The sequence below is a fragment of the Megascapheus bottae genome, chromosome X (assembly GCF_031878675.1).
Source record: "Megascapheus bottae isolate mThoBot1 chromosome X, mThoBot2.hap1, whole genome shotgun sequence".
Taxonomy (NCBI): domain Eukaryota; kingdom Metazoa; phylum Chordata; class Mammalia; order Rodentia; family Geomyidae; genus Megascapheus; species Megascapheus bottae.
Window position 1 is genome coordinate 28,946,744 of NC_143547.1, and position 63,654 is coordinate 29,010,397.

Consider the following 63,654-nt stretch of genomic DNA (forward strand, 5'->3'; position numbering starts at 1 on the left):
TTCACACCCATAACTGCAATACTGCCCTAACTATGTCAGCGCCATGCTGTTGCCATAGTCCCAGTTACCCATTCCTGATCATATGCTATTTCTAGTGTCCAGGTGCAAGGTGCTTGGACTTGACTATGTGCCCCAATGTTTTTCCTGGCTGTGGGCTAGTTATAGAATGTATTGTCTCGGCTATGTGCCAGATATAGGATGTTGTCCTGGCAATAATCCAGCTATAGGATATTTGGCACTGGCCAGCTGTTATCTCCAGTGTCCAGCTGCAATTAAAATATTTCCTGCTCCCAGCCCCCTCTCTTGTCTTCAACCCCCTACACTCTATAACTGCTCCCCATGCCCGAGAGCAGTTTGCTCTTTATCCTGGAGAAGATCTGCCTATCTACTTTGGACATTAAATCTTGCTTTCTTCTACATGACATGTGTCTGTCTGGTTTTCTGGAATGGTGCTTTATTGAGTAGCTAAAATTATAGGCGTGAGCCACTGATGGCTAATTGTAAAAAAAGACATTTCATGAGCTGAAGAGCTCAGGGACAACGCTCAGGCCGAGTTCCAGACCCATGACCCACAAAAAAAAAGACATTTTCAAATTGCTTTTACCTGGATGTTCTGTGGACAAGGATATTATTTCTGACTGGGAACACTTTCTCTCTACCTAGTATTCCGAACCCCAACCTTGTAGAAGAACCCCTAAAGAAGGCTACATTTAGGAATGGCAAAGTGGATGGGATCAGGGAGAAAGTTTGGGGTATAATTGGTAGAGTTGAGCAACCTTTGAGAAGTGGTTGAGTCTCCTTACCTGAATGTGTTCTGGAAATGGACTGTGACTGTGGAATGGTTCCTTGCCCTTTAAATCCATCCTTCAAGCAGTCACTTTTACTTGTATCTGCTAAAAAAATGCTTATAATATGAGACCATCCTGGTCTTCACCATTTGGAACTGAAGATGGAGTGCTGGAGCAGACCAGCACCAATTAGGTGGAGTGTGTGGAGACAGGGGCTCCTGTCAAAAACCATGAGCGCCTCCCAGTGGTAATTACTTGGCTTAGAGAATTGATTGGCTTAGAGAATTTCCATTTAAGGGCGATTCCTATCTCACTGTTAATCAAAACTGCCCCTGGAATATAAAATTACTCATGATGCGAAGCTGATGGAGAAATGATCTGATTGGAGACCAGTGCCAAGAGAAGTTCTAGAATAAAATGGAAAGGGTTTGGATAAGAACATACTCCCAAGGAAGGCAGAAAAGTGTGTGTGTGTGTGTGTGTGTGTGTGTGTGTGTGTGTGTGTGTGTGTGTTTCCTAGGGCTTGAACTCAAGGTCTGAGCATGTTTTGTTCAAGGGTAGTGCTCTACATCTTGAGCTACAGCCCCACTTCTGGCTCTTTGGATGGCTTGTTGGAGGGAAGACTATGATAGACTTAACCTGCAGAGCTAGCTTTGAACTAAGATCCTTACTTCTGAGCCTCCTGAGTAGCTGGGCTTACAGGAGTGAACCATCAGTGCCCAGCCAGAGTTAGCTTTTTTTGCCAGTCTTGGGGCTTGAACTCAGGGCCTGGGCGCTGTCCCTGAGCTTCTTTTGCTAGAGGCTGGCACTATTGAAGAACAGTTGGGTGCCCATGGCTGTAATCCTAGCTATTCAGGAGGCTGAGATCTAAGGACAACAGTTGGAAGCTAGCCCAGGCAGAAAATTCCATGAGACTTTTTAAAAAATTTTTTATTGTAATTAGTAAAAGGTTTACATGATATTTGCCAGATAGAAGGTGCATTAATTCACATACATTGATACCCTTTCACATGTCTTGGTACCCATTACCCTACCCCCCGCCCCCCCACCCGTCTTGGTTTTCCCCCCTTCCCTATCAAATTTCAAATAACCAAGTACAACTAAATTCAATATATCAGATAACAAAGTGAGATACTGTAATAATATGAGATGACCAAGTGACAGCAAAGGAGATGAGAGACAACATAGTACATTAAGGACAACAATCGTTCGTTATATGGCTTTTGTTTCAATATCCTGGAGGTCCTTTCAATTAGCTTCATACTATATGGCCTTATGTATCAGGATTTTGCTCTATTGCAGATCTCTGGTAGTAGAGGCCAAGGTTTCTACTGATTATGACAAATGAGGGAAACCATTGAGCCTAAGTTCCTTTGAGTCTGGCTTACTTCGCTAAATATGATTTTTTCTAAGTCTTTCCATTTCTTAACAAATGGGGCAATGCCATTCTTTCTGACAGCAGCATAGAATTCCATTGTGTACAAATACCACAACTTGTTGATCCACTCTTCAATTGAGGGACATCTAGGTTGGTTCCATATCTTTGCTATGGCGAATAATGCTGCAATGAACATTGTTGTGCTAGTGGGTTTAGTATGTCCTTGTTTCTGGATGATTGGGTAAATGCCAAGTAGTGGAATTGCTGGGTCATAGGGGAGTTGTATGTTTAGCCTTTTAAGGCACTGCCACACTGCTTTCCATAGTGGTTGAACGAGTTTGCACTCCAACCAACAGTGTAGTAGTGATCCCTCCTGGCCACATCCCCTCCAGCATCTGTTATTATTCGTTTTCCTGATCCTGGCCATTCTAACTGGAGTGAGGTGGAATCTTAGAGTTGTTTTGAACTGAGGACCCAGATATTAAACCACAGACCTATGGCCACCTAATTTTGACAAGGGAGCCAAAAAATAGAATGGAAGGAAGACAGCCTCTTCAACAAGTTATGCTGGCAGAACTGGTTAAGCACCTGCAGAAAACTAAAGTTGGATCCTTCTTTGTCACCTTGCACTAGAATTAACTCCAAATGGATCAAAGACCTGGAGGTAAAAGCTAACACACTGAAAACTTTACAGGAAGGATTAGGAGATACACTAGGCCTCCTTGGCACAGGTCGAAACTTTCTTAATAAGGACCAAGAATCACAACAAATCAGAGAAAGGCTGGATAAGTGGGACTGCATTAAACTGCGGAGCTTTTGTATGGCAAAGGACATAGCTAGTAAATTAATTAGGAAGCCTACAGAGTGGGAGAAGATCTTCACCAACCAAACAACGGACAAAGGCCTCATATCTAAAATATATCAACAACTCAAAAAATTGAATCACTCCAAAACTAATCTCCAAAGTAACAACCATCCCATTAAAAAATGGGCCAAAGACTTAAAGAGAGTCTTCTCTGTAGAAGAAACAAAAATGGCCTATAGACACATGAAGAAATGCTCAACATCTCTGGTCATAAAAGAAATCCATGAGACTTTTATCTCTAATTAACCACCCAGAAGCTAGAAGTGGAGCTGTGGCTCAAATGGTAGAGCACCAAAATTGAGAATAAAAGCTCAGGGACAGCACTCAAGCTCTAGGGAGAAGGCCTTCAAAAGGGAAAAGGCCTGTGCCTCTTTATAGCTCTTAGATATGATTTTATGAGATTGGCACAAAAAATTTAGGTTGAGTGCCAGTGGCTCCTCCCTGTAGCTACTTGGAGGTAGAGATTGGGAGGATTGTAGTTGGAGGCTAGATCAGATATAAATGTGAAACTCCATGCTAATCAATAGCTAGGCCTGGTGGCTACATCCAGGCATATCAAGGTCTAAGCTGGCCTGGCATAATGACAGACCCTACTCAAAAACTAAGGAAGAAAGCCAGGTGCAGTGGCTCACATCTATAATCTTAGCTACTCAGGATGTTGAGATCTGAGGATTGCAGATCAAAGCCAGCCCAGGTACTAAAGTCTGCAAGTTTCTTATTTCCAATTAACTATCAGAAGAGGGAAAGTGAGGCTGTGGCTTAGGGGATAGGGTGTTAGCCTTGAGCTGAAGAGTTCAGGGACAACGCCCAGGCCCAGAGTTCAAGCTCCACAACTGAAAAAAATAAAAATAACGAAGAAGCTGGGCGCTGGTGGCTCGTGCCTGTAATCTTAGCTACTCAGGAGGCTAAGACCTGAGGATGATGTGGTACAGATCCAGCCCATACAGGAAATTCTGTGAGATTCTTAATTAACCACCCAAAAACTGGAAATGACGCTGTGGCTCAAAGTGGTAGTGTACTAGTCTTGAGTAATAAGAAAGAGCTCAGAGACAGGGCTCTGAGTTCAAACCCCACAATCAAAGACAAACAAAAACTCCAGGAAATGGAAAGAAGAGGTTTTTTTTTCTTTTCTTTTTGTCTTATTTGTGTGTCTGTCTTTGGGGGAAGATAAGGGGTTACAGAAATAGAGGGACAAAGGGTGAACAAATGCATTAGTGGTACTCAATAGGCACTATGTTGAAAATGAAGTATATAATTTTTTTTTGGCCAGTCCTGGGCTTGAGCTCAGGGCCTGAGCACTGTCCTTGGATTTTCTCAAGGCTAGAGCTCTACCACTTGAGCCTCAGCACCACTTCCAGCTTTTTTCTATGTATGTGGTACCGAGGAATCGAACCCGGGTCTTCATGCATGCTAGGCAAGCACTTTAACCACTAGGCCAAACTCCCGGCCCTGAAGTATATAATTTATGGGTGGGGATGGCAGGGAAAAACTGGGAGAGAGAAAGGGGTGGAACTGTCCAAAAAGAAATGTACTCTTGGGCCGGGAGTTTGGCCTAGTGGTTAAAGTGCTTGCCTAGCATGCATGAAGACCCGGGTTCGATTCCTCGGTACCACATACATAGAAAAAAGCCGGAAGTGGTGCTGAGGCTCAAGTGGTAGAGCTCTAGCCTTGAGAAAGTCCAAGGACAGTGCTCAGGCCCTGAGCTCAAGCCCAGGACTGGCAAAAAAAAAAAAAAAGAAATGTACTCTTTACCTGACTTAAGAAATGGCAAAGCCTAGCACGGTGGCTCACGCCTGTAATCCTAGCTACTCAGGAGGCTGAGATCTGAGGATCAAGGTTCAAAGCCAGCTCGGGCAATAGAAAGCCGAAAGAATCTTATCTCCAATTAATCACTGGAAAATGGGTAGTGGGGCTGTGGCTGCACCCAGGCCCAGAGGTAGGGCAGTAGCCTTGAGCTGAAGAACTCAAGGATAGTACCCAGGCCAGAGTTCAAGCACCATGACCAAAAAAAAAAAAAGAAAAAGAAATGGCAACCCTTTTGTACATCACCTTTATAATAACAACAAAATATTTAATAAAAAATAAGAAAGGCAAAAAGGTTTGGGGATGTGCCTCAAGTGGTAGAACATCTACTTGGTAAATGTGAAGCCCTGAGTTCAATACTTGGGACCAAACAGGATTATTTTCAAAGATATTAAGATCAAGACTAAGAAAGTTCATTAGCAAAGGAAAGGAAATATAGAGAGATAGTATATAACCCAGACATGAATGTGTCAGATACTCTCGTCAAGGGAGGTATCCACCCTCCTTGTTTTCATTGCAAGCACTTTCTTTTGCCAGTTCTGGGGCTTGAACTTAGGGCCTGAGCACTGTCCTTTGGCATTTTTCCTAAAGGCCAGTGATCTGCCACTTGAGCTACAGTACCACTTCCAGATTTTTTCTATGTATGTGATACCGAGGAATGGAACCTGGGTCTTCATGAATGCTAGGCAAGCACTCTACCAGTAAGCCAAACTCCTGGGCCAGGGCCTCACATTCTTGTCATTCAAAGTTGGCACTCACTTGAGCTACTACAGCTCCACTTCCATCTTTTGTTAGTTAATTGGAGATAAGAGTCTCACAGTTATGCCCAAATTGCCTTTGAACTTTAATCTTCACCCCAGCCTCTTGAGTAGATAGGATTACATGCACGAGCCACTAGTGCCTGGCCCTTTTGTAATCATTTTTCTAGTATCTGGATTTGAACTCAGGTCCTCACACTTAGTAGTTTGCTTGCTTGCTTAGCTGGTGTTGCACCACTTGAGTCATACCCCCACCCAAGCTTTTTGCCAGCTCTTTTTTGGAGCTGGTCTAACTTGATGAATAATCCATATGTACTTGAAGGACCTGTCTTTTCTTTGGGTTGCAGGTTTTTTTTTTTTTTGCCAGTCCTGGGCTTGAGCTCAGGGCCTGAGCACTGTCCTTGGACTTTCTCAAGGCTAGAGCTCTACCACTTGAGCCTCAGCACCACTTGAGGCTTTTTTTTTCTATGTATGTGGTACCGAGGAATCGAACCCGGGTCTTCATGCATGCTAGGCAAGCACTTTAACCACTAGGCCAAACTCCCGGCCCCAGGTTTTTTTTTTAATATATCCTTGCTAAGTTTGTGCCTGCTTATTATTCCTGAGAAAGTTGTTGGGCTCACCATTGTGGATTTGTCCATGTCTTCTGGTTCTTCACATATTGTTTTGTGCTGGTACTAGGGTTCAAATTCAGGGCCTGAGTGTTTGTCCCTGGACTTTTTCTTTCAAAGTTGGCACTCTTATCATTTGAGCCACAGCTGTACTTCTAGCTTTTTGGTGGTTAATTAGAGATGATCCTCATGGAATTTCCTGCCTGGGCTGGCTTCAAACTGTTATGCTCAGCAGCTATCAGCCTTCTGAATAGCTAAGGTTGCAGGAATGAGCACCCAGCTGTTCTTCAAATATTTTGAAGCATTGTTACTGGGTGCACCTCATTCCGAGGGGTCTCCTCCCCAGTTCAGTCACGGGAGCTCTCCAAGCCCTATATCAGCCACCAGGGGCCAGCTAGGCAGCTGGAGATTTAGTTTCTGTATTCTGGCACTCGCTCAAAGGTTTGCCTTCAGAGCAACCATTAGCAGGATGGAACAACTTTTTTCACTCAAGGTTGATATCAGCTCTACCGTTGGAGTCACACTTCCACTTCTAGCATTTTACTAATTGATTGGAAATGAGAGTCTCAAAGATTTTCTATCTGGGATAGTTTTGAACTTCAGTCCTCTTATCTCAGTCTCCTGAGTAGCTAGAATTAACGGCACTAGCCAATGGCTACTGGCTGGCTTCTTAATTTTGATTTCCCTTCAAAGTCCCATAGGTTCAGTCACCTTTTTTCTTTGGTAACAGTCCTAGGGATTCTACTCAGGGCCTCGTAATTGTCCCTGAACTTCTTTGCTCAAGCCTAGTGCTAGTGCTCTACCAATTGAGGCACAGCTCCACTTCTAACATTTTGGTCCTTAATTATAGATAATAGTCTAATGGACTTCCCTGCCCTAGCTAGCTTTGAACTTTGATCCTCAGCTCTCAGCTTCCTTAGTAACTAGGATTACAAATGTGAGCCACCAGTGCCCACCTAATCTTTTCTTCATGAATTAAAAAATTAAAACAATAGTAGGGCTTTTCAGGGCTCTTCCAGATAAAAGATATTAAAACACAAAATGCAGTGTGCTCTTTCTAGTCAGCTTTCAATTGAAAGGATAACCACATAGATTTTATTGAACTCAAGGCCTGTGCATTGCCATTGAGCTTTCTCAAGTCTAGCGCTCTACCACTTGAACCACCATAGTACTTTTGACATTTTCTATGTATGTAGTACTGAGGAATTGAATCCAGGGCTTCATGAATACTAGCTAAAAACTCTACTACTAGGCCACACTCTTGGCCTCAACACACACACACACACACACACACACACACACACACACACACACACACACACACAGTTTTTTTTGCCAGTCCTGGGGCTTGAGCTCGGGGCCTGAGCACTGTTCTTGGGCTTTCAAAAGGCTAGAGCTCTAACACTTGAGCCTCAGCAGCACTTCTGGCTCTTTTCTATGTATGTGGTACTGAAGAATCAAACCTGGATCTGTGTGCATGCTGGTCAAGCACTCTACCACCAGGCCAAACTCCTGGCCCCCACACAGAGGTGTTTTTTTTGTGCATGCTAGTACTGTAGCTTGAATATAGGACTTGGGGCTCTCATTTGACATTTTCCCATCAAGCCTGATGTTCTACCAATTGGGTCACCTATCCACTTCTGTTTTTTGTTTGTTTTTAACTGGTTATTTGGAGACATGAACCTCATGGACTTTTTCACCAGTCTGACTTCAAATCACAATTCTCAGCTCTCAGCTTCTGGTGTACTTAAGATTGCAGATGTTAGTGACTGGCTGACATCAGGATTTTCACACGTTCTTTCCACCATGCATCCCATTTCTGATCATGGCAGGTTATTTTGTTACAGGGATCTGTGTCCTTCGAGGATGTGGCTGTGAAATTCACCCTAATGGAGTGGCGTACACTAAACATTGCTCAGAGGACCATGTACAAGGAAGTGATGCTGGAGACCTACAACAACCTGGTATCCATAGGTGAGGACCACTGTCTGTGTGACTCCTTGGAAGCATGGCACTACTGGAATGTGTGCAGCTGCTGCAGAATATAGTGATGACTGCAGTTCAGCTTCAGTTGCTAGTTGGGGCCACTAGGAAAAATGTGTATGTTTTACCTCCCCAGGGAAAGATTTCAATGGGCCCTTGCCTCCTCCACCTGAGGCTCTAAAGTGCAGACATTTTGATTCACATCCTGTACCATTTCCATTGACAGGCCTCTGCATGGCCAAACCAGAGATGATCCTCAACTTGGAGCAAGGACAGATGTGGGCATTAATGGAGCCCTCCTCAGATCATGGTTCCTCAGGTAAGTGGCCAAGAATTCAACACAGGTAACATACAGGAGGGAAGCAAGGTCCTAGGAACAGATCAAATGGAATACTTTAGCCATATTGTGTGTGTGTGTATGCGTATGCATGTGTGTGTGTGTGTATGCGTATGCATGTGTGTGTGCATGCATGCATGTGCACACATGTGCATAGGCGCACGCACGCGCGCACACACACACACACACAAGGGGTAGGGTGGTAGCCTTGAGCTGAAGAGCTCAGGGACAACGTCCAGGCCCAGACTTCAGGTCCCACGACAGTCAAAAAACCTGGAGATAGTATCTCCCTATGTAGCCCTCAACTCTCCATTCTGCTTTCTTAATTCCTGTGATTGCAGGTGTGCACCACCATGCCCAGTGTATTGCAGAGATTAAAGGATATAGTTAAGAGGTTTATTTTATAATATAGTATGTATGCCTTTTAGAATGGTCTATGAAGGAGTGACATGCTCTGGTTTGTTTTTTAAGGCTCACAGTCACTGCAGTATAGCAACGATTCTGCTGGGGATAATGCCACCAACATGAATAATCACCTTCTTGAGCATGAGAGAAATCAAGCTCTCAATGTGGAGCTCAATGGAGAGGGACAAAGCTCTCATGAAGAAACAGGTGCAATTAGAAGCCCTGTACGAGAAAGAAACTTTGAATGCCATGAGTGTAGTAAGGCATACCGTAGGAAATCCACCCTGTTGGCTCATATGAGAAAACACACAGGGGAAAGGCGCTATGAGTGTGGAGTGTGTGAGAAAAGCTTCCTGACAAAGTCCTATGTCAAGACACATCAGAAAATTCATACCGGGGAGAAACCCTTCCAATGTCAGGAATGTGGCAAAGGTTTTACCAGGAAGTCACAGGTCAAACTACATGAAAGAATCCACACGGGAGAGAGACCCTATACATGTACAGAGTGTGGAAAAAGCTTCACTGGGAACGGGACTCTCACCATTCACCAGAGAATACACACAGGGGAGAAACCTTACGAATGCAGTGAATGTGGGAGAAAATTCCGGATCAAGTTATCTCTCATTCAGCATGAAAGAACACACACAGGGGAGAAGCCCTATGAATGTCACTGTGGGAAAAGGTTTAATGCAAAGAAATCCTTCATGTATCATCAAAGGATCCACACTGGTGAGAAACCTTATGAGTGTGGAACCTGTGGGAAATTCTTCCGAGTGAGGAGAACCCTCCTTAATCATCAGAGAACCCACACTGGTGAAAAACCCTATCAATGTAACCACTGTGGGAAATGTTTCAGAGTCCACTCCTCTCTGGGCATCCATAAGAGAATTCACACGGGAGAGAAGCGTTATGAATGTAGTATCTGTGGAAAAGCTTTCTATGTGAGAAGTTGCCTCACTGAGCACCAGCAAATTCATTCAGGAGAAAAACCCTACGAATGCCAGCATTGTGGGAAAGTCTTTACCATGAAGCGATCCCTTCGCCAACATTGTAAAATTCACACAGGAGAGAAGCCCTTTCATTGCATGGAGTGTGGTACTGCCTTCTACGTGAGAATGCGCCTCGTGGAGCATCAGCGGATTCACACGGGAGAGAGGCCCTTTGGGTGTCAGGAGTGTGGGAAGGCTTTCTACCGCAAAGCACGACTCACAGAACACCAGAAGATACACCGAGGCCAATCTTAGTCTGGCCTGATGAGGAAAAAAAAATCGTTCCTAAAGATACCTCTCCCATTAGAGAAGTGCCTCTTTTGAGTTACCCCACCACTAGAGCATGTGGATCTTTTTTTTGCCAGTCCTGGGCTTGAGCTCAGGGCCTGAGCACTGTCCTTGGACTTTCTCAAGACTAGAGCTCTACCACTTGAGCCTCAGCACCACTTGTGGCTTTTTCTATGTATGTGGTACCGAGGAATCAAACCCAGATCTTTGTGCATGCTAGGCAAGCACTCTACCACTAGGCCAAATTCCCAGCCCTTTTCTTTTTTTATGGATTGTGGGACTTGAACTCTGGGCCTGGGCGCTATCCCTGAGCTCTTCAGCCCAAGGCTACCACCCTATCCTTGAGCCACAGTGCCATTTCCAGTTTTCTAGTGGTTAATTGAAGTCTCACAGACTTTAGTGCCAGGGCAGGCTTTGAACCTTGATCCTCAGATCTCAGCCTCCTAAGTAGCTAGGATTACAGGAGTGAGTCTTGGTGGCCTGCTGGCAACCAACTTTAACTCTTCTAATCTCTCTCTCAATCTCTTAATCTTTCTCTCTCCTCTCTTTATTCATTCATTTATTTGAGAAAGCTCAGACTAGCCCCGAAATCTCTTGATACTTCTGCCTCCACTGTCACCACCACCACCATCTGACTCTTGGGATTGAAGCTATGCACCACCATGCCAAGCTAATTTTTTTAATTTAATTTTTTCTTTCTTTGCCAGTCCTGGCGCTTGAACTCGGGGTCTGAGCACTGTCCTTGGGCTTTCTCGAGGCTAGAGCTCTACCACTTGAACAACAGCACTTCTCGATTTTTCTGTGTATGTGGTACCAAGGATTTGAACCTGGGGCTTCATGCATGCTAGGCAAGCACTCTACCACTAGGCCGAACTCCTGGCCCCCAGCTAATTTTTATAATAATTTTTTTGTAGGTCATGGGGTTTGAACTCGGCCTGGGCGCTATCCCTGAGCTCTACAGCTCAAGGTTACCATACTACCCTTGGGCCTGATCGTTGTCCCTAAGCTCTTCTGCGCAAGGCTACCCCCATACCCTTGAGCCAGGACCCAGTTCCCAGTTTTTATTTACTTTTTTGTTAAAGAATTTATTAACTTAGATTTTTACATCATATTTCAAATGACATGTTTAACAAACAAGTATTCAAGAACATTTCCCATTCTTTAGAATTTAAATGGAGATAAGAGTGTCAGGTCCTTTTGTGCCCGGGCTGGCTTTGAAACTTGATCCTCAGATCTCAGCCTCCTGAGTAGCTAGGATTACAGCCATGAACGACCACCCCCGGGTTATTTTTTCCCCCTCAGTCCTGGGGTTGAGCTCAGGGCCTGAGCACTGTCCTTGGACTTTCTCAAGGCTAGAGCTCTACCACTTGAGCCACAGCACCACTTTTGGCTTTTTTCTGTGTATGTGGTACCGAGGAATTGAACCCGGGTCTTCATGCATGCTAGGCAAGCACTCTACCACTAGGCCAAACTCCCGGCCCCAACCTGGCTTAATTTTCATAACTCTGATTTTACTCTGAATCTGGCTGCTTTCTGCAGTTACACCTTCCTGATAAATGTTCTGTTATTGTCTTTTCAGTTATATTGTTAACAATGTTATAATTATGTAAGAATTATTAAAATAAGTTGTTTGTTAAAGTAACTGGTGTTGTTTTTGTGTCCTATCTCTAAATTCTACTATCCTCCCAATTACAAATCTTTGCTCTGGGGCAGTTGGAGAAACGTTCCATCACCAACTTTCTAACATCATCAGCTCTTATTATCAGTCCTCTAAGTCTTTAATAGCAACTGTGTTTATATATTCATATGCATACAAATATAACCGTTAGCTAATATGCAGACTTTGCCAAGAACCACGGATGTCCAGGTACAGGGAACAAAGGAAGAAGTTTAATGTGGGGGAGGGACTCACATATTCACACGTCAGAAGCAGCACTGGCTATTGTCTGGGGGTGACATATAACCTGCAGGTTTTAGGGGGTGGAGACCCTAGGGTGGATGGAGGACTAGGGGCTTCATCATGGCAGACTGGGATTTATGGATACTGTCCAAATGGTAGATAAGGGGCTCTGCAGCTTCTCAGACCTGAATGTCAGCTGGGGGGATCTGGTAGCCTTATATGGTTATTCAAGGTAAATGGGTGGGAGATAGCTGCCCTTAATCCAGGGGCCTGGTGTTGCTTGTGCTGGGCACTATGAGAGAGGGGCCTTGGGCCAGCACTGATTAATTTACTGCTTTGACCAGATGAGCCCATGAAGGGGTATGCTGATTTACAAGCTAAGCTATTCGAGAGGCCCGTGGGCCTACATGTCACGATCAATAACCTACAATGATGTGTTGTTATACGTATTATGTGTATGCACATATATGCCACACCTCACAAAACGTTTTTGTCTTAAGTGAGCAATAATTCTTTGTTGCTATTGTTTTGGTACTTGTCCTGGGGCTTGATCTCAGGACCTCATTGCTGTTCTTGACCTCTTGACCTCTTTTTTTTTCTCCTCTCTCAAGGCTAGCTGTCTGCTACTTGAGCCACAGCTCTACTTCTGGATTTTCTTTGGTGCTTAGAGATAAGAGTCTCCGGGACTTACTTTCCTACCAGGGCTAGCTTTGAAAGAGGATCTTTATTTTCTTTTTCTTTTTGGTGGGTCATGGAGCTTGAACTCTGCCTGGGCGCTGTCCCTGAGCTCTTTAGCTCAAGGCTACCACCCTACCCTTGAGCCAAGCCCCATTTCCCACTTTCTAGAGGTTAATTGAAGAGGTCCTTTTCCTTTTGTGCCCAGGCTGGCTTTGAACCTTGATCCTCAGATCTCTGCCTCCTGAGTAGCTAGGAATATAGGCGTGAGCCACTGTGTTGGGCTTCTCATGGACTTTATTTTTCTTTTCAATTTGTGTGTGTGTGGGGGTCATGGGGCTTAAACTCTGGGCCTGGGTGTTGTCCCTGATCTCTTCAGCTCAAGGCTGCCACCATACCTCTTGAGCCACAACGCCAGTTCCATTTTTCTGGCTTTGAACCTTGATCCTCAGATCTCTGCTTCCTGAGTAGCTAGGATTATAGGCAAAAGCCACTGTGCCAGGCTTCTCATGGACTTCCTGTGAGAGAGGATTTTGAATTGTTAGCCTCAGATCTCAGCCCCTTGCTTCGCTATTACAGACATGTGCTCTCCGTGCCCAATTCCAGATTTCATTTTGTTATTTTTATTTTGCCAGTCCTGGGGTTGAACTCAGGGCCACTGCCTTTAAGCTTCTTTTTTCTCCAGGCTTTAACAGGAGATCCACAGGACCACTTCTGGCTTTCTTTATGTGGTACTAAGGAATTGAACCCAGGGCTTCATGAATACTAGGCAAGCAATCTACTACTAAGTTACATTCCCAGCTCTCATTTTTATACCTCACTTCTTTGGGGTTGTTGGTGATTTGTATTGCTGAGTGTTAGACAGTGACAGTCAGAAGTTGTAGGTATCCAGCTCTAGCTGGTTCGGTTTTCACCGGAAGAGCACACGTGCGAATGTGGGCACACACACTGGCGGTTTACAAGTCTTTTGGAACTTGCTTCTGCTTCAGCAGGTGTCATTCATCCAGAGGTGAGTAATTGGTCTTCTCCACAACCTGTACCCATGCATAGCCTTCCATACCCCTAGAGATGTGGGTGAGTCCAGAAATGCCCAATATTGTGGTTTTATTTCAAAGATTAATTTTTTGTTCATTGTGGGGCTTGAACTCTAGGTCTGCGTGCTGTCTCTGAGCTCTTTAGCTCAAGGCTAGTGCTCTACCACTCGAGTCACAGCACCACGTCCACTTTCCTAGGTATTAATTAGAGATGAAAATCTCATGGACTTTTGTGCTTGGGCTAGCTTGGAACCTTGATCATCAGATCTCAGCCTCCTGAGTAGCTAGGATTATAGGCATGAGTAACCTGTGCCCAGCTTCCCTGATATTTTTTTTTTGCCAATCATTGGCCTTGAACTCAGGGCCTGGGCACTGTCCTTGGGCTTTCTCAAGGCTAGAGTTCTACCACTTGAGCCACAGCACCATTTGACTTTTTTCTATGTATGTGGTACTTAAGAATCAAACCCAGGTCATCGTGCATGCTAGGCAAGCACTCCACCACTAGGCTAAACTCCAGGCCCCTTTCCTGATTAAGTTTTGTCTGGGCTGGCCTACTACCTACCAACAACATAGGAACCCACAGGAAGCTGTGATGGTTGACCTTCCTTAAATACTTACAACCAACATTGCTAACAACCCTAGACACGGGGCTATCCCATAGAACTCCAAGTCAACTCAGCTCCCTCCAGTTTCAGAGAGGTTTCAATTGCTCAGGGCTGCTGTTATAGTTTGGATGTTAAATGTCCCCCAAAGGCCTGGGATGGAGGCTTACTTTGATAATCTGTGGTGAAACTTGTTGGGCAGCAGGCCCTGGTAGAGGAAATGAAATCATCTCTTCAAAGGGAAGGATATTAGGACCCCATTCATTTCTCTCTTCACTTCTTGGCCACCATGGAGTGGACTGTCTCCTCCCCTCCATCTTCCTGATATCAAACAACAGGTCAAATGAGCATTGTCTGAAGCTTGGGAAACCAGGAGCCAAATCAAGCCTTTCTTCCTTTGTTTATCTGAGGTATAGTTAGTCACAGATACCATGACTGCAGATAGGATGGATGCAATTTCCAAATATAAATGACATATCCTCCACTCTTCATACCAATGGCAGACAGTTTTCCATCCATAAGAACTCTCCAATAAGATACCTAGGATTTTTTTGTCCTCTAAAATACTTTTTTTTGGCAATTGTGGTGCATGAACTCTGGGCCTTGGTGCTGTCACTGGTCTCCTTTTTGCTCAAGGGTAGTATTATACCACTTGAACCATTACACCACTTCTAGCTTTTTCTGTGATTTATTGGAGAAAAGTCTCCTAGACATTCCCACTGGGACTGACTTTGAACTGCAATACTCGGATCTCAGCCTCCTGAGTAGCTAGGGTTATAGGTGTGAGCCACTGGCATCCAGCTCAGTGAGACCACAAAACCAGAAATGGAACTGTGGCTCAAGTGATAGAACACTAACCTTGAGCACAAAACCTCAGGGATAGTGCCCAGGCCCTGAATTCAAGCCCCTGGACCAGCAAAAAAGAAAAAGAATGAGATGAAATGTCATCTCCTCAGGTTTTAAGTTTCATCATTTTGAGAAGTTTGAGAGCCCCTGTATCAATCATGGAACCAATCATAGCTACTATTCAGATGGATATATGTAAAGGGGATCCTTAAGGCCTTCGCATGTTTGACTCAGTGGTCGAAGGCTTATCTAGCAGACACATGTGTTTGATTCCCAGCACTAGCAAAATAAATAAAAACAAAAAGCCTCCCTATGTTCCCTGTGTCAACTGGGGCTAAGTTGGAATGGGTATTTCTAGTCAACAGAAGGCTAGTTTTGACACTGTGTGCCTCTGTTCACTCACGCCACCATCTCTACTTCCCCTGACTGCAACATGAAATGTTCTTCCCCACTAAGCCCAGCTGATAAAGGACATTTTTGGCACTCATGCCTCTGTTCACTCAAGTTACCATCTGTGCCTCCTCTGTGTCATGACTGCAGCATGAAATGTTCCTCCCTTCTAGGCCAAGCCAATGCAGGCACATTGTGATTTTTAAGGCAAAGGCTCTCTCATTCAGTGGCCTTACAGTTTTTCTCCACAGTGGGTTTTCTGGTGTTTAATGAAGTTTGATCTGTCAGCGAAGGCCTTCTGACACTCAGTACATGAGTAGGGTTTCTTTCCTGTATGACTTAGCTGGTGCATATTTAGTGTTGCTTTCTTCATGAAGACTTTCCCACACTTGCTGCACCCATAATACCTCTCTCCAGTGTGCGATCTTTGATGTACACTGAGGCGTGACTTCCAGGTGAAAGATTTCCCACAGTCACTGCACTTATAGGGCTTCTCCCTCGTATGGATTTTCTGATGTGCTCTGAGATTGGACTGGTCAGTGAAGGCCTTTCCACACTCAGCACATACATAGGGTTTCTCCCCTGTGTGGATTTTCTGATGCACCTGAAGCTGTGACCTTTTAGTGAAGCATTTCCCACAGTCACTGCACTTGTAAGGCTTTTCTCCCGTGTGAATTCTATGGTGCACAATGAAATGGGACTTTTGTATGAAGCCCTTCCCACACTCAGGACAAATGTAGGGCTTCTCTCCTGTATGGATTCTCTGATGCACATTTAGTGTTGATTTCTGGATAAAGGCTTTCCCACATTCTTTGCATGTATAGTGTCTCTCTCCCATATGAGATTTCTGATGGATTTTAAGACGTGACTTCCATACAAATGCTTTTCCACAGCCATTACATTGATAGGGTTTCTCTCTACTATGGGTCTTCTGGTGTTTGATGAGATTAGAATGATCTGAAAAGGCCTTCCCACATTCAGCACATATGTAGGGTTTCTCTCCAGTGTGAGTTTTCTGATGTGTGGTGAGATTTGTTCTGTGAGTGAAGACCTTTCCACACTCAATACAAACATAGGGCTTCTCTCCTGTGTGGACTCTCTGATGCACATGGAGCTGGGACTTCTTAGTGAAGGATTTCCCACAGTCATTGCACTCATAAGGCTTCTCTCCAGTGTGAATCCTCCAGTGCATGTTGAAATGTGATTTCTGAATGAAAGCCTGGCCGCATTCCATGCACACATAAGGCTTCTCTCCAGTGTGAATTCTCTGGTGCATCTTAAGGGTTGATTTCCTTGTGAAAGCTTTGCCACACTCTCCGCATTCATAGTGCTTCTCCCCTGTATGGGTCCTGAGATGGACGCTGAGGTCAGAATTCTGGGAGAAGCCTCTTCCACATTCATTACATTCAAAAGGTTTTTCTCCTGTGTGAATTCTCAGATGTCTAAAGAGATCTGATTTCTGGAAAAAGGCTTTTCCACATTCACTGCACTCGTAAGGTTTTTCTCCTGTATGAATTTTCTGATGTCTAAAGAGATCAGATTTTTGCAAAAAAGCTTTTCCGCAGTCATTGCATTTAAAGGGTTTATGCCCAGTGTGGATTTTCTGATGTGTAGTGAGGTTTGACTTGAGGGAAAAGGATTTTCCACACTGAGTACATAGATGGGGTTTCTTTCCTCTAGAAACAACCTGATGTATGTTAGTGTGGGGTTCTGGAGTGAATACTTCCTCATCTTTATTTCCTTCATGGGATTTTTCTATAGCATGAATGTCCTGATGCTCAATGGGCTTCTGAGGGAAGACTTTTTCATATTCATTATATACATGAAGCTTCTCCCCGGGATATATTTCCTGATATGGTTTGCGAGCTTGTTTTTGGCTGAGGTAACTTTCACATTGATTATCTTCATAGGAAGTCACTCCTATGTTAGCCTGGTCATTCTCAGTTGAACAAGGGCTATGCAGACTTCCAAAAAATTTGTTAGGGTTCTTTGCTGGAGTGACTCCATTCTGACTATGTAAGTTTAAAGTATGTTTCAAACTTGTTCCAGATATGTTGCAGGGATGGAGTCCTTTGATTGAAGGAACAAATTTGGTACATCGGTAAATGACTTTTTCCATGTTTTGATAGTCATAAGACTCGTCCTTAATCAATACTTTGACATGGCTTAAAGGGGTTCTTGGGTTTTCCTGATATTGCTCTAGCTGGTCATTTTTTTCCCGCAGTTCTAAAATGGAACATAAGGAATTTTCCTCTGTGGGTAGGGCAAATGTCTCACGGTGAAATGAAACTTCTCCAGAAATTTCCTGCTGTTCAGTTTTCCAAATATTCTCACCTAAAAACAAAAGCAAAAATGAAAATGGCACAAAGCAAAATTATGACAGTAAAGTAAGAGCAGAAATGACATGTGACATTCTCAACAGACTCTAACACCATGACCAAATCACCATTTTTCCCTCTTTTCCCCTCCCACTGAACTCCACAGTGACCCAGGAATTGTAGAACAGTGACTTGAAACATTGTTCCTGAAAGTCTCACTAGCGTTAGGGTTAACTTGTTCACCACAGGGTTAATCTCTTTACCACAGATTTTTTTTTTCTTGTTTTATTTTTTCTTTCTTTTTTTGCTTTGTGGCAGTCCTGGGGCTTGAACTCAGGACTTGGTCACTGTTCTTGAGCTTTTTTTGCTCAAGACAAGCACTGATTTAGTCATTCCTCTACTTCTGGTTTTTTGGTGGCTAATAAGAATCTCACAGATTTTTCCTTCTCAGGTTGCCTTTGAACTACAATTCTCAGATCTCAGCCTCCTGAGTAGCTAGGATTACAGGAATGAGCTACTGGCACCTGGCTTCTTTTTGTTCTCTTTGGCATCAACTAGTTTATGTAGAAGGTTTCATTTTGACTAGTTTATATATGAATATAATGTACCTTGCTCAGACCTACCCCTTCTGTTACCCTCCCCCTCTCCCTTTTCTTCCTGAACCAGTCTCAAAAAGTTTCATTGTTCTAGCCTCACAAATAAAAGTATTTTGACCAGATTCACCTTCCTTCAACTCTTTATTTGCCTGCCCCCTTCCTATTAGTACCTACATACTAGACAGGAACCATTTCACCTTCCTAACATCCAGTTTTGCTGAAGTGGATGGTAATTGTTTAAAAAGGCTTGACACATGTGTTTGTGCATGCTTATTTTTTTAGGTCTAACACTCACCTATGAGAGAAAACACATATGACTTTTGTCGTTTACTTCACAAAAATATGGAACCTTTCATGAATCTGCATGTTATCCTTGCACAGTGACCGTGCTAATTAATCTCTGTATTGTCCTAATACTAAAGCCAGCACTTAGAATTCTTATGTAAGAGAAGATTCGCATCTATATTTATCTTCTTGTTTTGTTCCTCTGTACATATTCTTAGTCAATTATCCCCAACATTAGTTCCAGTTCCAGTATACTTTCATGGAGGTTATGAATTCATAGTGCAGACATCATATAACTCACACTCAGAAGGAAATAAAAAATTACTTTTGGTGGTAGTGCAGTTTGAACTCACAGCCTTGTACTTCCTAGGCAGGAGATCTATCACAGAGCCCCATTACTGGCCCATATTCATACTTGATTTGGCACCATTTAATGTTATAACAAGAAGAACTAAAACTCAAAGACCTAGAGTGCTAAGATTTCATGTAGTTACCTTTCCTTTCCAAATATAACACACGATCCTTTGAATTCTACTGAAAAGATGCTTGAAAATCCTTCTGAAAGGGAATAAAATATCCGCCTTTATCTTCCCAAATTCAATCCATTTAACATATATGTACACGTGTGTGTGTGTGTGTGTGTGTGTGTGTGTGTGTGTGTGTGTGGTATTTTTTTTGCCAGTCCTGGAGAATGAACTCAGGATCTGGGTACTGTCCCTGAGCCTCTCTGTGCTCAAGGCTAGTGTTCTGCCACTTGAGTCAGAGCTCCACTTCCAGCCTTTTCTGTTTACATGGTACTGAGGAATTGAACCCAGGGCTTCATGCATGCTAGGCAAGCACTCTACCACTAAGCTACACTCCCAGCTCTTTAAGTAATTTTTTTTATTGCTAGCATGCCCTATATTAAGCTTTGTCAATGGAAGGTGCTGGAAAGACACTGTAGAAGATTGCTTTGCTTCCTGTTTCTGGAGTGTGGAGTGGAGGGCTCACTCAGCAATCTCCTCTAGCCAGGACAGCTGGTCTCACACTAGGCTCCTTTAGCACAAGTGGCTTTTACCATCTGGTTCCTGATGCACACAGAGCATAACTGGCAGCCAGGTTTGTGGCGTGGGTGGTTTCTCTGAGATAAGCTCCTGCAGTGTACATGAATGACTTCTTCAGCATCCAGACCCTACAGCTCTTATGGCTTCCTAACCATCCAACATGGACAGTGTTGGTAGCTTCTCCAGCTTCAAGCCCCTGCAGTGCATTGTAGACAACAGTGCCCAGAACTAAACCTTTCTGTGATAGCTCTTTTAGATGATGTGTAGTAGAATGTCTCCAGTGACAACCTTCCACATGAAAAGCTTTTTCTGGAAGTTGAGAGGGCGGATTTCCAACAAGCTCTGGGAGTGTGGCACCAGAGTAACTTGTGCTATACCATAAACCATAGCTGTTCCCGCCTTACAAAGTCTGGATCTCATCCTTGGGAACCAGGCAATTGAGTATTTCATATTCAATTGTAGCCTACTATATGTTCGATATCATTTAAGTATACCTTCCTAAAGGATTCGTGTTTGAAAGTATGGAGCTCAGTATTTTGTCATGATAATCAAAAATGAACTAATACAAATTCCTAGAAGAACTGTCTGTATCTGCTATTCCTTTATTGTTTAGGCTTCTCTTTACTCATTAATTCTTTGCCACTCACAATCCTACTATAGTATCTATCATATATATATATATATATATATCTTAAAAAATAATTTTGCCAGTCCTGGAGCTTGAACTCAGGGCCTGAGCACTGTCCCTGAGCTTCTTTTGCTCAAAGCTAGCACTCTACCACTCAAGCCACATTCCCAGCCCAAATTAACTATGTTTAAAAAATAGGTTTTTAATTCTGGGGACTTTCTAAAAAATATATTAGTAAAAGCCCAAGTTACCTTACATTTAATCTTGTGCAATGGAGGATGAGAAGAAGCCACATATGCTGGAGTAATTAAAGCCACTGCACTGCATGAGGGTGGAATTTAGGGGGTAGAGAGTGTGATTGGCATGCATGATACCATAAATTCAATCCCCATTACCATACATATCAGTGCATGCCTTTTAAAAGAATGGGCCAGGAGTATGGCCTAGTGGTAGAATGCTTACCTAGCATGCATAAAATCTTGGATTTGATTCCTTGGTACCACATACACAGAAAAAGCCAGAAGTGGTACTCTGGCTGAAGTGGTAGAGTGCTAGCCTTGAGAAAGCTCAAGGACAGTGCACAGATCCTGAGTTCAAACCCCAGAACTGACAAAAAGTAGTATAATAAAAGCTCATGGATTATATATATTTGGTTACCATGGTAGGAAGCATAAGGAATAATGAATGGATATGGAGGATTAGAATAAAAAAGAAGGACATTTAAAACACCTGGATATACAAGGCAAGCATCTAAGGATGGGTTAGGAGTGGAGTAGGAAGAATAAAAGGCCCAACAAAGGGTATGTCATCTAAGGAATAAAGATCAGAGACAGCCAAACAAAAAAGAAGACAGTGCTCATAGTCATCCATGGAGAGATGGCATTTAAGTATCTGAGGGGCTAATGCTGACCTTCTCCAAACAACTCCAGAAGTCCAGCAACTTCAAGGTGTGCTCTTCTCACTGAGTGTTTAAAAGGTATGGATATAATCCTAGCTACTTTAGAGGCTAAGATCTGAGGATCACAGCCTGGGCAGGAAAGTTTGTGAGACTCATCACCAATTTGCGACCAAAAAGCCGGAAGTAGAGCTGTAGCATGCCCTGAGTCAAACTTCAGGACACACACACACACACACACACACACACACACACGCACGCACACACGCACGCACGCGCACACACACACACACACACACACACGCACGCACGCACACACACAAAGATGTGGGCATTTTCTAGAAGTGAATTTCCTTCCCTGGGTCAGTTTCCCTCATGGATCACTCACTCACCGGAACAGCTCTTCTGTGGGGCTTTCTCCTCTGGCATCCATGGCCCCTCTTCTTGTTCCACCTTGAAGATAATCTCTGGTTTGGCAATGTGGTACCCTATTAATAGGACACGATACAAGATTGAGTTACTCTTTAGGAAAGTGCCTTTGTTTCACAGGGAAAATAGTAACAATCACAGGGTGGAAAGAAAATCCAGACCAACACCATCATGCTCTTCCAATGTTCCAGAGCACACAGCAGTTGAGATGAAAATGTCCCCCTGAGGCCTCTATAGACTGTAGGCACCTGTGCTTACCCACTGAGAGAAGGTGGCAGTAGTTCTCCAACGTCACATCCCAGTACAGGCGTTTCTGATCAGGGTCCAAGTTCTGCCACTCCTCCTTGCTGAAATCCACTGTCACATCCTCAAGTGACACCGAGAACTGTAACAACACAATCCTGTTCAAGGTGATGTGGTCAACATGGGGCATAAGGATGGGAGAAGATAGGAAGCTGTTTTCAATGTTCTTTACTATGATGTAACATGTAGTTTTTCACCAAATAACTAGTTTATTTGTTGTGAATTGTTGAACAACTGTAATCCTAGCTACTTAAGAGGCTGAGATGTGAGGATTGTGGTTTAAAGCCAGCCTGGGAAGGAAAGTCTGTGTGAATCTTATCTCCAGTTAACCTCTGAAAAGCCAAAGTGGAACTGTGGCTCAAGGGGTAGAGTGCTACCCGTGAGCACAAAAACACATGGGAAGTACCCAGGCCAAGTTCAAATCCCAGGACTAGCACATAAAAAAATCCAGTACAATGTACAATGAAATATTCAGACATAAAAATGAGGTACTTGTGGGCCTGGAGTTTGGCCTAGTGGTAGAGTGGTTGTCTAGCATGCACCAAGACCTGGGTTCAATTCTTCAGTTACCACATACATAAAAAAAGATGGAAGTGGTTCTGTGGCTCAAGTGGTAGAGCTCTAGTCTTGAGAAAGCCCAAGGAAAGTGCTCAGGCCCTGAGTTCAAGCCAGGACTGGCAAAATAAAAACAAAAATGAGGTACTAAAACATGCTGCAATATAAATGACCATTGAAAACATCCTATTAAGTAAAAGAAGCCATACATTTTTATTCCATTCATATGAAATGACTGGAATAAAGAAGGCTACAGAGACAGAAAATAGATTAGTGGTTACTTAGGGCATGGCAGAGAAAGGAAGAAGTGGGAATGGAAGATGATGTTAAAGGGTGTGTACATGCATGGGGATGTTAAAGGGTGTATACTTGCATGGGAGTTGTTTTCTTTGTGTGCCAGTACTGGAGAGTTAAATTCAGGACCTGGGTGCTGTCCCTAGGCTTTTTTGCACAAGGCTGGTGCTCTAACACTTGTACCATAGCTCCACTTCCAGCTTTTTGCTGGTTAACTGGAGATAAGAGTCTCATAGACTTTTCTGCCCAAGCTGACATTGAAACAAGATCCTCAGATCTCAGCTTCCTGAGTAGCTAGGTTTACAGGCCTGAGCCACCTCAATCAGCGTGGGGGATTCTTTTTAAAGTGAGAAAAAATTCTGCAAAATAGATCCTGCCAAACTGGTACAGTGGTACATACCTATAGTTTCTGCTACTTAGAAATCTCATTGAGCCCAAGAGTTCAAAGTTATGGGGGGAAGGAAAGTGGTAGAAAAATGTGGGAGGGGTAGGGCAGTAGCCTTGAGCTGAAGAGCTCAGACAGCACCCAGGCCTTTTAAAGTCCAAGCACCATGACAGAGAGAGAGAGAGGAGAGAGAGGAGAGAGAGGAGAGAGAGAGGAGAGAGAGAGAGAGAGAGAGAGAGAGAGAGAGAGAGAGAGAGAGAGAGAGAGAGAGACAGAGAGAGAGACAGAGAGAGAGACAGAGAGAGACAGAGAGAGAGAGAGAGAGAGAGAGAGAGAGAGAGAGAGAGAGAGAGAGAGAGACTACCTTACATATGTAACTGTAACCCCTCTCTACATCACCCTGACAATAAAAGTAAATTTTAAAAAAAGAGGTCAAAGTTAGTCTGGGCAACATAGTAAGAGCCTATCTCTTTAAAAAAAAAATGGAGTGAGGGCTAGGGCCATGAATCAAGAAATGGTAGAGCACTTGACAAGCAAGTGCAAGGTCCTGAGTTCAAACTGCAGCACTGTAAAACAAAACAGGGCTGGGAGTGTGGCCTAGTGCTAGAGTGCTTGCCTCGCATACATCAAACCCTAAGTTCGATTCCTTGGTACCACATATACAGAAAAAGTCAGAAGTGGTGCTGTGTCTTAAATGGTAGAGCTCTAGCCTTGAGAAAGCCCAAGGACAGTGCTCAGGCCTGCATGCTGTAACTGAGCTTTTGTGCTCAAAGCCAGCAACTCCATCACTTGAGAAACAGCCCCACTTCTGGCTTCTTTTTTGTGATTAATTGGAGGTAAAGTTTCATGGACTTTCCTGTTTGGGCTGGCTTTGAAATGCGATCCTCAGATCTCAGCCTCCTGAGTAGCTAGGATTAGAGATGTAAGCCACAGGGGTTTGGCTACATATTTTACTTGTGTGCCCATGCATGTACATGTGCTCATACTAAGGCTTAAACTTGGGGCCTTATATTCTCACTTGGCTTTTTTCCCTCAAGGTTGGTACTCTACCACTTGAGCCATAGCTCTACTTCCATCTTTTTCTCTGGTTAATTGGAGATAAAGAGCCTCACAGACTTTTCTACCAGACTGGCTTGAACCACAATCCTCAGATCCTAGCATGAGTAGCTAGGATTATAGGCATAAACCAACTGCATCAAGCTATATTAATGTAGTTTAATGTCTGGTTAAACTTTTACCTTTTTAATTTTGATTAGCATTAATTGTACTGCTAAATATTTTAACAATTGCTGCTTTCTTCATGTTGATTGAGTAGCTTGAGCTGGTGGAAAAAAAAGACTCTCACCTCTCCCTCCTCTCTTTTTTTTTGCCAGTCCTGGGCTTGAGCTCAGGGCCTGAGCACTGTCCTTGGACTTTCTCAAGGCTAGAGCTCTACCACTTGAGCCTCAGCACCACTTCTGGCTTTTTTCTATGTATGTGGTACCGAGGAATCGAACCCGGGTCTTCATGCATGCTAGGCAAGCACTTTAACCACTAGGCCAAACTCCTGGCCCCTCCCTCCTTTCTTTAAGTCCCAACTACAGAGAATTTGTCCACAGACCAGGTCACAAAATATGAGCATTGACAGACATAAGAGAAATATTGGCAAGGTATATTGCTAGGTACACTTTTTAAAAAATCTTTTCACTTACCAAGATAGAAGGTTTGGCACTCATCATAGCTAGGAAGGCAGATGTGGCATAGTAGAAGAGGGCTTTAGGTAGGAAGTTGATAGCACAGATACTCAGATTGCAGCCTCACCTGCTACATATAAAAAGGTTTCATTGGGCCGGGAGTTTGGCCTAGTGGTTAAAGTGCTTGCCTAGCATGCATGAAGACCCGGGTTCGATTCCTCAGTACCACATATAGAAAAAAGCCGGAAGTGGTGCTGAGGCTCAAGTGGTAGAGCTCTAGCCTTGAGAAAGTCCAAGGACAGTGCTCAGGCCCTGAGCTCAAGCCCAGGACTGGCAAAAAAAATAAATAAATAAAAATAAAAAGGTTTCATTTGTCTAGGCATTTTCCACCACAGACAATAGCATTGGATCCCTACTTCCACATAATCCCCCAAACTCCAGCTTTTCACTGCTCTCCAGCCAAGTACACAGCAATGTCTTCTTTCTGAGCCTTCAAAATCCCAGCACACTCTGCATCTTACCCTGGAGGTGTGCTGGCTTGTGAGGACTTTGACCATCTACGGCCCATTCTGTCCCTGATTCCTGGGCAAGCTGTTCTGGCTCCCTCTACAGCTGGCTGGAAATTTCAGGTCTCCTGCCTCCGGACCCCCCTACTCACTTCTGCTCCCCAGCACACTATCTATTGTTCGTGTGTGTGTGTGTGTGTGTGTGTGTGTAGGTGAGTGTGTGAACCCTCCCCCACAACCAGTCCTGGGCCTTAACTCAGGGTGTGTGTCCTGTCCCTGAGCCTTTCTGTTCAAGGCAAGTGCTCTATCACTTGAGCCACAGCTCCACTTCTGGCTTCTTTTTTTTGGGGGGGGGGGTGCTTTATTGGAGATGAGTGTTCTGGACTTTCATGCTGGCTTTGAACTGTAATGATCAGATCTCAGCCTTCTGAGTATCTAGGATTACAGGCATGAGCCATCAGTGCCTGGCATCCACATTGTTTTTGAAGAACGTGCAGGTGTGATCCTGTCTTCCACCTGCCCTAGGCCTAGCAGAGAGGCTCCACAAGAAGCCTAGCAAGAAAATGAAATGAGAGGCAGTCTCAAGTTGCCTTCAGTTGGAGGCAGCTATCTAGATACTTGCAGATTCCCCTTTGGTTGCTAGATGCACTTGTATTTTGCATGCCAGGTCTTTGGGTAGACTTGCACTGACCCAGCTTTCTTTTCCAGTCTCACTTATACTTCTCAAGAACAATATAGAACATCCTGAAATAGGGACAAACTGGTTGAAGCAGTCTGGGCATATGCAGACTAGATTCCATTCACCCAGGCAGGTTTCTGGAGCCTTGAGTCTTGAAGGACCAGTTTTGCATCAGGCCCCAGGTTTCTGTTGAAAACAAAACCAAAAAGAACAACAAAAAAAACCATTCTGTATGTGTGCTGGTACACTCTGCTTCATTTAGCTCTGCCAAGCTGGTAGACTATCAGCCTGTTTCTCTTTTTTCTGCTACCTCTGGCTGTTCCCTCCCTCCCCCACTAGTCCTCTCTGGTTTTCTTCACTTCCATGGGCTGATCTCTACCCAGGTGTGTGTGTGCTGCTCTTGAAGCGTAAACTCAGGGCTTAAGCACTGTCTCTGTGCTTTTGTGTTCTACTACTTGAATCACAGCTCCACTAGCAGGTTTTAGTAGTTAACTAGAGATAAGTCTTACAGATTTTCCTGCCTGAGCTGGCTTTGAATCACAGTTCCCAGATCTCAGCTTCCTATGAAGCTAGGATTGCAGGTGTCAGGCACCAGTGCCCAGCCTTTTCTTTTTTGAACTCATGGCCTGAGTGCTGTCCCTGAGTTCTTCAGCCTAAGGCTAGAACTCTACCACTTTGAGCCACATTGCCACTTCTGGTTTTCTGGTTAATTCGAGATAAGAGTCTCATGGATTTTAGTGTCCTGGGTTGGCTTTGAACCTCAATCCTCAGATCTCAGCCTCCTGAGTAGCTAGGATTACAGACATGAGCCACCAGCACCTGGCTCAGTCTTACAATTTTTTTTTAAATTGTTGTGGAGATGGAAATGTGTCTTAGCCGTAGAGGTTTGCCTAGCAGCCACCAAGCCCTGGGTTTGATTCCTCAGCACCACATAAACAGCAAAAGCAGAAGTGGCATTGTAGCTCGTGTGGTAAGAGTACTAGCCTTGAACAAAAAGAAGCTCAGGGACAGGCTCAGTCCCTGAGTTCAAGCCCCAGGAGTGGCAAAGAGAAAAAAAGAATCTGAGGGCTTTAGAATGGGTCACTTGATTTCAAAATTGCTGAGAGTCAATTTTAAACGTTCAAACTATAAAAAGGTTAAGTAGGTGAAGTGATGGCTATATTAACTTGGTTTACTCATTATATAATGTAATTCTCAAAATATTATAGAGCTGGGGCATGGTGGCTCATGCCTGTAATCCTGGCTACTCAGGAGGTTGAGATCTGAGGATCGAGGTTCAAAGCAAGCCTGGGCACTAAAGTCGGTAAGGCTCTTCCATCAGAAAACTGGAAGTGGTGCTATGGATCAAGGGGTAGAGCAGTAGCTGTGAGCTGAAGCTACAGTGTCCAAGCCCAGAGTTCAAGCCCCACAACACACACACACACACAATTAAAAATAAAATTTCAGGTCAGGAGCGTGGCCTAGTATACTCTCCTAGCATGCATGAAGTCCTGGGTTCAATTCCCGGGAACCACGTGCACAGAAAAAGTTGGAAGTGGTACTGTGGCTCAAGTGGCAGAGCACTAGCCTTGAGCAAAAAGTGTCCAAGGACAGTGCCCAGGCCCTCAGTTAAAGCCCCAGGACTGGCAAAAAAAAGATAAATATAGGAAGAAAATATTGACTATCTAGAACAGAATGCTGAACTGTGGAGTTGAAAATGAGATAACAAAGCCAGATGAAGGTGGCTCATATCTGAAATCCTTCTAATCAGGATGCTGAGATCTGAGGATTGAGGTTCAAAGCCAGCCAGAGCCAGAAAATTTGTAGACTCTTATCTCCAATTAACCACTAAAAACCCCAAAATAGAGCTGTGGCTCAATTGGTAGAGTACTAACCTTGAGCTTCTGCTCTTTTTGAGCTCAGTAACAGTGCCCAAGCCCCGAGTTAAAGCCCCAGAACTGGCACAGAAGGAGATAACTTGAGCTTTTTTTTGCCAGTTGTGGCACTTGAACTCAGGGCCTGAGCACCATCCTTGGAGTTTTCTCAAGGCTAGAGCTCTACACGTCAGCCACAACACCACTTACAGCTTTTTTAATGTATGTGGTACCGAGGAATAGAACCAGGACCTTTGTGCATGCTAGGCAAGCATTCTACCACTAGGCCAAACTCCCAGTCCAACTTGAGCTTTTTGAAAACATGGCTCAAGTGGTGGGTGGAGCTTTTGGCCTTGAATTCAACCCAGTAACACCAATATATTGAGGGAACAGATCAGTGGTACAGTGTTTGATTAATATGTGTAAGGCCCTAATTAACTGACAGCACCACACAAAGGCAACCAAATAATATGATTCCATTTTTAAACCTTAGTTTTATGTGTATATGGCATATGTGCATATTCACATTGACTATACTCAATGTTAATGATTATCTTTGGGTAATACTGGAATTACAAGTAATTTTCTATTTTCTATTTGTTAATCTGTGTTTCCTAAGACTTTATGAAATTATTTAATGACAAGGTCAAAATAATTTTTTTTAAAATTTAACATCTACCCAATGACCACAGAACTCTGTGCTCTTATGGCAGCACAGCCTTCTCCCAGATGACAGCATCCAGGGGAAGGTCTGAAAGGAAGAGGCCATGTGCAGGGTCTGCCTTTCTTGTGGCAGGAAAACTTGGCACTCTGCTGCTTTGTTGTACGTTGGCAGTATACAGTCAATGTGTCTTTAGGGTGATCACATACCCATACATTTTGTTCATTTGAATGAGTGTGTAGCCCTCCTGACCTCTGGTCACCCTTCCACTTCGCCAGTCTAAGTTTTAAGCAAAAGCATTTCTCTCTGGGCCAGTAGTTTGGCCTAGTGCTAGAGTGGTCACCTAGTATGCACAAAGCACTAGGTTTGAGTCATCTGTACCTCATACACACAAAAAAGTGGTGCTGTGGCCCAAGTGGCAGAGCACTAGCCTTGAACAAAAAGTGTCCAAGGACAGTGCTCAGGCTCAAGCCCCAGGACTGGCAGAAAAAAATCTCCACCTTAAGTAAGATAAGGGAGAAATCAGCAACTCACCAGAGACTAGGAAGAAAGGGGGCTTAGCCATCAGATAAACATCTGTGAAGAGCCCATGGAGAGGAAAGGGCTGTGCTGCAGTCAGGGGTTATGTCTCCATAGCTGTAGTTATGCTCAGCTTTTATAGACCACAAGACTGGCTCCTCTTCATATCTCCCTCCCCTCACCTTGCCTTTCCACCGAGACCTACAGGGTTCTGGGTGTCGGGAGTTCAGCCATGTGGTGTTAACTCACAATGAGAGGACTGTTAACTATCTCTAGAGAAACAGGCCCAAATCTACTGCTTTCTATCACTCATCTACCTTGAGGACCTGCGGGCAGGTCAGAAGTATCTCCACAAAATCGATGGCTGTCCCTGGAGTTCTTTTCTTCCTCACATGAACTCCCAATGTCCCTCTGCAGGGATGGACAAGGGTGACTGGGGAGAGCTCCCATTTTATGGCAGGTATACACTGGATCTCAGTCCCAGCTCTTGTGCTTTTCTGTTGATATGTCAGTCCCTTGTAGAAGCTTAAAAGTGGGCTGGCATCTGAGGATTCCAGAGCTGCTGGTGCAGGTGAGCTGTATATACTCACCTGTGTGTGCTCCATCTCCACCTGCCTTCAACTCTTATCAAGGCGCCCAGAAAGCTGGAATGTTAGTGCGCACATGGTTTGCCACTCACGGGTCACCCACAAACACTTCCTGGGAACACCAAAATAAAGCTTACTGCGCTGGATGCTATGGAAAAGGCCAGGAAAACTAGCACCAAGTAATAGCATGGATGTAGTGAAAGAGTCACAGATTTGATGTAAAATGAATAGGAGCTGATTTCTGGCTCTAGCTGAAATCTGAGCAAATCATTCTAGGCTGTGTTTCTTCACCTCATAACAAGTTCAAAAGACCTCTCTGAGTTATATGAAATGGGCCAGGAGTTTGGCCTAGTGGTAGAGTGCTTACCTAACATGCACGAAGACTCAGATTCGATTCCTCGGTACCACATACATAGAAAAAAGCCAGAAGTGTATTGATGCTCAAGAGTTAGAGCTCTAGCCTTGAGAAAGTCTAAGGACAGTGTTCAGACCCTGAGCTCAAGCTCAGGACTGGCAAAAAAAGGTATATGAAATGATGCAAGTATAGCGCTTACATCTGCATATATAGCACTTAGACCTATCTAGCCTCTGGAATATGATTAGTAGCAAATGCTGTTATATTACAAAATCAAAGGCGTATTTAACCAGATACCTAAATTCATTTTCAGTCATCCCATCCACCATCAAACAGAACTATTCATAAAGTCCACTCAAAGATTTCTCAGATTGAGGGAAGAAGGGACTCAAATCCAGGCTGCCTGTGCCTTTTCTCAATTACATGGTACTGTATACCTGTTAGTTAAAATAACCATTTCTGTTCCTGCTGCCTTCAAAGTGCTTTAGCTGAGGCGTGACCATGTCAATGTACATAAACTGAGTTGCATAATTTCATATACATTCTAAGCAACTCATATAGCTCACTCTTCTATTGTTTTAGCTGAGGCGTGACCATGTCAATGTACATAAACTGAGTTGCATAATTTCATATACATTCTAAGCAACTCATATAGCTCACTCTTCTATCCTTTTGCTATTTCTATTTGTGCCCTAAAAGTGAGCAAGCAGGTCTACACAGGCTTCTCTACCATTAAACTGTTTGACAAAACTGTCAAAAAAGTTGCTTATCATTTCATTTCTACAGGTTCTTCAAATAATCACCAATGTAAGCAGTGTACTCTCAATAGGACATTATCATTGGCCTGCTTTAGGAGTCAAAATATTGAATTATTGAGGCTCTGCAAGTCACAGCCCATATATATAACCCACCACCACCAGTCACAAACCTCCCACTCCAACACATATCAAATGTCTTGCAGCAACTAGTGTTTACTGCCCCAATCCATGGCTTCAGTCACCCAAAGCTTCCAAAGACATAATCCTCAGTGATCCCAGATTTCTTAGCATCCCTATCAATAAACTTACATGGAATGACTAAAAGACCTTAGATATACCTCCAGTACTAGGTCTTGAACTCAGGGCCTGGGCACTGTCCTTGGGCTTTCTCGAGTCTAGTGCTTTATCACTTGAGCCACAACACCACTTCCAGCCTTTTCTGTGTAAGTGGAACTGAGGAATCAAACTTAGGGCTTCCTGCATGCTAGACAGTCACTCTAAGACTAGGCCACACTCCTGGCCCCCTCCAACTCTTTTTGTATTAGCATATGTTAGTTGTACAAAAGAGAGTTTTTGACATTTCTTTTTTGCCGGTCCTGGGGCTTGAACTCAGGGTCTGGACACTATCCTTGGGCTTTCTCAGGGCTAGCACTCTACCACTTGAGCCACAGCACAGCAACACTTGCAGATTTTTTCTGTGCATGTGTTATGGAGGAATCAACCCCAGGGCTTCATGCATGCTAGGTAGGTAGTCTACCACTAGGCCACACTCCTGGCCAGTTGTTGACATTTCTATATGTATAAATAATGTATCCCGATTAACCTCATCCGTCATTCTTCCTCATCCTATCCTCCCTTAAAACAACTCCAACATGTTTCATTGCTCCATTTTCATAAATGCAAATAAACTATGGGGAACATATTCAGTCTCATTCCCCCTTTAGCCTTCCCTTTCTTGCTATCTGTCTGTTTTATCTCCTATCATTCATATTTTGTGAATATTAATTGTACCAAGGGTCTTCACTATGTCATTTCAAATGTGGTACTTCAAATGTATTATGTGTTGCACAAAATAACATTTTCTTGCTTTCCCTTCCTCTGAGCCTCTAATTCCCTGTTGATCAACAGCATTTATTGTTAATTTCCAACTTTTATAAAACCAAGAATTTCTAGAGATTTTAGTCACTTCCCTAAATGTCTCCAAATATTGAAGAACTCACCAAAACTTTAGTTCACCATCAATTGTCATAAGAATGCCCTAGATTGACAGCTGGGCACAGTGGCTCATGCCTGTAATCCTCGCTACTCGGAAGACTGAGCTCTGAGGATCAAGGTTCTAAGCCAGCATGGGCACTAAAGACCCTGAACTCATCTCCAATTAACTACTAGAAAACTGGAAATGGTGCTGTCGCTCAAGGAGTAGGGAGGTAGCCTTGAGCTGAAGAGCTCAGGACAGTGCCCAGGCCCAGAGTTCAAGCCCTATGACCGAGCAAAAAAAGAAAAAAGAATGCCCTAGAATATCCTTTTAGACCCTAACTCACTGATCTTCCCCTAATCCTTGACTCTCAGGAACCCAAACAATTTCTTCTTCTGCCAGTTCTGGAGCTTGAACTCAGGGCCTGGGTACTGTCCTTGAGTTTTCTCAAAGCTAGCCCTCTATCATTTGAGCCATTTACACCACTTCCAGCCTTTTCTATGTATGTGGCATGGAAGAATCAAACCCAGGGCTTTGTGCATACTAGGCAAGCACTCTATCATTTGGCCACACTCCTGCCTCCCCAAATAATCTTAACTTTGGCTTGGCACTTAATTTAAAGGACAACCCGATAACTTAATACATTATATTGGAACCAGACTTTTGTTTGCAATAACAGGAGCTGTATTAGAAGAACACATCTACAAATTCAGATAAAAGAACTGGAACTAATTTTTTTTTGGTCAGCCATGGGACTTGGACTCTGGGCCTGGGTGTTGTCCCTGAGCTCTTCAGCTCAAGATTACCGCTCTACCCGCTTTGAGCCACAGTGACACTTCCACTGGAACTAATTTTAAATGCTCATTGGCTTGATATGATTCTGTCAGAACAATTTAAAATGCATTTATAATCTAACATTCTGATGTCAGTATCTCAGAATATAAAGTAAACAGTAATAGAAATCTCAAAATAGAAGAAAAGCAGTTTCACCACCAGCTTTTGCAACAACTTTATTGTATATTACAATATCAGTCTGCAACTGATGGGGTGAAAAATAGGTCCCTAAGCAATTTGAGAAGGACTTACAAAAATCTGAGGATCATGGTCTGAGTCCAGCCCAGGCAGAAAAGTCTGTGAGATTCTATTTCCACTTAATCAGCAAAAAAAAAAAAAAGAAAAGAAAAAAAAGGGAGGAAAAAGAAAAACCAAACCAAAACACCACCACCAACAAAACCAAGTGAAGGTGTAGCTCAAAGCATAGAGCACTAGCCTAAGCAAAATAGCTCTGGGACAGCACCCAGGGCCTTAGTTTAAGCTCCAGGCCAGGCATGCATGTATGCACACACATGCACCCATGCAGGCACGTACACATGTATGTGTACATACATACATACATACATACATACATACATACACACACACACATACACACATACCCCATCACAAGATGCTACTAAAAAATACAAATAAGAAAAACAAGAGACATGTTTGTCAAGATAGAACAAATTTTATATAAAGGAATAAAATTGATATATTTAAAAAAAACCATGAGAACTTCTAATAGCCAACTAACATGTAAAAAATGTCCAACCTGCCCATCAAAGAAATATTAAAACCACAAAAAGTACAGAAGAGACCACAAGTTTCAAACAAGTCAAGGTGTTGTTGAGAATGGGATGGATCCCTCATGAACAGTACCCACTGAAGAAAAAAAACACACCCTGTGCAGCCTATTCCTACTCTAGAACCCCACAGAAATGTTCCTAAATGGGATCAGGGTGAAGCTCACTGGTAGACTACCTGCTTGCCAAGTGAAAGAGCTTCCTGGGTTCCATTCTGAACAAGGCAAAAGAAAAAAAAACACAAAAAAAACTTTAAATAATAGTTTGTGCAACCAGAGAGCATAGGGACATTTCTAGCATTGGAAATAGCAAAACAGGGGAACACAGTGTATTCCTGAGGGAGAAAGTATCCACTGGGATCTGGCCTTAAAGGAACTGCAGGCAGATGTGCCAAAAATTTAGAAAGGTTTTGGGCCCAATTCACCCACGCCCACAACGCCCATCTCCGCTTTGAGACTCAGATGTTGATACAGAGACAGAAAGTCTCTGGAAGGCTTCCGTGGTTGAGCGGAGCTCAGTGGAACCCAGGGATGATGCTGTGCCTGATGAGACAATGGGTTGATAAGAAAATGGTTTGAATGAAAAATTTGAGAAGCCCTTTTGGTTGCTATCCTTCTGGTCACAGAGGGAGAAGCCGGACTCCCCTATGGGCAAGGCCCAGCAGGGGTTGGGTTGAGAGTGATTGCCTATACCCAAGTCATCACTATATGAGTTGTTGGACACTTTCACTACAACACTGACTTGAGAGAACCATCCCAACTTTCTCCTCCGCTTTTGTGGCCCATACTCTGCCTTAGCATTTGTGGCCCGGCGCATTCGGAACCACACTCGCACATCGTGCTCCTTCAGATTGAGCCTGGCAGCCAGGGTTACCCGAGCCTTATAGTCAGGGTACCCATCCATCTTGAAATAATTTTCCAGCTCTCGATGCTGATCCCTTTTGTAGATCTTGGCATAGGGGTTCAGGGACATTGGGAAGTTCACAAAGTCATTAGGCTCTTGCATCCTGCCTCCTGCTCTGCTCTGGTCCTTGATACTCTCAGGAAAGCAGTCTGAAAAGTGACTCTTGCAATTGTCTATAACTGTATTGGAGTAAAGAAAGATAATTGGGCATTTAGGGTAAACAACGTTATTACTAAGTTAAATTTAAATACTCTAGGATATTTAATTTAACACAATGTTCTGAAGGAACATAATGTTCAGGAGGCTCACTTAATGCTATTGCAATCGACAGTTTCTTCTTTCAGGCTGAATAATATTCCATTCTACTAACATGTATAAATACATGCATACATATATCCCATTATTTATCATTGGTCTATTGAAATACCTGTTCAGCTCTTCAAGACATTGATTCATTTCCTTTGCAAATATACCCAGAGGAGGAATTGGTGGATCATATAGTAGTTCTATTTTTAATATGTTGAGGTATCACCACACTACTTACATAATGGCTGTAAAGCAAAGTATACTCCTATCCACATATACAAGGATTTCTTTTTCTCCATAACCATAAAGGTTCTTTTGTCTTTTTATAATAGTCATCCTTATAATATGATCTATCACTGAAGTTCTGATACACTTTTCTTGGATAAATACTGATGTTGAGCAACTTCACATATACCTACTGACACATTTTTATGTCTTCAAAGCCAGCCAAGGCAGAAAAGTCTGTAAGACTCTCATCTCCAATTAACCACCAAGAAGGTGAAAGTGGAACTGTGGATCTAGTGATAGAGTGGTAACTTTGAGCACAAAAAAGCTCAGGTATAGGGCCCAGGCCCTGAATTCAAGCCCAGGTCTGGCACTGAAAAAAGACATTCATGGATATATAAATATGTGGATAGCCATATATGTAATTTGTATGTCTAAATAAAGACTATGAATCAAACTAATGGAGTACTTAAAAGGCAAAAAGTAAAAAAAAAAATGTGGAAAGGGGCCGGGAGTTTGCCCTAACGGTAAGAGTGCTTGCCTAGCATGCACGAAGACCCAGGTTCAATTCCTCAGTATCACATACATAGAAAAAAGCCAGAAGTAGTACTGTGGCTCAAGTGGTAGAGCACTAGCCTTGAGAAAAAAACCCAAGGACAGTGCTCAGGCCCTGAGTCTAAGCCCAGGACTAGCAAAATAATGTAGAAAATTTTAATACATTGCAAGTTTATACAAAAATAGCAAAACTCAATGAAAGCTATTTATCAATAGGGAATTGAGGGGTCAAGAAAAAAGGCTGTGGTGTGGGGATACTATTGAGACGTGGCTGGAATAACTAGGATATAGTAGGGTGAATACTGTCAAAACAGATTATTTGTAACTATGAAAATAAATAACTACTGCTGAAGCCTGGCATTAGTGGCTCACACTTGTAATCCTATCTAATCAGGAGACTGAGATCTGAGGATCGAGGTTCAAAGCCAGCCTAGGCTGCAAAGTCCCTGAGACTCTTATCTCCAATTAGCCACCAGAAAACCAGAAGTGGCAAACGCTGTGGCTCAAAGTGGTAAAGCACTAGCCTTCAGCAAAAGAGCTCAGAGAGAGTGATCAGACCTTGAGTTTAAGCCCAGGACCAACCCCCCCCAAAAAAAAATTAAAAGAAAAAAAAACATCCTGTTGAAATTGTTTTGGGAAAAGTAGACAAGAAGATTAACAAGAGGGGAAGATTGATTGGGAATTCATTGAAAATGTTAAAAAAAAAAAACAAAAACAACAATGAAGCTTGGCACAGTGGCTCAAGCCTGTAATCCTGGCTACTCAGGAGGCTGAGATCTGAGGATCAAGGTTCAAAGCCAGGCTGGGCACAAAAGGACCTGAGACTCTTATCTCCAATTAATCTCTAGAAAAAGTGAAGTGGGGCTTGGCTCAAGGGTAGGGTGGTAGCCTTGAACTGAAGCTCAGGGACAGCATCTACGCTAAGTTCAAGTCCAATAACCCATTTTAAAAAAAAAGCCATCCCGGGCACTAAGGTCCTGAGACTCTTATCTCCAATTAACCACTAGAAAACTGGAAGTGGTGCTGTAGCTCAAGGGGTAGGGAAGTAGCCTTGAGCTGAAGAGCTCAGGGACAGCGTCCGGGTCCAGAGTTCCAAGTCCCACAAACGACCAAAAATTTTTTCTCTAACTAATGTAAGCTAATAAAATTTTATTACATTAAAAACATGTAGAGGGGGACTGAGAGCTTGTCTAGCATACATGAAGTCCTTGGTTCTATTCCATGGTACCACATACACAGAAAAAGCTGGTAGTGGCATGTGGCTCAAGTGGTAGAACACTAGTCTTGAGAAAGCCCCAGGACAGTGCCCAGGCCCCAAGTTCAAGCCTTAAGAATGGCAAAAAAAAACCATTTAGAGTGAAATGAGAAGGCAATTTTTGCCTCTCCACATGTAGCTATTACAATATGGATCTGGTAATTTACAAAATATAGACAATATTTATGAGGAAGTAAGGCAATTAGCAGCAGAAATTAGTATAACCAAAGTAGGAAAAGTAAAATATCAACTAAGTAAAAGAGCAAGTATAATCTAATAGAAAAATAAAGTATATTAGAATGCCAGATAGATTAAATAAAATTAAGAATATAAGGCTAGATTTTAAAATTTCTAAACTACAAGAAAATATACTAGATCATTGTTATAGGCAATGCCTTTCTGGCTAGGATTACCAAGGCAAAAACTGGCAGATAGGTGTGTCCAGCTCACAGCTGTAATCCTAGCTACTCAGGAGGCTAAGATCTGAGGATCCCTGTTTAAAGCCAACCTGGGCAGAAAGTCCATGAGACTCTTATCTCTAATAAACTACTCAGAAAAGTGTCTCAAGTGCAAGAGCACTAGTTTTGAGCACAAAAAACCAGGGACAGTACCCAGGCCCTGAGTTCAAGACCCAGGACTGGCACAAAAACAAAATAAATCTCACCAGAAATGAGATAGGGACCGATGATCAAGGAGTCAAAATAAACTTAAGGAAAAACAAAAAATATGAAAAAACAGGAATTTTGGCAGTGGCCTGTGGCTCAAAGTGATGGAGTGTCAACCTTGAGCTAAAGAGCTCAGGGACAGCACCCAGGCCGAGTTCAAGCCCCACAACCGAAACAAAAACAAAAACAAAAAAAGACAAAACCAGGAAATTTATCACTTATAAATCTATAAGTCACACATAATCTACCAGGCACTAATGGCTCACACTTGTAAGCCTAGCCTAGAGGTTGAGATCTGAGGAATACAGTAAATCATCCCAGGTAGGAAAGTTTGTGACATCCTTATCTCCAGTGGATTAGTGTGGGACAAATGATAGAACTCTAGTCTTGAGCAAACAAAACTCAACGACAACATCCAGACCCTGAGATACTGATTTTTCAACCCCCAGGACCATCACAAATAAAAGAAAAATTAGAAGTGGCACTGTGGCTCAAGAGGCAGAGAACTAGCCTAGAGCTAAAGAGCTTAGACACAGTGCCCAAGTCCAGAGTTCAAGCCCCACGACCAACCAAAAGAAAAGAAAAATCACACAGTATGTAGATATGGGCTCAATAATTATCAAACTGAAGTTAGTCAAAAGAAAAACTGCCTCCACTGTAGAAAATCATTCACATCTGACCCTCTCACCTATAGCTTTATTAGAGATGAAATATTCAAATAGGTTATTAAAAATAACCGTTGTATGAGAAAGGGTATCAATGTATGGGAATTAATGCACCATCTATCTGGCAAATATCATGTAACCCTTCTATTAATTACAATAAAAAATATATGGAAAAAAATAACCTTTGTCAGCTGGGCACTGTGGCTGACATCTGTAATCCTAGCTACTCAGGAGGCTGAGATCTGAGGATCACAGCTCAAATCCAACCCAGGCACTAAAGTACATGAGACTCTTATCTCCAATTAACCACCAGAAAACTAGAAGTGGCACTGTAGCTCAAGGGCTAGGGCTGTAGGTAGCCTTGATCGGAAGGGCTCAAGGGATAGCATCCAGTCCCAGAGTCCAAGCCCCACAGAAACGGATTGAAGACAACAACAACAACAAATAATAATAACTTGTCCAAGAAATGGAAGCAAGAGATTTTTTGTTGTTGCTGTTTGTTTTGTTTGTGGGTTTATATGTCTTTGGGAGACTAGAGGAGGACACAGAACTGGAGGGAAAAAGGGTAAACAAATGCAACAGTGATACTCACTATGTTGAAAATGAACTATACAACTTGTGGGTGAGGGCGGGAGGGAGAAACTGGGAGAGTAAAGGAAGGGATGATATTATCCAAAAAGACATATACTCTTTACCTGACTTATGCAACTGTAACTCGTCTATCTGTACATCACCTTTCTTATAATAAAAAAAGGAAAAAGCCTGACATTTCCCCAAACAAGTGTCCTTGCTTAGCTCAACACTGGTGGCCGGTGTTTTACCACATGAACCACATCCTCACTTTAGCATTTTGGTGGTGTTTTTTTTTAATAGATGAAGACTCACAGACTTCACCATCCAGTCTAGCTTTGAAATGAGATACCCTATGTGGATTTCCTGAAGTTAGGATTTTTAGGCATGAGCCACCAATGCTTGAATAGCATTTTTCTAAAAAAAAAAATAAGTTAGCTTTTTTTACTGCCTACTGCCTACAGGGTCTCTTAATGACCATGTATGTTAGGAATCACTCCTAAACTCTTCATTTTCACTGTTCTATTTGTTTACTCTTGTATTCCTTTTAAAAATTATCCTTAAGTAGCAGTACTACATTCTTAACTAACATGCTTCATATAAAAACTTGGTACTTGATAGAGTGAAACACTATTCCGAAGACTGAACTACACTACATTAAAATTAAGAACTTTAGGAATCACAGCAATGGTAGAATGATTGCCTAGCAAACAACAGGGTACAACCAATTGAGAGTACAAACCCTTATATCATCAAAACAAAATGCTTCTATTCATTAGCAGATAAAATTAAGAAGGCAAATCCAAATAGTGGTAAAAGTAACTGCAGTATAGGCATTTAAAAATGATTACTCTAATAAAACAAGAATTTCTAGAAATCAGTGAGAGCAACAAAATATGTATAGAAATATAATGCAATTCCAAACTGTACAACTTATATGTACTAACAAAAAATGAAGTGAAAAGAACAGAGTGAGAGGCCTGGGAATGTGGCTTAGTGGTAGAGTGCTTGCTTAGCACGCATGTAGCCCTGGGTTCAATTCCTCAGAACCACATAAACAGAAAAGCCCAGAAGTGGTGCTGTGGCTCAAGTGGTAGAATGCTAATCTTGAACAAAAGAAACTCAGATACAGTGCCCAAGCACCTGAGTTCAAGCCCCAAGACTGACAAAAAAACAGAGTGAGAAAACAAGGATACACTTCATAAAGAAGACACTGAAAGTAAGTGAACGTATGAAGATGCTCTACTTTCTTAACAATAAAATCCAAATTAAAGTAGCTAATCATCCATGCATGTCAGAAATGGCTAAATAACAACAACAAAAAACCACAGGAAATAAACAAAAGCTAGAAAGTATGTAGAGCATACTAGTAGCTCCTCAGAAGTATGAAATGACAAACTTTGGAAAACTGGTGTTATTTATTAATGGAGAATACATTCAATAGTCCATTGAATAACCTATCCAACTTTTCCACTCCTTAATATACACCCAAAACAAACACAAGTATATGTAACTAACTTTGGGAAACTGGTCTTATTTATTAATGCAGAATACATTCAATAGCCTATTGAATAACCTATCCAGCTTTTCCACTCCTCAAAATACACCCAAAAGAAGCACAAGCATATGTTTACTAAAAGACAGATGCAGGGATGGGCATGGTGATCTCAGCTACGTGGAAGGCAGAAATTAGAAGAATACAAGTTAAGGCTAGCCAGGGCAAAGAGGAAGTGAGATCCATCTGAACCAATAATCTGGGAATTTGTATTTATCTGTAATCCCAACTACTGGAAGGCAAAGATAGGAGAAAAGCCATCAAACTATTGACATTGAAAAGGTCTCTCTGTGCCAATTTAAGAATTGTTTACAACAACAAAACACACATGAACTATTTACCTGTCTTATGAAAAGGTAGCCCCTCTATACAACACATTAGTAGAAACAATAAAATTATTTTAAAAATCACTAAACTGGGTGCCAGTGGTTCACACTTATAATCCTAGCTAATCAGGAGACTGAGATCTGAATCACTGTTCTAAGCTAGCCCAGGCAGGAAAGGCTGTGAGACTCATTTCCAATAAAACTACTCAGGGTCGGGAGTTTGGCCTAGTGGTAAGAGTGCTTGCCTAGCATGTATGAAGACCCTGGTTTGATTCCTTGGTACCATAAAAATAAAAAATCTGAGGGGTTGGAGATTTAGCTTAGTAGAAGAGCCCTTGCCTGGCAAGTGCAAGGCCCTGAGTTTGGTACTCAACTCTGGGGGTGGGGTGGGGAAACTAAACTAAAATAAAAAGCCGGAAGTGGTGCTGAGGCTCAGTGGTAGATCTCTAACTTTGAGAAAGCCCAAGGACAGTGCTCAAGTCCTGGTACTGGCAAAAAAACAAAACAAAACAAAACAAAAACCTAGCCGGGTGAGGTGTCTCATGTCTGTAATCCTACTGATCTGAGGATCAGGTTCAAAGCCTGCCCAGGCACAAAAGGACCTGAGACTTTATCGCCAATTAACCCCTAGAAAAGGGAAGCAGGGCTTGGCTCAAGGGTAGAGTAGTAGCCTTGAGCTGAAGAGCTCAGGGATAGTAACCAGGCTGAGTTCAAGCCCCATGACCCAACAAAAAAAAAATTCTACGCAGGGGATTGGGAATGTGACTTAGTGGTAGAGCGCTTGCCTAGTGTGTGCAATGCCCTGGGTTTGATTTCTCAGTACCACATAAACAGAATAAGCCAGAAATGCACTCACTATGGTTCAAGTGGTCTAGTGCTAGCCTTGGGCAAAAGAAGATGAGAGACTGGAAATGGCACTGTGGCTAGCCTTGAGCTGAAGAGCTCAGGGACAGTGCTCAGGCCCAGAGCTCAAGTCCCAAGATCCACCAAAAAAAAAAAGACAACCAGGGACAGTGCCCAGGCCCTGAGTAGAAGTTTGAGGACAAGCAAAAAAAAAATCACAAACTAAAATAGGAACATACTGAAATATAAAGACATCATCAAAAGAGTGAAAAATACGCAGAATGGGAAAAACTGTATTCAGGGCAAAGTGTGGTGGCTCACGCCTGTAATCCTAGCTACTTAGGAGGCTGAGATTTGAGGAGCCTGGTTCAAAGCCAGTGGGGCACTAAAGTCCATGAGGCACTTATCTTCAATTAACCAACAGAAAATCAGAAGTGGCGCAGTGGCTCAAGGGGTAGGGTGGTATCCTTGAGCTGATGACAGCACCCAGGCCTAGAGTTCAAGCCCCCGTCTACCACGGAAGGGAAAAAATTATGCAAATCATGTATCTAATAAGGGATTTACATCTAGCCTATGTGACAGTCTAAGGCTACAAAATGAGACCATGTCTCAAAAACTAAAATAGCCAGGCACCAGTGGCTCACATCTGTAATCCTAGCTATTGAGGAGGTTGAGATTTGAAGATCACAGTCTAAATCCAGCTGAGGCAGGAAAGTCCATGCGACTTATCTCCAGTAAACTACTCAAAAAAAGCCAGAAAGGGAGTTGTGGCTCAAATGGCAGAGCACTGTTTTTGAGAAAAAAGAAAAGGACAGCTCCCAGTCTCCGAGCTCAAGCTCAAGAAAAGTGGCTTGGTGCAAAGGGCTAGCTTACATATATAATCCTAGCTACTCAGGAGACAAAGATCTGAAGGCTCTGTTAGAAGAAAACCTGAGCAGAAAAGTCCAAGAAACATTATTTCCAATTAACCTGCAAAAAACTGTACAGGAAGTGCCTCAACTGGTAGACCATCTGCTGTGATAGAAAAAAAGCTGATGGCTGAGTTCAAGCTCTGGTATCAGTTACACAAGAACGTAAGTAATTAAATAGGTACCGGTGGCTCACACTTATAATCCTAGCCACTCAGGAGGATGAGGTCTAAGGATTACAGTTGGAAGCTAGCTCTGGCTGAAAAGCCTGCAGAGACATTTTTTCCCTGTGGGTCCTAGGACTTGAACTTGGCCTGGGTGCTATCCCTGAGCTTCTTTTACTCAAGAAGAGTGCTCTACCACTTTATCCACAGCACCACTTCTGACTTTTCTAAGTAGTTTATTGGAGTAGTTTATTAACAGTCTCATGTAGTTTCCTGCCTAGGCTAGCTTCAAACTGTAATCCTCATCTCAGCCTCCTGAGTAGTTAGGATTATGTGTATGAGCTACTGGTGTTATGCATGAGACACTCTAAATCATCAATTAAAAATCCCAGTAGGTGGAGCTGTGATTCAAGTGATAGCACTCTATCTTTGAGCAGAAAAAGATCAGGGACAGAATCTAGGCCCTGAGTTCGAGACCCAGGACTGGCGCAAAAATTAATAAATTCCAATATGTATTTCTCCAAAGACTATATACATTGGCCATTAAATACAGGAAAAGATGCTCAAACATCTGTAAGTATTAAAGAAATTAAAATCAAAACTATAATGAACATTGGGGTTGTAGCTCAGAGTTAAAGAGAACTTGCTTACCACGTATGAGGCCCTGGATTCCATCCACAGTACTGTAAAACAAAGCAAAAAAACTAGTAAGTATAATATCCTATCTGTTGGGATGACAAGAATAAAATAATGAGCACAAATATCAAGTGAAGTGGAGCAAATTGGAATCATCATATATTCCTGGCATCTTCTCAATACCAAAAGGAAAGCAGCTTTTTGTGTGTGGGGGGGAGGGTCATGGGGCTTGAACTCGGCCTGGGCACTATCCCTGAGCATTTCAGCTGTTTTCTAGAGGTTAATTGGAGGTAAGAGTCTCGAGTCCTTTTGTGCCCAGGCTGGCTTTGAACCTTGATCCTCAGATCTTAGCCTCCTGAGTAGCTAGGATTATAGGCATGATCTACCATGCCCGGGTAAGAAGCAGTATTGTTGTCAACTATATTGCAACATATTTTTTATCTATCCTCTTAAGTCTATCTATGTAATTTATTGTTTTTTCACAACTATTGTTTTCCAGTCTGGTATGTAGAAAAGTAAAAAAAGAAAAGCTCAAGATTAAACTATTCTTTCATTTCTCTTTCCACCTCTTCCCCTTCTCTTCTCCCTGCCCCCTTTCTTCCACACTGGGGATAGAACCCAGAGTCTCATATATACTAGGCAAATACTGTACCACAAAACTACATTCCTAATATAGGTATTCCTTTTATTATTATTTTTGCCAGTCTTGGGGAATGAAATCAGAGCCTGAGCACTATCCTTGAGATTTCCTCAAGGCTAGTGTTCTACCAGTTGAGGCACAGCACCACTTCTGGCTTTTCTATGTATGTAGTACCAAGGAATTGAACCCGGATCTACATGCATACTAGGCAAGCACTCTACCACTAGGGCAAACTCCCAGCCACTATTCATTTCTTTTGAGAAAGGCTTTTCAAATGTAGCCAAGGCTGTTCACAAAACCATGCTCCTCCTGATTGCTGGGATTACAGGCATACATTACCCACCATACCTGGTTTTCAGGCCATGCCTAACCCCTTTTTTGTGTGTGAGTGTGTGTGTTGGTCCTGGGGCTTGAATTCAGGGCCTGAGTGAATCCCTGAGGTTTTTTTGCTCAATGCTAGAGTTCTACCACTTGAGCCACAGCTCTACTTCAGGTTTTTGTGGTTAAAGTCTCAAGGAATATCTTGCTTGGGCTGACTTTGAATCACAATCCTCAGATCCCTCAGCTTCCTGGGTAGTAGGATTACAGGCATGAACCACCAGTGTCATGGTGCTGAATCCTCTTAAACTCATTAAAGTTTAAATCTTATCTCCTGTTATTGTCTTGTCAATTTCTCAGTACTAGCCCAACCCCCTCCAAAAATTTTTTTTAGAATTAAAATTCTCTCACTCCCTACACAAACTCAATTTTATTTGTTTATCCACCCAAGAGAAAATGTACATCTGTGTGTGTGTGTGTGTGTGTGTGTGTGTGTGTGTGTGTGTGTCTGTATGTGCGCACACGCACGCGTGTGCACGTGCAATAAGATATACAGGGCTCTTCAGTAGGGAGCATGGTCTAGCAGTAGAGTGGTTGCCTAGCATGCCATGAAGCCTTGGATTTGATTCCTCCATACCACACACATGAAAAAGCCAGAAGTGTTCCTGTGGCTCAAGTGGTAGAGTCCTAGCCTTGAGGAAAGCCCAAGGACAGTGACCAGACCCTGCGTTCAAGTCCCAGGACTGGGGGACAAAAAGATATACTTGACTTAATGCATTTACACACAAACTGATTGTATACATAGGAAAGGAGTCCAAAGGCATTAATGCCTCTGATCAAGTAGTGTACCGTGTAGCAAAATGAATATCAGGAAGTGAAAAACATGGTCTGGGGAAAGGGTAAAGTGGAAAAGGGGCACATGAATGGAGGGATGAATAATGAACAAATGAAGTTATTATAGTCAATGTACATTATGTAAAAACTGGACATGAATATTATATAAAAACTGGACAATGTAATTTGAGGGTAGGGTCAGGAGAGGAAAATTGGGAAATGGGTGACATTAACCAAGAAGTGTTCTACTCGTGACCTGACTTATGCAATTGTAAACTCTACGACTACTTAATAATAAAAAGAAAATATTTATATAGGGAATTAGTTGCCTATGGTTCACACCTGTAACTACTCAGGAGACTGAGATCTGGAGAATCACAGTTTGATCCAGGCCTACAGAGCACAATGGTGGGAGTGTGCCACGGTCAGTGACCTTGGACCCGCACAATCACGGTCACTGACCCCACAGTCAGTCCCCAACAGGAGTGTATGCACTGGATATTTTATAATACAAGAAGCCAGATGCGTTCAGGGGCCAGGCTTGTTCTTTTCTTTTTTCTTTTTTGTCGTTTATGGGTCTTGAACTCTGAGCCTGGGTGATATCCCTGAGCTCCTCAGTTTAAGGCTACCACCCTACCCCTTGAGTCACAGTGCCACTTCCAGTTTTCTTGTGGTTAATTGGAGTTTAAGAGTTTCACAGACTTTAGTGCCCGGGCTGGCTTTGATCAGTGATCCTCAGACCTCAGGCTCCTGAGTAGCCATAGACACCCAGGTCATGCTTTCTCTTTTGTAATAATTTGCATTGGATCTAAGGGAGGCAACCGCAATGACTTTTCATGTGGCTTCTTCACTTTACCTCTGAAAGAGTTCTACCATCTCAATATCACCACAGTGGGATGCTTCCAATACATGAAACTTGGGGTAGGAGGTGCACACTAAAAGCCTAGCTAAATCAAGAAAACAGGGATAAAATTTCACTTTCTGTAAGAAAATTAAGTTCCAATGGTCTGCTGTATAACAATGTGGCTGTATAGTACACCTTAGGCAAGCCTCAGGGAATAGGGTATGGCTCAAGTAGCAGAGTGCATGTTAAAAAGCAACAAGCCTCATGTTCCAGCATGGGTACTGGCAGAAAAGCAAATTTCATGTATGTTCTTAGCCACAATAAAAATAAAATGAAGTTGGGTGCCAGTGATTCAAACCTGTAATCCTGGCTACTCAGGAGGCTGAGAAATGAGTGTCAAAGTTTGAAGCCAGCCTGGGCAAGAAAGGCTGTAAGACCCTTATCTCCATTAACCATAAGAAAACCAAAAGTGGCATTGTGGTGCAAAGTGGTGGAGTGCTAACTTTGAGCACAAAATCTCAGGGACAGTGTCCAAATCCTACGTTTAAACCCCATGACTGATAAAAAAATATGAATATATGATGTTAGAATTAATTTTAAAAACATACTAACCAAAAAGGACAAAATAATATGTTTTATTATTCTATTTATATAAATTGTCTACAGTAGACAAGGAAGTACATTAGTGATTGACCACTAATGGATATATCCTTTAAGGGAGTGATAAAACATTAACAATATTGATAGTGTTTTAAAATTAGATGGTAGAAAAGTTTGTCCATTTTTGAAAATGTTAAAAATCGCTTTGACCTGGCACTTGGGCTTGAACTCAGCGGCTTGTACTCTCAAGCTGGGCTCTTTTCCTCATACCTGATGCTCTCTACTGCTTGAGCTATGCCCTAAGTTCAAACCCCAGTAACATCAAAGAAGGAAGAAAAGAAGGGAGGGAGGGAGGGAGGAGAAGAAAAGAGAAATGATGCTACATTTAAAAACTTATTTCAGGGGAACAGGAGTGTGGCCTAGTGGTAGAATGCTTGCCTATCATGCAACAAACCCTGGGTTGGATTCCTCAGTACCACATACACAGAAAAATCCCAAAGTGGTAAAGTGGCTCAAGTGGTAGAGTGCTAGCCTTGAGAAAGCTCAAGACTAGTGCCCAGACCCCTGAGCTCAAGCTCCAGGACTGGCAAAGTAAAAACAAAAACTTATGGCAATAAACTCAAGTGCTACTAAAGAAAAAAATCAAACTCAATGATTATAAAAGAAAACGTATAATAGTGAGGCACAGTCAATTTAGGATTATAAAAATAAAGACAGTTTTATAATCCTAGATACACAGGAGGCTGAGTAAGATCTGAGGATCCTGGTTTGAAGATATCCCAGGCAGGAAGGGCCCCGAGACTCATTTATCTCCAACTGTTTGGTTAAACAATCAGGAATAGAGCTGTGGCCCAAATGACAGGGTGCCTCCTTGTGCTAAAAAGTTCTCGGACAGTGCTCATCCCTGAGTTCAAGTCCCATGACTAACATGCATGCACACATGACAGGTATTTACAGGGAAATAGAGAGACTTAGAAAAACAATCATGTTACATGAAGTCAGGCTCAGAGACAAACCACACTCATTTTCTTTCTTACATGTAAGCTAGATCTAAAATTCACGATAACATATGCAGGGCTCAGTGAATTTATTCATGAAATGACTAAAAAATGGTACGTTTAAGGGAGGAGTCCAAAGGTTTAACATCTCTGAACAACTAACATATTATCTAGCAAAATGAATACCAAAAAAGTAGAAGCATGTTTTGGGAGGACAAAGAGGGGATACATTAATGGAGGAAATTAGAATGAACAAATGTGGTTATTTTCAATGTACGCTATGCAAAAGCTGGACTATGTAACTTGAGGGTAGGAACAGGAAAGAGGAAATGGGGAACTACTATGAAGGGGTGACACTGACAAAGAAGCATTTTACTCGTAACATAACTTATGGTTGGCTTATGCTTATAATCCTACTCAGTAGCCTGAGATCTGAGGATTATGGTTTGAAGCCAGCCCTGGCAAGAAAACTGGAGACTCTTATCTCCAGTTAATCACAAAAAGTTGGGAGTGGAGCTATGCTCAATGAGTAGAGCACTAGCCTTGAGCAAAAGAGCATTAAAAAAAAAAAGAAAACAAAATAAAAAACCAAAGGTGGGCTCTGGTAGCTCATGTTTGTAATTCTACTACTCAGAAGGCTGAGATGCGAGGATCACAGTTTGAAGACAGCCTGAGCAGAAAAGTCTGTGAGGCTTTTATTTCCAATAAACTACTCAGAAAAAGGCGAAAGTAGTGCTGTGGTTCAAGTGGTAAAGCACTAACTTTAAGCACAAAGAGGCTCAGGGGAAGTGCCCAGGCCCTGATTTCAACCCCCCAACTGGCCAAAACAAAACCAATGACAGAATGTAGCTCAGACACATTTGCATAGCACATGCAAGAACCTGGCTTCAATCCCTAGTACTACAAAGTAAATAAAAATAAAAATGTGTATATCACCTTTATAATAACAATTAAAATGTTTTTTTTTAAATAAAGAGCTGGGCGTTAGTAACTTATGCCCGTAATCCTAGTTGTTCAGGAGTCTGAGAACTGAGAATGCCAGTTCAAAGTCAGCCTGGGCAGGAAAGTCCATGAGACTCAATCTCTAAGCATCAAGAGAACCCAGTGCAAGTGGTAAAACACTTGCTTTGAACAAAAATGCTGTGAATTCAAGCCCCAGGACCAGAAAACAAAAACAAAAACAAAAACAGTCGGGGCCAGGAATATGGCCTAGTGGTAGAGTGCTTGCCTTGCATGCACAAAGCCCTGGGTTTGATTCCTCCATACCACATATACCGAAATAACCAGAACTGGTGCTGTGGCTCAAATGGGAGTGCTAGCATTGAGAAAGCACAAGGACTGTATCCTGGCCTGGAGTTTAAGCCCCAGGATTGGCAAAAACAAAACAACCAAACCCCCTCAAAATAAAGTATTAACAAGGGACCGGAAGTTTAGCCTAGTGGTAGTGCTTGCTGAGCATGCATGAAAACCCAGGTTTGATTCCTTGGTTACCATATACATAGAAAAAGCCAGAAGTGGTGTTGTGTCTCAAATGGTTGAGCTCTAGCCCTGAGAAAGCCCAAGGACAGTGCTCAGTCCCTGAGTTCAAGCCAGGACCCACAAAAAAAATTAATGAAGGGCATATAGTAATGGCAAAGCAAAAACAAAATGCTTGTTGGGTGCGGAGACTCATGCCTGTAATCTTAGCTACTCTGGAGGCTAAGACCTGAAGATCAAGGTTCAAAGACAGCCAAGGCACAAAAGGACCTGAGACTCTTATCTCCAATTAACCTCTAGAAAACAGGAAGCGGGGCTTGGTTCAAGGGTAGGGTGGTAGCCTTGAGCTGTAAAGCTTAGCGACAACATCCAGGCTCAGGGGTAGGGCAGTAGCCTTGAGGTGAAGAGCTCAGAGACAGCACGCAGGCCGAGTTCAAGCCCCATGACCCCTACAAAAAAAGTTTAAGTCAAAAGGTAGTTGTTGGGGGGTGGGGAGAGCGAGGAAGTACTGGAGTTTGAAATTCAGGCCCTGATACTCCCCAGACAATCAGCATGATACAACTTGGTCCAGATCTCCAGCTTTAAAAGTATATTGTGTGTGTGTTGGTCCTGGGCTAGAACTCAGGGCATAGGCACTGTCCCTAAGATTTTTTGCTGAAGGCTAGCGCTCTCCCAACTTGAGCTACAGCTCCACTTCTGGCTTTTTTGCTGGTTAATTGGAAATAAGACTCAGACATTCCTCGCAGGGATGGTTTTGAACTTCAATTGTTAGATCTCATACAATTGAGTACCTAGGAGTACAGAGATGAGATACATGTGCCCCAGTTGAAAGTAGGTTTTGAAATAAACTCCTCTCAGAAATGCAGACCTGTAGCAGCACATATTTGGCTCATGCTTTAATTCTACCTACTCAGGAGGCTGCCACTTGGGGGATAGAGGTTGTAAGCCAATCCCAGGCAGGTGGTAAAGTGTACAGCATTTCATTTCCGATTAACTAGCAAACTGCAAGTGGTAGATCACCAGCTGCATCCAGGAAGAGGCTGAGTTCAAACTCCAGTACCAGCAAAAAGGAAATAATGTGTAATATGGACCTGGAGATCTGACTTCAGGCCAGAAGTGTGGCCCAGTGGTAGAGTGCTTGCCTAGCATGCACAAAGACCTGGGTTCGACTCCTCAGTACCACATACATAGAAAAATCCTTAAGTGGTGCTGTGGCTCAAGTGGCAGAGCTCTAGCCTTGAGAAAGCTCAAGGACAGTGCTCAGGTCCTGAGTTCAAGCCAGGACTAGCAAAATAAATATATAAATATAAATGAATCATAAAGTATGTTTTCAAAAAGAAAAGACTTGGGGCTGGGAGTTTGGCCTAGTGGAAGAGTACTTGCCTAGCATGCACTGAGACCTGGGTTCAATTCCTCAGTACCATATACATAGCAAAAAGCCGGAAGTGGTGCTGAGGCTCAAGTGGTAGAGCTCTAGCCTTGAGAAAGTCCAAGGACAGTGCTCAGGCTCTGAGCCCAAGCCCAGGACTGGCAAAAAAAAGAAAAGATTTCATAGACCTCCATCACTACTCCCAAATAGTCCACATATCCCTCACACCAGAAACCTTGTCCATCCAACCCAATAAACTCAATTCCAGACCTCACAGGTCCAGTCATACACTGACTACCATATACTTATAAACTCTCATCTCACACATACTCTATCATTTGCCCTGGAGAGTCAGTGTCACTAACCCTAGGATGCCAGTGTTGTCATCACTCCATCCCTCAAACTTGACTACACATCTCCCCCTATAGTGACCTTGGAGAAGCTCTTCACCCTACAGAGCAAAGCACGTTCCAAATACCTCCATAATGATCCCATGTCTATGCTTAACGGGTCCTAAGTCTATTAAAAACATTGAGCCTTGTGTCAGTGGCTCAGGCCTGTAATCCTACCTACTCAGGTGGCTGAGATCTAAGGATCATAATTGAAAGGCAGCTGGAGAAGCAAAGTCCATGAGACTCCTCTCCAATTAACCAGCAAGAAGCTGAAAGTGCAGATGTGACTCAAATGGAAGTGCACCAGTCCTGAGCAGAGACAGCAAAGTAGGAGCTGGAGGCCTTTAGTACCAGCCCCATTACTACTACTACTACCAAAAAAAAAAAATCCACACACAGAGTTTGGGAAACTCCTTGGAGAGAGCCTAGCGGCTTTGGATTTCAGCTGCGCATGTTCAGTGATAATGCCAGCTCAGAAGCAGTCTTGCCCAAGACACCCGGTGAACTTACACTGCATGCGCGTGCGAGTGCACGTACGCGTGCATGGGTCAGAGGAAAGGCGGGCTTTCCAATTTTCTGCTCTTACTTTGCCAGGCAGGGAACATGGCTGGCTCCAGGCAGTCCCTACTGGAGCCGCCATCTTGGGTGCCTAAGTCTCGACCAGGGACCCCGCGGTCTCCCCCCGTCCCGCCCCAAAGTCCCTAGTGGTTTCTTTGAGGCTCCAAGGCCGCCCACCGACCTCACCACAGGGCTGGCCTCCCTCCCTCCGCTGCTGCTGCCGCCGCCGCCGCCGCCATAGAAAATGACCTCTGAGGCGCCGGCGGCCGGGGCACAAGGCCTGAGGGTCGCCTACTAACTAAGCTCCGTACCCCGAAACTGCCTGCAACTGGACCTGCTTCTCTGGAGCCATTGTCTGCCGCGCTTCTCCACAGAACGCCGCAGCCCTCCCTCAGAATCTTCCATTCCCTCAGCTCCCTAAGGGCGGCGCTTCTCCGTGGAACGCGGTGGCTTTCCCTCCGTTCTTCCCATTCCAACCCGCTCCCTCCCGGCCGCGCTTCTCCGCCAGACGCCGCGGCTCTCCCTCAGTCCCTTCCACTGCCGCCGCTCCCGAGGGGACTCTTATGAGCCCACCTGGCAACGTCTCTATTGGAACCTCCGACTCGGCCCACGAGAAGGGGTGGCAGGCCGCCGAAAACGCCAAGCGTCTCGAAGGACCTGGAACCAGCTGCTTTTGCGGGGGTGGGGAGGGGAGGGGCGGCGGGAGAGAGGATTATAATGATTAAGGGACAGGAAGCGGAAGTGATCCGCCGCGGGAAATTAGACTGGCCTTGAGAGAGTTGTGGTACAGTGCGGAGAATTGTGATTCGACGCCTAGGGTTGTGATTTGCCTCCTGAAATGAGAATCCGTGCGCGATATTGTGGATCTATGTGGTGGGAAGCCTTAATTTACTTTGCAACTCCACTTTGTACTTTTCTCATGGTGGCCAGCCTAAAGGCAAAAGGTTCTCAAAAATGTAAATTTAGATTTGTTGGGACTTGTTGGATGTGCATTAAGGTTGGGTTTCAAGCACTACTTTTTTACATTCTCCCCCCCCAACTACCACCCATGGCCCCTGAATCATTTAGAATGCTTATTATGGATCCGGTGTTCTCGGGTGTCTGCAGTACATTTGGGAAAGAGCAGGATTTTATTTTATACTGAAAATATAAAATTAATACTTATTTCAATGTTTTTAAATTTTTCTACTTAAACTTCTAGTTGGAATTTTATCATGTTAGGATTGTGATACAAGATGTTTTGGTTTTGTTGTGTCAAATTAAAAACAAATCTAGACTTAGCTCAAGAGACACTTTTATAGGAAACTGATTGCAGTTGTGAGACTACTCCCATCACAAGCATCTCAAAACCAAACAGAAAGCTGAGTGTGAGTGCCAAGAACATATCATCTTAGCTACTCAGGAGGCTGCTAGCTACTCAGGAGACCAAGATACGAAGATTGTGCTTCAAAGCTGAATCCATTTGCTTAATGCTAGTATAGCAAGACAATGTCTATTTCAAAGCCAAATACAGTGACACACACCCATAATGCCTGCAGTGAAGAAATTGAAGTTGGAGCATCGTGAGTTCAGGGCTGTCCTGAGCATGTTACATAGAAAGTTCCAAGCCAGCCTATGGTGCATATCAAGGTCCTGTCTCAAAAAATGTACCTATTCTGGTAATTACATCTTGTATCTAACATCAGAGAATTACCTGTTAAGCAGGGCATCCATGGCTCATAGCTGTAATCCTATCTATTCAATAGACTGAGACCTACATGATCACAATTTGAAGCCAACTCCAGTGAAAAAGCCTGTGACATTCCATCTTCAACTAACCTGCTAAAAGGCAAGACTGGAGGTGTGGCTCAAGTGGTAAGATTCTTGAGTAAAGAAGCTGGTACTGCCTGGTGCTGGTGGCTTACACCTTTTATACTAGCCACTTGGGAAACAGATTCAGATTAGGGACTGGGATCCAGCCTGGGCAGAAAAGTCTGTGACTTTTATATCTAATTAACCACCAAAAAGCTGGAAATGACGATTTTGCTCAAGTAGTAGAGTGCCAACCTTGATTGAAAAGCCAAGCAAGCAAGTCGTGCTGTAGCTCAAGTAGTAGAGCACTGGCCTTGAGCACAAAGAGGCTTATGGATAACACCCAGGCCCCGAGTTCAAGCCCCAGCACTGAAAAAAGAAAAGAAAAGCAGAGCAAGAGCATGAGGGCTTAAAGCCCCAGAATCAGAGGGGGGAGCAGGGAGAAAGAGACAGAAAGACAGGGACAGAGAGAAGAAGGCAAGGGAAGGAAGGAAGGAAAGAAAGAAGGAAGGACTCCGATGAAACAATCCAATAAATGCAATGAGTTTAATCACAATGAGAAGAGGAAGAGGACATTCTCTCTGAAGTTCAGAATTGAGGTCGATCCAGGTTTATCCAAAACTGAGTCCCCTACCTTTCTGAGCCTTAGGAGTTCATCTTTCAGGTATCTATTTTCTTCTGATAGCTTCATCATTTCTCCCCCAAATTGCTATTCTTACATTCTTTTTCTCATTTTAGTATTATATCATGAAGCATATACAGTTTTGACACTCCTTTGCTAGATTCCATGTCATTCCCTTGCTTCTTCTGTTTGAACACATTGAATCCCTTGGGGGTCATTCTTTTTTTCTTTTTCTTTTCATTTTTTGGCCAATCCTGGAGCTTGAACTCATGGTCTGGGCACTGTCCCTGAGCTGCTTTTTCTCAAGGCTAGCAGTCTACCTATTGAGCCACAGCACCAGTTCTGGCTTTTTGTTTATATGATACTGAGGAATTGAACTCAGGGCTTCATGCATGCTAGGTAAGCAGTCTACCACTAAGCCACATTCCCAACCTGTGGTGTCATTGCTCTTGTGATAGATAACTGGCAAGTGTTGCAACTGGGTTGTTAATATTGTTATTGAAGTGTCAGTAGGGAACTGTCCTTGGTGGAGTTTACCCAGTTTAGCATTTCCATTGGTGTTTTACATACCCATCTCAATTTAGGACCTTTTAATTTCCTAAGTTTGGCCTCTTTCCATGCAAATTCCATATCTGTAAAAAGTAAAAAACTGTCACTACAATAAACTTGTGGGGTTTTTTCCCTTTCAGATCATACTCAGATGGATGAAACAAGTGAAGGAACAGGATCTGCATGTACTTCCCCGTGGCCCTGGAGACAGGTGACATCCAATGGGGAGGGGTATACCAGTTCACTGGCAGGGGCAGGAATAGCTGTGGTTCAGTTTGGGAACATTGGCAGTGATGACTCTGAGGCAAGGGTGCCCAACCTGAGTAGCTCTAGGACAGGATGAGGCTCTATGCCTATGGATCTGCCATTGGTGGATTGCTGCTTAGCTGAGTTATAGTTCCAGGTGTCACATGGGGCTCAATGCTTACATGCTATTTAAATTTAAAATTCAGGGATGGGATTTTAGCTGAATGTTAGAGTATGTACTTAAATATGTGTGATACACTAGGTTCCATTTCCAACACTACAAAAACATGTTATTACTCAGTTTCTTTGTCATTTAGCCCTATTTCAAGAGCTCAAACGCCACATTTGGTGATTGGCTGCTGAGCTGGATGTTGCTAAATATGAGTCCTTGCTACCATTGCAAAAAATTGGATGATATTGCGAAAGCACGTTCAGAATAATGTAAAGTAAAGGCCAGGAGTTGGCCTAGTGGTAGAGTGCTTGCCTAACATCCCAAAGACCTCGTTTCCATTCCTCAATACCACATATATAGAAAATAAAAGCCGGAAGTGGTGCTGTGGCTCAAGTGGTAGAGCACTAGCCTTGAGGAAAGCCCAAGGACAGTTCTCAGGCCCTGAGTTAAAGCCCCAGAACTAGCATAAAAAATAATAAATTAAAACAGAATCAAGGCTATGTTTGTGATCCTAGCTACTCAGGAGGCTGAGATCTGAGGATCAAGGTTAAAGCCAGTTCAGGACAGGCAGAAAGTCTATAAGACTCTATAATCTCCAATTAACCACCAAAAAGCTGGAAGTGAAGCCATGGTTCAACTTTCCTGAAATATTTGTATAATATTGACTTACAAATATTAAATCATACTAGTATTTCTGGTGTCATTTCAATGTTTGCGGTACATTTACCCTTCTAGATATGCATAATATGGATCGTGCTGGTTTCTCTTTTTTCCCTTTTTTTCAATAGGTAATTGGACTTGAACCCAGGATCTGGGTGCTTACTGTACCTTATTGCTCAAAGTTAGCACTCTATCAATTGAACTACAGCACAACTTCCTGGTTTTGGTGGTTAATTGGAAATAGAGTCTCAAAGATTTTCCTGACCAAGCTGGTCAGTCTCTAGTATAGCTAGGATTACAGGTGTGAACTACCAGTACCTGCCTTGCTTGATTTCACTGTCCTTGGGCTTTTCTCAATACTAGCTCTCTACTACCTGAGCCATGATACTCAGATCTCAGCCTCCTGAGTAGTTAGGAGGTATTAACCTCCCTTGACCATCTACATGTTGATTTTTTTTGGCAGGCCTGGTCTTGAGCTCAGGTCCTGAGCACTGTCCTTGGACTTTGTCAAGGCTAGAGCTCTACCACTTGAGCCTCAGCACCACTTCTGGTTTTTTTCTATGTACGTGGTACTGAGGAATGGAACCCAGGTCTTCCTGCATGCTAGGTAAGCACTCTACCATTAGGCCAAACTGCTGGCCCCTACATGTTGATATTTTTAAAATAATTTTTCATCCTTCCTTTTGTAACTGTAGTAAATCAAGTTCTACTGCTACTTGATGAAGTCAACAATTCAAGACAGAATGACAGAAGAAAGAGCTACAGATCAGCAGATGATGGGATCTTGCCCAAATTCCATCTTGCCAGGAGATGTAGGTATAGAAGATTATATAGGTTTCTAGGCAGTCTTAATTTTAGCCAGTATACTGGATCAGGCATTGGTTCTTGTCGTGTGTGTGTGTGTGTGTGTGTGTGTGTGTGTGTGTGTGTGTGTGTGTGTGGTGTACTGGGGCTTGAAGACAGGGCTTCATACTTTCCAGGCACATGTTCTGCCATTTAAGCCATATCCCTAGCCCTGAGGTTTTTTTTTTTCATTATTGTTCAAGGCTAGTCCTCCACCACTTAAGCCACACCTCTACTACCAGCTTTTTGGTGGTTAATTGAAGATGAGTCTCATGGAATTTCCTTCCCAGGCTGACTTTGAACGATGATCTTCATATATCAGCCTCCTGAGTAGCTTGGATTACAGGGATGAGACATGATATCCACCTGCTATAGTTGTTTTTTCAGGAGAGTCTCAAGATTTTTGTTTGTTTGTTGCCAGTCCTGAGGCTTGAACTCAGTACCTGGCTGCTGTCCATGGGCCTCTTTGTGCTCTATGGTAGCTCTCTACCACTTGAGACACAGCACCACCACTAGCTTTTGTTTTTGGTCAGTCGTGGGGCTTGAACTCTGGGCCTGGGTGCTGTCCCTGAGCTGTTCAGCTCACAAGCCCTACCACTCTACTGCCACAGCACCACTTCCAATTTTCTGGTGGCTAATTGGAGATGAGTCTCACGAGTAAGCCAGACCCAAAGTAACATAGGTTCAATTGTTTCCCTCATTTGTAATAATTAGTATACATCTAGGACTCTCCAAGCAGAGGATTACAAGAACTCAAACCTAGGTACATAAGGTCATATAGGATGAGACTAAAGGTAATGAACGCTAGTATATGGAAGCAAGAGGTTTATCTTGTATGATTGATTGTTGTTCTTAATGTACTGTGTTATTTATCTTCTCTTTTTTTGCCCTTATGATTAATCTCATATTTTTACTATATCTGACTTTGTTACCTGGTTTATTGTATATATGTTAATTTGTTTATTTGAAATATGAAAGGGAAGGGGGAAAGCAAGATAATTGGGAGGGTGTGGGAGGAGGGAAATGGGGACAAAAATATGAGAAGGGGTATCAATGTGTGAGAAGTAATGCACCTACTACCTGATGAATGTAACTGTAACCCCTCTATACATTACCCCGACAATTAAAAAGAAAATGTCTCACGAGCCAGGTGCTGATGGCTCATACCTGTAACGCTAGCTACTCAGGAGGTTGAGATCTGGGGATCAGGGTTCAAAGCCAGCCTGGGTACGAAAGTCCATGAGACTCTTATCTCCAACTAATCACCAGAAAACCAGAAGTGAAGCTATGGCTCAAGTGGTAGAGAGGTAGCCTTGAGCTGAAGAGTTCATGGACAGCACCCAGGCCCAGAGTTTAAGCTCCATGACTAACAACAACAATAAAAAAAAGTCTCATGGACTTTCTTGCCCGGGCGGGCGTTGAACTCTGATCCCCAGAACTGCCATCCTCAGATCTCAGCCTCCTAAGTAGTTAGGATTACAGGCGCGAGCCACCAACACCAGGCTACTGTCAACTTAGTATATTGCAGATAAAAGTCTCACGGGGTGGGTGGGAGGGAGTTTGTCCCAATGGTATAGTGCTTGCCTAGCATGCACAAAGACCCGAGTTTGATTCCTTCTACCACATATATAGAAAAGGCCACAAGTGGTGCTGTTGCTCTAGTGGTAGAGCGCTAGCCTTTCAAAAGCCCAATGACAGTGCTCAGGCCCTGAGTTTAAGCCCCAGGAATGGCAAAAAAAAAGTCTCATGGAGATTTTCCTTCACAGGCTGGCTTTGAACTTCAATCCTCAGGTCTCGGACTCTTATGTACAGGATTATGGGAGTGAGCCACCAGCGTCTGGCTCACGTTTTTATATCCAGTGCTCTTAGACCAGGTCAGTGATCCTCCTGCCTACACTTTGAGCTCTCACATAGATAGCTGGGATCACAGGTGCATACCATCATGCCAGCTTATTGATTGAGTTGAAGATCTTGATAATTTTTTGCTAAGGTCTAGAACTGCAGTCTTCTCAGTTTCTACCTCCTGAGTAGCTGAGATTATACGTACATGACAGTCCTCCTTCTGATCTCTGCCTCCTAACTGTCACAGTATATGATCATTAAATCTTGTTTTGTTTTGTTTTTTACACTATTAGGGTTTGAACTCTGGGCTTTTCCCTCACTCAGCTGGTGCCCATCCACTTGAGCCATACCTTTAGTCTTGTTTTCTTTTGGTAATTTTGGAGATGGAGTCTCTAACTTTTCTGCCCAGGCTGGATTCCAAGCATGATCCTTTGGAAAACAGTCTCCTGAGCAGCTAGGATTCTAAATATGAGCCACTGATGTCTGCTAGTCATTAATTTTTAAAGTAGTCTAACTTTGCATGTGGTTTCAATAACCATAGGTCACTAGGTAATGAAAGCGACCACATGACTTGTCCTTTGATGTTTTCCCTTATGCTTTTCAAGTAAAGATAATTTTATTAAGGTGCTGAGAATGGAACCAGGGCCTCCTGCATATTAGGCAAGTACTCTTCCTGGGAGTTCCATATCCAGCCAACAAAGCTGACTATCACAGTTATTTGAGGAGTAAGGTAAAACAAAAAAGATGAAAAACAGATTTGCTAGGAACAGGTCTATTGGGTTCAATATTTTTTTTTGCCAGGCCTGGGCTTGAGCTCAGGGCATGAGCACTGTCCTTGGACATTCTCAAGGCTAGAGCTCTACCGCTTGAGCCACAGCACCACTTCTGGCTTTTTTCTATGTATGTAGTACCGAGGAATCAAACCTGGGTCTTCATGCATGCTAGGCAAGCACTCTACTACTAGGCCAAATTCCCGGCCTTAGTATAACACATTATAATTTTTATCTTTTTTTCCTTTTTTTTTTTTGATCGGTGTGGGGCTTGAACTCTGGGCCTGCACACTGTTCCTGAGCTCTTCAGCTCAAGGCTGGTGCTCTATTACTTGCGCCTCGGTGCCACATCTGTTTTTACTTCTTTTTTTTTAAGGCAGGATCTTGGTTTATAGCCCATGCTGACCTTCATTTCACTCTGTAACCCAGGTTAGCCTCAAACTCATAATCCTCTTTTTTTTTCTTAGTGTGTCTCTGTCATAAACCTCTTAACTGGCCTCCCTAGTGCTGGGATTATAAATGTGTGCTATCATGCCTGGCACCCTCCATCTACCTCTACTTTTTGTGATACTGGGGATTCAAGTCAGAATTTTTCTCTGGCAAGGTAAACACTCTCCCACTTGAATCACACTGCCAACAACTGAAAACAAGTTGTTGATTAGCTGGGCACAGTGGCTCACGAATATAATCCTAGCTACTCAGAGGCTGAGATCTGAGGATTCAGGTTCAAAGCCAGCCAGGGAACTAAAAAGCCCGAGAGACTCTTATCTCCAATTAACCACTAGAAAACTGGAAGTGGTGCTAGGGGTAGGGCGGTAGCCTTGAGCTGAAGAGCTCAGGGACAGTGCCAAGGCCCAGAGTTTAAGCCCCACGACTGCAAATAAATAAATAAATAAACAAACAGTTGATTATTTTTGACTATACATTGGCATTCCTGTGACCCCCTCCTTGGGTTCAGTTGTTTTGCTAGAGTGACTCATAGAACTCAAGGAAATTCTAATCACATTAATCCATTTATTAGAAAGTATTTAATAAGGTATACAAATGTACAGCTGGATGGAAGAGATGTGGAAGGGCAGGTGCTGGGCTTCCATAGTCTCTGGTGGGGAATCACCCTCCAGAGGCCTCAAGAATCTCAGGCATACGCAGTCCTTTTGTTTCTCTTTTTCTTTGCTTTTGAGTATCAGAACTGGAGTACTGGGGCTTGAACTTATGAACTTTACTTCTCTGGCTAGTTTTGAACTACAATCCTCAAACCTTAGGACTCCTGAGTAGCTAGGATTCCAGGTATGAGAAAATTCTTTGGTTTTAATGACTATTTCTTGCCTGCAGAATTTTTTGGAGTCTGATTTCTTTCTTTCATTTAATCTGCTTTCTTATCCCTTTCAACTATAAACTGGCAATGTTTCTGTTGCTCTGGCCCTTTCCCAAACCTTAGGTATCTCTGTGTATGTCACAAGCATTCATGCCATTAAACACCTTTATTCCTGGCTTCTGTGTGGAATATTATTTATATATAATTGATATATAATATTGATTAATATATAATAGATTCAATATAAGCCAATATATACTATATTCAATAGATAATCAATAATATTTAAGTATTAAATACTTAGTTTAGCAAATAAATATCAAAATATTTGTCCTTTTCTCTAGATTTTGGCTTTCTAACAGAAAATCTGATTGTAGTATATTTTACAGTTGCAATACACTTACAACTTCCCAAATTGTCAAACCCTGGTTCTTTTTCGCCTAGCAGTTCAACTGTCAGTTTATCACTTACCCCTCACATTTTATTATAAACATGATTTATAAAACACACACACATACACACACACAGGAAGTGGCACTGTGGCTCAAGTGGTAGAGCTCTAGCCTTGAGCTGAAGAACTCAGGGACAGCTCTCAGGCCCAGAGTTCAAGCCACACAACAAACATACTCACACCGCCCCCCCCCCACACCAGTGCTTGGCTTCCCCTCTTTTTTAAAAAAAAAGTAAACAGAGGAAGTTTATTTGAAAGTGAAAGGAAAACTGTGAAAGAAAGTAGCTCTCTATTCCAAGAGGGGCCTCAAAGAGGAGTCAGTGGAGAACTTTTGGAGGGAGGATGATTTTTATAGTATAGGGCTCTTTCCATATCTGTTCCCCAGTGTTTTGTGCTGATCACCTTTATTGGTCATATTCACATCAACTTTCTGCTCATGGTCATGACATATAACATATGGGGCTTGAACTTGGCCTGGGCACTGTCTTTGGGCTACCACTTGAGCCACAGCGCCATTTCTATGTATGTGGTACCGAGGAATGAAACCCGGGTCTTTGTGCATGCTAGGCAAGCACTCTACCATTAGGCTAAACCCCCGGCCTCAACATATGACATATTAATATGGCAGACTTTGTCTCCCATGTTTCACTTCTTATCTCTCATCACCAGCCAGTGCCTTCAATGTCCACATTTCCACCAACAGAAACTGTTCTGGGCAATACAATAGGAACCCCTTCTAATAATCTTCTTTAACGAGCATGTAGCCTCTACTTATTATCTGATCAGCCTGTTTCAAAGCCATTTCTGCATTTTGAGGTATTCCAGCAACAACTCCCTTCTAGTACCAAACTCTGTTAGTGTCCTAGTCCTATTTTTGCTGTGATATACCACATTAGTGGCTTAAAATAACAGAAAGTTATTTTTTACAATAGGAGTAGATGCATAAATCCAATATCAGCACCAATAGTCTAAGATCAACGTGTTGGAAGGGCCATGATCTTTCCAGAAACTTTAAGGGAGAACCTGTTCATGGCCACTTCCAGTTTCTGATGATGGCTGGCTTGCTTGCCTGGGCTTGTGATCACATCATTTGAATCTACCTCTCTTCACATTCTCCTGGTAATCCAAACTGTCTATCTCAAACTCTTTTCAATGATGATTGAAAAGTCCTCCTTTTGCTATATAGCAACATTGGGTTAGTGCACAGATTTTTGTTTGGGTGGGTGTCTTTCAGTTTACCTCAAAAAAAGGAGAGAATAGGCTCAGAGTGTAGCTTAGTGGTAGAGTGCTTGCCTAGCAGGAGGAAGCCCTAGGTTTAATTCCTTGATGCTACATACACAGGAAAAGCTGAAACTGGTACTATTGCTCAAGTGGCAGACCACTAGCCTTGAGAAAGCTCAAAGACAGTGCCCAGCCCTGAGTTCAAGTCTCAGAACTGGCAAAAAAGGAGAGAGGGCCAGAAGTGTAGCCTAGCAGTAGAGTGCTTGCCTCATATGCATGAAGCCCTGGGTTCGATTCCTCAGTACCACATACACCAAAAAAGCCAGAAGTAGCACTGTGGCTCAAGTGACCGAGCGCTAGCCTTGAACAAATATGTCCAAGGACAGTGCCCAAGCCCTGAGTTCAAGCCCCAGGACTGGCCAAAACAAAATGGAGAAAGTATTCAGAGAACATGGCCAAGAAAACTCAAATAAATTTTCTTAATTTTAGCATTTTGCAAATACAACAGAAGGGGGAGCTCTGACATTTGAGAAGCTACCCTGAACCCTAAGTTCAGAAATCTAATTGAATATAAAGAAAAGCAATAAAGTACACAACACAAATCCTATACATTATTGCTGTAAGAATGGAAGAATAGGGGTGGAACATCGTTGTTAGAGATAAAAGTATGCCAAAAGGAATTGTTCACAGAACACATCAAGATTATAGGGGCTGGAGTTTGGCCTAGTGATAGAGTGCCTGCCTAGCATGCATGAAGACCCAGGTTTGATTCCTCAGTACCACATACATAGAAAAAGCCAGAAGTGGTACTGTGGCTCAAAGTAGAGCTCTAGCCTTGAGAAAAGCTCAAGGACAGTGCTCAGTCCCTGAGCTCAAGCCCAGGACTGGCAAAAAATAAGCATAGCCAGTTTATTTTGAACAGCTGTAAGATGTTAAGGAAATGATATAAAAGACCATGAAAAAATAGCATAAAAACTACTAGAAAAACTCAGAAATGATTATGGATCTCAAGAAATAGCAAGAAGAGAAAAACCATTTTTTTCCAGTCCTGGGCTTCAGCTCAGGGCCTGAGCACTGTCCCTGGGCTTTCTCAAGGCTAGAGCTCTACCACTTGAGCCTCAGCACCACTTCCAGTTTTTTTCTATGTATGTAGTACCGAGGAATTGAACCCGGGTCTTTGGGCATGCATCGCAAGCACTCTACCACTAGGCCAAACTCCTGGCACCAAGAAAACCATTTTAAAATAGCAAAGTAACTTTAAAAAACATAGTGAACCACTGGCAGTAAGTAGTTCATGCCTATAATACCAACTATGTAGGTGAGACTAGGAGGACTGTGATTCAAGGCCAACTTGGGCAAAGTTGAGGCCCAGTCTCAATGAAAAAGCTGAGCATGGTGGTTTAAGTCTGTGATCCCAGCTATGTGGGAAGCCATCAATAGAGGATCAACTGTAAGGCTTGCCCTGGTCAAAAATAGGAGACTCTTCCTGAAAAATAAGGCAAACAAGGCTGAGATCATGGCTGAAATAGTAGAGCACCTGACTAGCAAGAGTGAAACCCTGAGTTCAAGCCACAGTACCAAAAGGAAAAGAAACACTAAGTTAACACAACACATGATGTCTTATGAGAAACAGAAGAGAGAAATTGGCAGGGTGAGAAAAGAAGATTATGAGCTTGGGATAAGAGTGAAACCTAGAGCAAGAGAAAGAGAAACAGAGAGGCAGAGAGAGAAAGAGGCAGAGAGAGAGAGAGAGAAAGAGAGAGAGAGAGAGAGAGA

General features: G+C 43.0%; 2 protein-coding genes and 1 non-coding gene across 5 annotated transcripts in view; 1 reads left to right on the forward strand and 2 right to left on the reverse strand.

Moving 5' to 3' along the window:
* The window catches only part of Znf157 (zinc finger protein 157), a 16,957-nt gene extending 6,703 nt beyond the window's left edge, over nucleotides 1-10,254 (forward strand). Inside the window, exons 2-4 of the mRNA XM_090327087.1 lie at nucleotides 8,051-8,177; nucleotides 8,413-8,505; nucleotides 8,995-10,254. Coding sequence (XP_090183213.1) covers nucleotides 8,051-8,177; nucleotides 8,413-8,505; nucleotides 8,995-10,172 — 1,398 coding nt within the window. The 3' untranslated portion in view covers nucleotides 10,173-10,254. The remainder of the gene's footprint in view (nucleotides 1-8,050; nucleotides 8,178-8,412; nucleotides 8,506-8,994) is intronic.
* Nucleotides 10,255-12,118: 1,864 nt separating this feature from the next.
* Nucleotides 12,119-52,067, reverse strand: Znf41 (zinc finger protein 41). Of its 3 annotated transcripts, XM_090326128.1 has the most exons (7): nucleotides 51,970-52,067; nucleotides 43,383-43,414; nucleotides 26,254-26,427; nucleotides 25,075-25,186; nucleotides 22,105-22,231; nucleotides 21,810-21,905; nucleotides 12,119-17,986 (listed from the first exon to the last, which is right to left on the reverse strand). In XM_090326128.1, exons 4-7 carry the CDS (start codon nucleotides 25,099-25,101, stop codon nucleotides 15,885-15,887), a joined length of 2,352 nt encoding a protein of 783 aa, XP_090182254.1. In that variant the 5' UTR covers nucleotides 25,102-25,186; nucleotides 26,254-26,427; nucleotides 43,383-43,414; nucleotides 51,970-52,067; the 3' UTR covers nucleotides 12,119-15,884. The 3 variants fall into 3 exon arrangements, with proteins under 3 accessions (XP_090182254.1, XP_090182253.1, XP_090182256.1); XM_090326127.1 differs by lacking the exons at nucleotides 25,075-25,186; nucleotides 26,254-26,427; nucleotides 43,383-43,414; nucleotides 51,970-52,067 and having other exon boundaries at nucleotides 22,105-22,294; XM_090326130.1 differs by lacking the exons at nucleotides 12,119-17,986; nucleotides 21,810-21,905; nucleotides 22,105-22,231; nucleotides 25,075-25,186; nucleotides 26,254-26,427 and adding an exon at nucleotides 33,591-34,873.
* LOC150040676 (U6 spliceosomal RNA) lies at nucleotides 18,903-19,010 on the reverse strand. Its single transcript, XR_016533910.1, has one exon. It is a non-coding gene; the product is annotated as a U6 spliceosomal RNA (small nuclear RNA).
* Nucleotides 52,068-63,654: the final 11,587 nt, after the last annotated feature.

What these genes read in the sequence shown, in the direction of transcription:
- Znf41 (XM_090326127.1), bottom strand. Translation starts at nt 22,279, where the DNA reads ATGCCCCATGTTGACCACATCACCTTGAACAGGATTGTGTTGTTACAG. An exon ending in CTGCCACCTTCTCTCAGTGG is followed by an intron (nt 21,906 to 22,104) that starts GTAAGCACAGGT and finishes TCCTATTAATAG; the next exon opens with GGTACCACATTGCCAAACCA. An exon ending in CCCACAGAAGAGCTGTTCCG is followed by an intron (nt 17,987 to 21,809) that starts GTGAGTGAGTGA and finishes TTTTGTTTTTAG; the next exon opens with GTGAGAATATTTGGAAAACT.